Here is a 72,089-nt window from a genome sequence, read left to right as displayed (position 1 = left end):
CATACACTACAGGCCATTGAAATTACTACACCACGACGATGAGGTGCTACAGATGCGAAATTTAACTGACAGGGAGAAGATGCTGTGATATGCAAATGATTAGCTTTTCAGAGCATTCACACAAGGTTGGCACCGGTGGCGACACCTACAACGTGCTGACATGAGGAAAGTTTCCAACCAATTTCTCATACACAAACAGCAGTTGACCGGCGTTGCCTGGTGAAACGTTGTTGTGATGCCTCGTGTAAGGAGGAGAAATGCGTACCATCACATTTCCGACATTGATAAATGTCGGATTGTAGCCTATCACGATTGCGGTTTATTCTATCGCGACATTGCTGTTCGCGTTGATCGAGATCCAATGACTGTTAGCAGAATATGGAATCGGTGGGTTCAGGAGGGTAATACGGAACGCCGTGCTGGATCCCAACGGCCTCGTATCACTAGCAGTCGAGATGACAGGCATCTTATCCGCATGGCTGTAACGGATCGTGCAGCCACGTCTCGGTTCCTGAGTCAACAGATGGAGACGTTTTCAAGAGAACAACCATCTGCACGAACAGTTCGACGACGTTTGCAGCAGCATGGACTATCAGCTCGGAGACCATGGCTGCGGTTGCCCTTGACGCTGCATCACAGACAGGAGCGCCTGCGATGGTGTACTCAACGACTAACCTGGGTGCACGAATGGCAAAAGGTCATGTTTTCGGATGAATACAGGTTCTGTTTACAGCATCGTGATGGTCGCATCCGTGTTTGGCGACATCGCGGTGACCGCACATTGGAAGCGTGTATTCGTCATCGCCATACTGGCATATCACCCGGCATGATGGTATGGGGTGCCATTGGTTACACGTCTCGGTCACCTCTTGTTCCCATTGATGGCACTTTCGACAGTGGACGTTACTTTTCAGATGTGTTACGACCTGTGGCTCTACCACTCATTCGATCCCTGCGAAACCCTACAATTCAGCAGGATAATGCACCACCGCATGTTGCAGGTCCTGTACGGGCGTTTCTGGAAACAGAAAATGTTCCACTGCTGCACTGGCCGGCACGTTCTCCAGATCTCTCAGCAATTGAAAACGTCTGGTCAATGGTGGCCAAGCAATTGGCTCGTCACAATACGCCAGTCACCACTTTTGATGAACTGTGGTATCGTGTTGAAGCTGCATGGGCAGCTGTACCTGTACACGCCATCCAAGCTTTGTTTGACTCAATGCCCAGGCGTATCAAGGCCGTTATTACGGTCAGAGGTGGTTGTTCTGGGTACTGATTTATCAGGATCTATGCACCCAAATTTTGTGAAAATGTAATCACCTGTCAGTTCTAGTTTAATTTATCTGTCAGTTCTATAGTAATATATTTGTCCAATGATTACCCGTTTATCATCTGCTTTTCTTCTTGGTGTAGCAAGTTTAATGGCCAGTAGTGTAGTATGTAACAGTTAGCAGCTAAAACTAACACGAGTGATTTATACGATAATACAGGCAAACACGTTCTGGTAAACGTGGGTCTGCCAACAAACCGTTTTCGAAATAATAGCGAGTATGTCGTTATGAACCACCACTGACTTCAGTATCAAGTATTGTCCTAGTTAGTGTTAATGTACAGGAGTTGATACGAAAACATCGTGAGAAATGCGTGCTTTAACATCAATGCAGGTGTTAGCGAAGTGTTCAGGTTACGCTATTGTATTTGACTACAGACGGCACCTCCGCAATGTCCTAAACACGTCGCAAGTATCAATGGTGGTTACAACAATATTCTGTCAGGTTGTGAGTGCGTTTTGTCGTAGCTAAGTGAGTTGGAAGGTAGATAAAATGTCGTAGGGAGCTCCATAAGCAGGAGATTGCTGAGCGATCTCAAATTCCAAAGGCAGTCGTCAGTGATCCACATCTCCGTAATAGGAGAGGAGGAGGAGATTAGTGTTTAACGTCCCGTCGACAACGAGGTCATTAGAGACGGAGCACAAGCTCGGATTAGGGAAGGATGGGGAAGGAAACCGGCTGTGCCCTTTCAAAGAAACTATCCTGGCATTTTCCTGAAACGATTTAGGGAAACCACGAAAAACCTAAATCAGGATGGCCGGAGACGTGTTTTAACCGTCGTCGTCTCGAATGCGAGTCCAGATTCGAACCACTGCGCCACCTCGCTCGGTGAAATAGTAGAACGTATTGCCGAAGCCATTAAATCTGGACTATGGAGCAATGGAAGAATGTCATTCCCTCGTACGAGTATTGTTTCGCAATGTTTCCAACTTCTGGCCGAGTTTACGTCCCAAGAGTGAAACATTGCGGGGTTTCGTTGATGATGTGGGCCGACCTGTCGTGGTAATCCACGGGCCCCATGGTTACTTTGCAAGGCTGCATTACTGCCAACGATTTTGTGACTATTTTTTTATCATTCTATTATACAGTTCGTCTTCAGTAATGGTGATGTTGTGTTGCCAGACGACGGGACGCTCGCCACGCAGATCTCATCGTACAGGGCCGGACGGGGTGGCCGAGTGGTTCTAGGAGCTACAGTCTAGAAACCGCGCGAGCGCTGCGGTCGCAGGTTCGAATCCTGCCTCGGGCAGTGTGTGATGTCCTTAGGTTAGTTAGGTTTAAGTAGTTTAACTTCTACGGGACTGATGACCTGCAAAGTGCTCAGAGCCCTTTGAACTATTTTTTTCATCGTACAGGGCTACTTTTGTAAGCGCGAGGATCAGTTGTCGTATCTGACCTGGCTACTAGTTCCAGCCCTTGTGGTGTACTTTGGAGGGAAGGGTGTGTGATCGCTATCCACTTCCGTCATCGTCACCACAAGTCCCCATTATTTTGCAGAAAGAGTGGTATACGATTCTCTTTAAAACCATGCAGGAACTGAATTTATCCATTCCGAGACGACTGAAAGCTGTTATGAATGCGAACGGTTTCCTTACACCGTATCAGGGATGGTGCTTCCACATTTTTGTCCACAGCATGTATTAGAAATACGAGGGTCGTTCAATAAGTAATACCGCACTTTTTTTTTCTCAGAACATATTTGTTGTTAAGAGCCACAATTTGGTGACAACATATATCAACATGTCTTGTCCATGTCCTATTTTTCTACGTAGTCTCCATCACGTTCCATGGCCGTACGCCAACGTTGTGGAAGAGCGTGTATTCCCTGCTGGTAAAAGCTCTTGTTCTGTTGGTGTAGCCATGTTTCCACTGCATGACTGACACTCTCCTCCTCTCGAAAGTGTGTTCCCCGTAGAGAACCTTTAAGCGGCCCAAGAAGATGGAAGTCTGAGGGTGCCAGGCATGGACTGTGCAGTGAATGAGGCAATGATGTCCTTACTCAATTTGGCGATGTGTTCCCAGGTTCTCAGACTTGTGTGTGGAGGTGCACCTTCGTGTTGGAGCAAGATTCTTGCTGGATTGTTGTCCGATAGAACACGCCGGCAACAGTTCTAGAGTTTATTCAGTCTTCACGTATGCCCTTGAATTGATGGTTGACCCTCGTGGTATCACATCCACGAGAATGACGCAATCACAATCCAAGAAGACTATGGGCATGACTTTTCCTGCAGAAGGAGTTGTCTTGAATTTCTTATTTTGTGGTGAATGAGGATAATGCCACTCCATGGGCCGCCTTTTTGTCTACGGCCCAAAGTGGTGTACCCAGCTTTCCTTCCCCGTAACGATCCGTGACAGAAAGGCCCGCCCATCGGTCTCAAAATGGTTCAAATGGCTCTGAGCACTATGGGACTTAACATCTGAGGTCATCAGTCGTCTAAAACTTAGAACTACGTAATCCTAACTAACCTAAGGCCATCACACACATCCATGCTTGAGGTAGGATTCGAACCTGCTACCGTAGAGGTCGCGTGGTTCCAGACTGAAGGGCCTAGAACCCCTCGGCCGCAGTGGCCGGCCCGTCGGTCTCAAAACGCTCCAAAAATTCATATGAAATGGCCTTTCTTTGAATCTTGTGGTCCGCTTGGTCCGCTGTAAGCATTCGTGGAACCCATCGTGAACACCTCTTTGAATATCCGAGAGTCTCGATCATTGCAGACGCACCTCCAATGCTGACCGACGACTGCAGAGCCAATTGTCGAGTTGTGATACGCCGGTCGGCATGAATAATGGCATCCGCACGATATAGTATGTCTGGAGCAGTGGGTGTGACAGGAAGCCCCGAACGTGGCTCATTATGGAGCTCTGTTTCTGAATTTCCTGACGCTATAACTGTATTTACCTATCGCCCAACTGTACTATCAACTGCAGCATCCCATACGCCGAACACAAAAGTTTATGGATGTTCACCACGATATCTTTTTCTGCACACAAGAATTCAATAACAGCGCGCTGCTTGCAACGTTAGTCGTATGTAGGCGCCATTTTGACCCAGTAATACGGCTCTGCTGTCGAGATTTCACCAGCGCACAAAACAAACATGAAATGTGAAGCACCAACAAGGACATTTGTCTATGTATATAAACGGCTTTTTTTTAAAAATGTGGGGCATTACTTATTGAACGACCTCCGTATAAGTTTTCGGTTAAGTTGCCATCTAATAGCACCCGCATATCACACAAGACTTCCTCAGCAATAAACACAATACTACTATAGTACAATACTACTTCAGTACTTAACATGTTACAAGCTACTGTACACTTGAACCTATTTAAGGAGAACACCTATATTTCTTCCCCGCATGTCTTTGTTTCTCCCCCGTGAACCATGGACCTTGCCGTTGGTGGGGAGGCTTGCGTGCCTCAGCGATACAGATAGCCGTACCGTAGGTACAACCAAAACGGAGGGGTATCTGTTGAGAGGCCAGACAAACGTGTTGTTCCTGAAGAGGGGCAGCAGCCTCTTCAGTAGTTAGAAGGACAACAATCTGGATGATTGACTGATCTGGCCTTGTAACAATAACCAAAACGGCCTTGCTGTGCTGGTACTGCGAACGGCTTAAAGCAAGGGGAAACTACGGCCGTAATTTATACCGAGGGCATGCAGCTTTACTGTATGATTAAATGATGATGGCGTCCTCTTGGGTATAATATTCCGGAGGTAAAATAGTCCCCCATTCGGATCTCTGGGCGGGAACTACTCAAGAGGATGTCGTTCTCAGGAGAAAGAAAACTGGCGTTCTACGGATCGGAGCGTCGAATGTCCGATCCCTTAATCGGGCAGGTAGGTTAGAAAATTTAAAAAGGGAAATGGACAGGTTAAAATTAGATGTGTGGGAATTAGTGAAGTTCGGTGGCAGGAGGAACAAGACCTCTGGTCAGGTGACTAGAGGGTTATAAACACAAAATCAAATAGGGGTAATGCAGGAGTAGGTTTAATAATTAATAGGAAAATAGAATGCGGGTAAGCTACTACAAACAGCATAGTGAACGCATTATTGTGGCCAAGATAGATACGAAGCCCACACCTACTACAGTAGTACAAGTTTATATGCCAACTAGCTCTGCAGATGACGAAGAAATTGAAGAAATGTATGATGAAATAAAAGAAATTATTCAGATAGTGAAGGGAGACGAAAATTTAATAGTAATGGGTGACTGGAATTCGAGTGTAGGAAAAGGGAGAGAAGGAAACATAGTAGGTGAATATGGATTGGGGCTAAGAAATGAAAGAGGAAGCCGCCTAGTAGAATTTTGCACAGAGCACAACTTAGTCATAGCTAACACTTGGTTTAAGAACATGAAAGAAGGTTGTATACATGGAAAAACCCTGGAGATATTAAAAGGTATCAAATAGATTATATAATGGTAAGACAGAGATTTAGGAACCAGGTTTTAAATTGTAAGGCATTTCCAGGGGCAGATGTGGACTCTGACCACAATCTATTGGTTATGACCTGCAGATTAAAACTGAAGAAACTGCAAAAAGGTGGGAATTTAAGGAGAGGGGACCTGGATAAACTGAAAGAACCAGAGGGTGTACAGAGTTTCAAGGAGAGCATAAGGGAACAATTGTCAGGAATGGGGGAAAGAAATACAGTAGAAGAAGAATGGGTAGCTTTGAGGGATGAAGTAGTGAAGGCAGCAGAGGATCAAGTAGGTAAAAAGGCGAGGGCTATTAGAAATCCTTGGGTAACAGAAGAAATATTGAATTTAATTGATGAAAGGAGAAAATATAAAAATGCAATAAGTGAAGTAGGCAAAAAGGAATACAAACGTCTCAAAAATGAGATCGACAGGAAGTGCAAAATAGTTAACCAGGGATGGCTAGAGGACAAATGTAAGGATGTAGAGGCTTATCTCACTAGGGGTAAGATAGATACTGCCTACAGGAAAATTAAAGAGACATTTGGAGATAAGAGAACCACTTGTATGAACATCAAGAGCTTAGGTGGAAACCCAGTTCTAAGCAAAGAAGGGAAAGCAGAAAGGTGGAAGGAGTATATAGAGGGTCTATACAAGGGCGATGTACTTGAGGACAATATTATGTAAATGGAAGAAGATGTAGATGAAGATGAAATGGAAGATACGATATTGCGTGAAGAGTTTGACAGAGCACTGAAAGACCTGAGTCGAAACAAGGCCCCCGGACTAGACAACATTCCACTGGAACTACTGACGGCCTTGGGAGAGCCAGTCCTGACAAAACTCTACCATCTGGTGAGCAAGATGTATGAAACAGGCGACATACCCTCAGACTTCAAGAAGAATATAATAATTCCAATAGCAAAGAAAGCAGGTGTTGACAGATGTGAAAATTACCGAACAATCAGTTTAATAAGCCATAGCTCCAAAATGCTAATACGAATTCTTTACAGACGAATGGAAAAACTAGTAGACGCCGACCTCGGGGAAGATCAGTTTGGATTCCGTAGAAATGTTGGAACACGTCAGGCAATACTGACCCTACGACTTAGCTTAGAAGAAAGATTAAGGAAAGGCAAACCTATTTTTCTAGCATTTGTAGACTTAGAGAAAGCTTTTGACAATGTTGACTGGACTACTTTCTTTCAAATTCTAGAGGTGGTAGAGGTAAAATACAGGGAGCGAAAGGCTATTTACCATTAGTAAAGAAACCAGATGGCAGTTATAAGAGTCGAGGGGCATGAAAGGGAAGCAGTGGTTGGGAAGGGAGTGAGACAGGTTTGTAGCCTTTCCCCTATGTTATTCAATCTGTATATTGAGCAAGCAGTAAAGGAAATAAAAGAAAAATTCGGAGTAGGTATTAAAATCCATTGAGAAGAAATAAAAACTTTGAGGTTCCCCGAAGACATTGTAAGTCTGTCAAAGACAGCAAGGGACTTGGAAGAGCAGTTGAATGGAATGGGCAGTGTCTTGAGAGGAGTATACAAGATGAACATCAACAAAAGCAAAACGAGGATAATGGAATGTAGTCGAATTAAGTCGGGTGATGCTGAGGGAATTAGATTAGGAAATGAGACACTTAAAGTAGTAAAGGAGTTTTGCTATTTGGAGAGCAAAATAACTGATGATTTTCGAAGTAGAGAGGATATAAAATGTAGACTGGCAATGGCAAGGAAAGCGTTTCTGAAGAAGAGAAATTTGTTAACATCGAGTATAGATTTAAGTGTCAGGAAGTCTTTTCTGAAAGTATTTGTATGGAGTGTAGCCATGTATGGAAGTGAAACATGGACGATAAATAGTTTAGACAAGAAGAGAATAGAAGCTTTCGAAATGTGGTGCTACAGAAAAATGCTGAAGATTAAATGGGTAGATCACATAACTAATGAGAAAGTACTGAATAGGATTGGTGAGAAGAGAAGTTTGTGGCACAACTTGACCAGAAGAAGGGATCGGTTGCATCAAGGGATCACCTATTTAGTATTGGAGGGCAGCGTGGAGGGTAAAAATTGTAGAGGGAGACCAAGAGATGAATACACTAAGCAGATTCAGAAGGATGTAGGTTGCAGTAGGTACTGGGAGATGAAGAAGCTTGCACAGGATAAAGTAGCATGGAGAGCTGCATCAAACCAGTCTCAGGACTGAAGACCACAACAACTACAACATGTCTTTGTTGGTAGGGTATTTCCCTGACGCACCACACACAAATCTGTGTTTTCCTTTCAGCTGCATAGATAAAAATATTGACCTTGTTTATCAATTTTCAACTACTTTTGTTGCAAAGGTACTGCAGTTTAACTTGTTACCAGTAAATTTTCTTCAGTTATAACATACTAAGAAAGGAACATATGTCTCGTTGTCCGAGGGATGGAGTGATGATGGACGGGGAGAGGAGGGGAGTCGCCAAATGATACGACGCTTGTTTGGAAAAATGTTCTCATTTCGGCCCTGATCGTAACTACAGGCAAAGATATTTCTTAAGTAAATGCAATATAACAAACATTTCCTTGGTTTAAAATAGGAAATAATACTTTTGTGCAGTAACTCACGGATAAAATGACGTATGGAAGAAGTCAGCTTTCTGAGAATTTAACTCAGTTCATACTGCCACACCGAACGAGATGGCGCAGTGGTTAGCACACTGGACTCGCATTCGGAAGGACGTCGATTCAATTCCACATCAGGCCGTCCAGATTGGGTTTTACGCGATTACCCAAAATCGCTCCAGGCAAACGCCGGGATGGCTCCTTCTAAAGGGAACGGCCGATTTTCTTCCCCATCCCCTAGTGATCTCTATGTCGACGGGACGTTAAACCCAATCTTCATCCCTTCCTTCAAACTGACAAAATTCTGTCAAAAATTTTTTTTTAAGTGTCTCAACGACGTTGACAATTGATGTGCCAAGCGCTTGGCCGGTTGTCACGGCGAAACTCATTCGAGAGTGAGCTGGATTTTGGTACTGAATGTTGACTTAATTATTCTCAGCTGTCCACTGAGTCGAGAAACCCCACGCAAAATAATTACGTCTATGTCTTTTACGGGAGTGCCTCAGTAATAAAACAAACACCTCTCTTCTTTGAAGTTTTGTGTTGTGGCTCCTATTGTGGGGCAGAGCTCTAGGCTGTGTTTTTAAAGCTGTGCGTGTGTGCACCCCTTCTGTTGGAAGGACTGGAGCGAAACGAGTGTAAAGTAGCGAGCGCTCTTTATAGGAGGGTCGTTACAAAAGTAATGCCTGCTATTTTTACTCACGGAAACTGCAGGGGACGCATAAATCACAACAGACAAGCTAAATAGAGCAGTATTTCAGCTACAGATTGTCATTTTTCCACATAGTCACGGCCATTCAATATGCACTTTTGCCGCGCCTGTAAAAATCGGAACCAGCTGAGGCTGACCACTTCCTTACATCTTTGTCAATAGCATCTGAGTCTTGAAAATGTTCGCCACGTAGTCCACATTTCAGACGCCCAAAGAGATTCAAGTCTTAAGGCGCTAAATCGGGACTGTGCGGTGGATGAGGTGAGACAGTTCAGTCGAATTTTGCAATGAGTTGTGTAGTCGCATTACTGGTGTGGGACCTGACGTTATCATGTAGCAAGTGAAAGTTGGTCTTCTTCTCTGAGCTCACACTGAAAATTAGAGCTTTCAGCTTAGGCAGTGTGGCTTTGTTAGCGTGAGTTTCTCCAGGGTCCAGGACGTCTAAAAGAAGCACACCCTGGCTATCCCAGAAGACTATGCACATCACTTCGCCTGCAGACGGCTGCGTCTTGAATTTTTTCTTTGACGGAGAATTCTCTTGTCACCATACAATTGACTGTCTTTTGGATTCCGGCTCGTAATGGTGACACCACGTCTTACCTCCGGTAAAGATGCTATACAGAAATTTGTCACCTTCAGCTTCATATAGGTCCCGACAAATTTCTATTCGATGAGTTTTTTGTTCTACTGTAAGCAACCGCAGGACCCATCTCACACAGACTTCCCGATAACCAAGATATCCTGTTCTCAAGGCATTACAGCCAACATTCAGCTTTGCACACAATTCTCTGGCAGTTATCCGCCTATCATCATGGATGAGTTGATCAAGACGTTCTTCATTGCGAGTGATAACTTTTGTAGAGTTTCGACCGGGCCGTGGCTTGTCATACACACCCCTTTCACCACCTTGAAAATGACGTACCCAACACTGATCAAGTCTGTTGTATGATCTCCATACACCTTCGCCAAACGTCGATGGATTTCAATCGGTGCGATTTTTTTCACTAGTTGAAAAACGCCTCTAAGCTCTATGGCACTTAACATCTGAGGTCATCAGTCAGCTAGACTTAGAACTGCTTAAACTTAAGTAACCTAAAGATATCACACACATCCATGCCCGAGGCAGGATTCGAACCTGCGACCGCAGCAGCTGCGCGGTTCCAGACTGAAGCGCCTAGAACCGCTCGGCCTCAGCGGCCGGCTCCTCACTAGTGAGGAATTCAATCACACATCGCTGTTTTATACGCGCGTCCATATCAGACTCAATTTTGGAACACTGCTATGCTGGCTCCAACTATCGCAGAACATCAGAATCACCTGCAGACGAAAGAGGAATGTTCAAGCGTTAGCGCTACACCTACATTCATTCTCCGCAATCCACCCAACGGTGTGTGGCGGAGGGCACTTTACGTGCCACTGTCATTACCTCCCTTTTCTGTTCCAGCCGCGTATGGTTCGTGGGAAGAACAACTGTCTGAAAGCCTCCGTGCGGGCTCGAATCTCTGTAATTTTACATTCGTGATCTACTCGGTAGGTATAAGTAGGGGGAAGCAATATATTCGATATCTCATCCAGAAACGCACCCTCTTGAAATCAGTGCAGCAAGCTACACCGCGATGCAGAGCGCCTCTCTTGCAGAGTCTGCCACTTGAGTTTGCTAAACATCTCCGTAACGCTATCACGCTTACCAAATAACCGCGTGACTTAACGCGCCGCTCTTCTTTGGATCTTCTCTATCTCCTCTGTCAACCCGACCTGATACGGATCCCACATTGATTAGCAATACTCAAGTATCGGTCGAACGAGTGTTTTCTAAGCCACCTACTTTGTTGATGGACTATATTTTCTAAGGACTCTCCCAAAGAATCTCAACCTGGTACCCGCCTTACCAACAATTAATTTTATATGATCATTCCACTTCAAATCGTTCCGCACGCATACTCCCAGATATTTTACAGAATTAGCTGCTACCAGTGTTTGTTCCGCTATCATATAATCATACAATAAATGATCCTTCTTTCTATGTATTCGCAATACATTAAATTTGTCTATGTTAAGGGCTAGTTGCCACTCCCTGCACCAAGTGCCTATCCGCTGCAGATCTTCCTGCATTCGCTACAATTTTCTAATGCTGCAACTTCTCTGTATACTACAGCATTATCCGCGAAAATCCGCATGGAACTTCTAACGCAGACAGCCAAAGTCACCACAAAAAATAGGAGGAGTTACTTTCGGAACGACCCTTGTAGGATCGGCAAGTACCGGGTGACGATGCTACCCGGCTCAGCAGGTCTGAAATTGGCGGCGTCGTCGACTACGAGAAGTGAGAATGCAATTTGATGTGTTAATGACGAAGTGGCCGGCCACGTGCGGAGGCCTCATTCCCCTCTGGGAGGAGTAGGAGGCAAAAAGAAAAAAAAATGTAAATTGAGTTTGGTCGGGGAGGGCGACAGCGTGTAGTTGCCACGGCGACGCAGTCCGCAGCGTTGGCCAATCGGCAAGTTGGTAACAGGCGGCCGCGCGGCGCGTCGTCCCAGGGGAAAACAAGTTGGGGGCTCGTCTCAGTGGTAGGAGGAGGGGGTGGCTGGCACACGTGTCGGCAGAGGCGCTCTTGCTGATGCAGTGACGCCCTGGGGGAGGGGACGACGAGCGGGGACGTTTCCACCAAGTGCCACTCTGAGAGAAGGAAGCTTTTGTAGCGCGGGGAACTCGCCGTCTAGCACGCGGTTTGTTCCCCCTCAACACGTGAAATCCTTTAAGAACTGCACATCGGCTGCTTCACTCACTTTCGTCTTCTGTGATCATACAAGTAATGAAGACTGTACCGAACTTAAGTCCGCTGTATAATTTCGTTTTCCATGTCTTATCTTTTTACAAGCCTGAAGCCGAATTTATGCAGGAAATTGAAGCAGAAAAACTTTAGAACTTCAGTGTGTTGATTGTCTCATTGATATAACGTTTTTTTTGGATACTTAAACATTGCCACAAGCGGTGTATCACACTTCAGGTAATAAGGTTTCCTGAAAACTCACGGACTATACGGCTGGTCCCGGCTGAGGTACGAGTCCTCCCTCGGGCATGGGTGGGTGTGTTTGTCCTTAGGATAATTTAGGTTAAGTAGTGTGTAAGCTTAGGGAATGATGACCTTACCTGTTAAGTCCCATAAGATTTCACACACATTTGAACATTTTTTTTCCTGAAAAATGTCGCTGTTCAGCCAATGTTTGAAGCTAGACCCAAGAAAATCGGTATTTGGTTTCTCGGTCGGGATTAAAGAAATACGTGTGATTCTTCAGTTTCTCCCGGCGTATTTCTTGCTCGAACAGTTCACGGGTGTACTGCCGGTCCTGACGACACTATGGGCCGGCAGTACACCTGTGAAACGTTCAAGAAAGACATACGTATTTCATAATTTTTTGGCATTTAATCCCTATGGGGATGAAACAACAGGAGTAAATCTTTTTGAAAATAAATCATTATTAAAGAGCTACTTAAGTATTTTTAAAGCTAGAACTTTAAAAAATTGTATTTGACTTCTTGGTTCGAAATAAAAAATTATGTGTTTAGTATTTTTGGAAACACCCCTAATGGGGTGTTTTATGAAATATTTCATTATGAAAGCATTTTTAAAGCTAAATATGTTAACATTTGGATTTTTATTTTTGGTTCGAAGTAAAAAAGGAAAAAAAGAGTGTTTCACTAATTTTTGAAATTGAACTTCCATGGGGGTGAAATAGGGGTTTTTATGGAAATATCTGATTATACAAGCATTTTAGAAAATAAATATAAGAAAATTTGTATTTGGCTTCTCTGTTAAAAATTAAAATATACCCATCTCACTGTTTTTGGTACTCAACCCCTAAGGCAGTGAAACAGGAGGGCGAAAAGTTTTCTTAAAATATTTAATTGAGAATGCATTTTTAAAGCTATGTCTATGACAACTGGTATTTGGCTTCTCAGATAGAAACGAAAAAAATACGTGTTTCACTGTTTTGGGAAATTCGACACCTAAGGGGACGGCATAGGGGCAGACTGATTCAGTGACTCATCATCTCCCAGCCCAAGCCACAAAGGACAGAAACTTGAAATTTGTAGGGGGTGTGGGTCTTATACTGTAGGCATCGTTTAAGACGCGATTGTTCTAAATTACACTCCTAAGTGGAGGAAATAGAGGATGAAACCCTTTTCGTAAATTTGTCGCTATTAAGGTAATTTTTAAGCTAGAAGTACGAAAATTGATATTTGGTCTCTCGGTCATAAATTTAAGAAATACCTCTTCCACCATTTTTGGAAATTAAACCACTAACAGAGTAAAATAGGGGATGAAAATTTCCAAGAAAATATTTCGTTACATTCAAAAATGTCTGAAGGCAAAGCTGTGAGAATTGGTATTTCACTTCTCGATTATATATAAAAAACCGAGTGTTTGGGGATGAAGTTTGTATCGAAATATCAATATAAGAACGCAAAAGGTATGATTAACAAAAACGATGGACCCTAGCTACCAGAAGCGCATTTTAATCAGAACTACATTTGGAAAAGATCATTCTTCTATGACCTTATTAAGCTTGAAAAGTTGAAAAGGTGTTACCACAGTTGAATAACATTAAAATTCGATTAAAGAAAAATAGCCTCTGCAGACCATGTAGTCTACGTGGGCAAAGCAGCAGGCACAAAGCTAGTTATAAATAAATTGCTTTACAAACATATACGTTTACAAAAAATCAATGTTTTGCGAGGTATGAAACTCCTTGGATCAATTTCTTCCTGAAGTCAGGAAAAACAACGTCTTTCATGTAGAACATCTCACATTTATCAACCTTTATCAATCCAGTCAGTCCCTTGCAATTTTACTTTTTCTTCAGCTACTTCTGCCTACAACATTTGCATATTTTCGACAGTGGACATAGTGTTTGAAATGACATTTTGTTCCATTGGGCTTGTCTTCTCTTCTTTTTCATCACCTTCCTTTTTCCTCGGTTTCCGGATATCCTAGGACGATGTTTCCCTTTAAGTACAAGACAAAATGCTATTGGAACTACGAATGAACAGAATGATACATTGTCGACTGCCAGTCGATTATAAGCGTATTAACTGTACGACCGAGACCCATATACGCCCAAAAATACGGAATTCTCAGGAACTAAAATCCATTTTGGCTACAGTTTCTTTAGCAGAATTGGAATAATTCGAGTAAGGGAGCTGTTAGCAACATTTTAGCAGTGTTTAAGAAAGAAACAAAGATGAATCCACAACCCTTTCTAGATTACTCGAAAAGTAATTGTTACTTATGTGGATCACCAGCTGTGATAGATATTATGTTAACTGAAGTAGAAGGGTAGAGAAAGGAAAGGAGGGGGAGAGAACAGGGGGTGGGGGCGGGGGAGAGTGTAGAAGAGATGGACAGACAAGTCAGAGAGGGGAAAGGAGGAGATGGACACCGATAAGGGGAGCAAGAGACGGACAGATAGAGGGGAGGGAGAAACAGAAAGGGTAGAGGAAGAGACGGATAGAATGAGGGGGAGGAGAAGATGGAGAGAGGGGCACTTGGAGATGGGAAGCGAGGGAGTGGTGAGGAGAAGAGAGAGGGAGCAGGAGAAGATGGACATAGAGGTGGGAGGAGGAGATTACTCAAGGAGAGGCGGAGGAGACGCAGGTGAGAGAGGGAAGGAGGACATAGACTCATAGAACTGGAATAAATACATACCCGTGCAATGCTGGGTACACATCTAGACAATTACAAAAGATGCTTAGCATCACCAGTAAACTTCGTCGAACGTTGTGTCCCCATTATATTTGTTATCCATAACGTCATCTCTTCAGATGTCTGTCCAAAGACGCTGAATTCAGAAGCCAAAGAAACTGCTACCTGCCTAGTAGCGTATAGGGCCCCAGCGAGCACGCAGAAGCGCCACAACACGACATAGCATGGACTCGACTGGTGTCTGAAGCAGTGCTGGAGGGAACTGACACCGTGAGTCCTGTAGGGCTGTCCATAAATCCGTAAGAGTGGGAGAGTGTGGAGATTCCTTCTGAACAGCACGTTACAAGGCATCCCACATATGCTCAATAATGTTCAAGTATGGAGAGTTTTGTGGCCAGCGGAAATGTTTAAACTCAGAAGAGTAATCCTGAAGCCACTCTGTAGCAATTCTGGACGTGTGGGGTGTCACATTGTCCGGCTGGAATTTTCCCAGTCCGTCGGATTGCACAATGGACATGGATGGATGCAGGTGATCAGACAGGATTCGTACGTTCTAAGTCGTATCTAGACGTACATATCAGGGGTCACATATCACTCCACCTCCACTCACCTCACACCATTACAGAGCCTCCACCAGCTTGAACAGCCCCTGCTGACATGCTGGGCACATGGATTCATAAGGCTGTCTCCATAACCGTACACGTCCATCCACTCGATATACTTTGAAATGAGACTCGTCCGACCAGATTCAACATCAGCTCGATGTCGGTGTTGATGGGCCCAGACGTGGCGTGAAGCTTTGTGTCGTGCAGTCATCAAGGGTACACGAGTGGGCGTTTGGCTCCGAAAGCCCATGACTATGATGTTTCATTAAATGGTTCGCACGCTGACACTTCTTGATGGCCCAGCCTTGAAAACTGCAGCAGTTTGCAGAAGGGTTGCATTTTTGTCACGTTGAACGATTCTCTTTAGTCATTCTTGCAGGATCTTTTTGCCGCCGCTTTGCATTTTTACCGGATTCCTGATATTCAACTGACGTATCTCATATCGTGCTGCAATTGAGTCGTTGGCATTTAACTCGTGCAAGAGTGCAGTATCTACATTTTACATCTATACTCCGCAATCTATCATACGGTGTTTGGTGAAAGGTAGTTTGGATAACACAATCGTTTCTACCTTCCCTGTTGCATTTATGATATATGATACACTGGAATGTCGTCTGCTGGTGAACTATCATATGGACTCGAATTTCTGTAGTTTTCCCGTCATGATCACTTCACGAGACGCTCGTCGGTGGAAGCAATACGTTTCCGAACTTTACTTAGAACGTATGCTGTTAGAATTTTAACAGTAACCCTTTTTGACGCACAGCAGTTATCTGGTAGTACCTACCAATGGAGATTGATGAAAACAACGATGTCGCTCTCACACTTACCAAAACGAGACGCAATCACGATAAGTTTAGTTCGTCGTTGGTCAATTATGCGCTAATTTTCAGCTGCCAGTATCATGGTGTTTTAGCAAGATATGAGCATATTATCTGTAAGACGTACCATGTAGACTAACTGCATGCCGCGTTCCAAGTCCGACCTTTCCAGAACCTTGACAACAAGCTCCCTATGCAGTCCTCTTTGCTTGGAAGTCTCACGACCCGTGAGGAAAGAATATGCCAAAATTCGCGAGACATCTATCCCCGCCGCCTCAGTTGACCTCAGCAGGCAGAGCGATGGCAGAAATGTTTCTGATTGTGCAGCAGACTATCCAACAATCGTCTCTTGTACGGCAAAGGCGATTTATTGAAAGCTATGCAGACGCGCCCCGCTCTGCATCTCAATGTCATACCGTCTCCTTCATTTGTTTTCAAGTGTGCATTCCATTTTAAGTCCCGCCTGACGCACACTCCTCGTTATTTTACACTCGTCACTGTTGCCAGCGATGGATCGCTAAGTTGTGCAGCAGGACAACATGGTGCCCTTAAGCCTATTTATGTGTAACACGTCACATTCCTTTTTCTTGGGGACCGATTGCCACCAACTGGTGACCTTCTAAGGCATGGAGCTAAGCGACACTGTAAAACTTCAAGTGACTGTACAAGAAGCCTTGAGGAACAAACGGAGTCTACGAGTCCACTCCAGAAACATCATCCAACTAGTCACACAGTGTCGAAGCTGTAGGTTTCGGAAGAATAATACTCTGTCTTCAGGCATTAGACGAAAATTATTGCCTAGTGGCGCTCAACGATTTACCAGCCTCCAGTTCGGGCAGGCAGGAAAACCACCGAGCTAAAGATCGACTTGAGAGTGTAGTGTGGCAGCCAGGCCCCACAACCGCACGAGTGGTCGACTGTGAAGAGCGGACAAATTGCATAATTGGGCGGCGGCCATTAGAGTGGTAAACTGACGCGCGGAGTTCGAATGTTTATACATCGCTTTTGGTTATAAAATGCCTTCCATTGACTTAGGTCACAAACATAATGCCTCATTTAATTACGTTACTACAATACACTTTTTAATTTATGAACAAACAGCAACTAGTCACTGTTTATGAATTTATCTTGTGTACTACATGGAATCTGCCGTAGCTAGAAGTTATGTACTGGACCCCTAGCATTTTTCGTAGTTCATTTACAATAGATGTACGTAAACTGCATCCAAATACTCGAAGATTTGCCCCCTATATTAATAGATATTTTCTGACTCTACCTTGCTTTAGATTTTATGACGAGAAGTGCGTTATATATGGCATAGCGCTTTGGCAACTCACGACCAAATTATCAAGTTTCAACCTAACCTAGATTATGAAAACACTACCGATCAGCCACCTTTCTTCAAAATGATCAGAACATATAAAATGGTATTCTGTCGGTCGGAAATCTTGCCTCCTCACCATTTTTGTAACAGCTGTGGTTTTGAGAAAGGAAACCTGCAGATAGATGCACAGACATTATGCTACTACCGTGTTACAAAAAATTTATTAAGCAAGTGCACTGACATACAAAACAACTTAAAATATTCACATATCTGTGAAATGTAATATTCGTTCCTTTTTCGAGTTTATTTGTACAATTAATCGCTGCACAACTCTTCACCATTGTCCTTCTTTTGATTGGAACGTACAGACAGTAGAATTGCGAGTAACAGGTACTGTATGTACACCCCAACAAGTATATAACGTTGAATCAGGGTCTTCATAAACAACAATACTACACAACACATCAGACTACAACCACTATAATGGCATCCAGCCGAAGGTTCAAATTATCCCGCGACTGCAACGCCATCAGTGAGTCTAGTTATTTTTTACAAGGTCTTTGGTGGCAGCACTGCATCTTCAGTTGAGAACTTTTATGGTGGAAGAATCAGGCGTGTTGTGTTAGTGGTTTGCGTTTTGGAGATTTCGAGTTTTTGGAACTTTCGATCTAAGTATTTATCATATAAACGGTGGCTATCTGTATCCTATAACAGGATCACAGAGAATTACCAATAGCTCATGTGTAAGTTCCTAACATAGCTCACGCTTTAAGCTTAGCTGTTAGTTTAACAAATTGCCATATATGGTAGCTGATACAAGAAGTTCAGAAGCCAATGCCATAGTGCAATGGTCTTACGAAACTAAGTGGGGTAAATGTAGCCATGCGTACCTTTGCGCCAAAACGTCTGTCTTTTCGTTCTTTGGTTTTGATACTGAAATCGTAGGTTTATTTAACATATTTAATAACCTTAATTTATCGTTCACAATTTGACATCGACTGATTCAATACTAATGAGACTAGTTCAGCTCTCTGTTACAGAAAATACGAGAGAGAAACGTCCTCCATGCCGTTATCTTCTAAAACGTTATAAGAAGTTTTGAAGCTAGTAGGGAGTGGATATCCCAATATTAATGCAGATGGAGGTAATGAACCCGTATTACGTAAAAGACTTAAAGCAGTGTACGGTATGGATCATTGCAGCGTTACAGAGGCAACTGAGTTCTACTTTCTATGCCTTTGCGTTTAAACATTTCCGGAATTTAGCATATCAGTTTGCTGAACGTAATACATTGAAGAGCCAAAGAAACTGGTACACCTGCCTAATATCGTGTAGGGACCACGTGAGCACGCAGAAGTGCCGCAACACGACGTGGCATGAACTAATGTCTGAAGTAGTGCTGGAGGGAATTGACACCTTGAATCCCGCAGGGCTGTCCATAAATCCGTAAGAGTACGAAGGGATGGAGATCTCTTCAGAACAGCACGTCGCAATGCATCCCAGTTATGCTCAATAATGTTCATGGCTGGGGAGTATGGAGTCCAGTGGAAGTGTTTAAACTCAGAAGAGTGTTGCTGGAGACACTCCGTAGCTATTCAGCACGTGTGGGGTGTCACATTGTCCTGCTGGAATTTCCCAAGCCCGTCGGAATGCACAATGGACATGACTGGATGCAGGCAGCATGACAGACAGCATGCTTACGTACGTGTCACCCGCCATAGTCGTAGCTAGACGTATCAGGGGTCCCATATCACTCCAACTGCACACGCCCCACATCATTGCAGAACTTCCACCATCTTGAACAGTCCCCTGCTGAGATCCCGGGTCCATGGATTAGTGAGGTTGTCTCCATATCAGCGGCTGGACGCCAGCCGCTCGATGAAATTTGAAATCAGACTCGTCCGACCAGGCAACATGTTTCCAGTCACCAACCGTCCAGTGTCGGTGTTGATGGGCCGAGGCGAGGCGTAAAGCTCTCTGTCGTGCAGTCCTCAAGAGTACACGAATGGGACTTCGGCTATGAAAGCCCACATCGATGACGTTTCGTTGGATGTCTCGCTCGCTGACACTTCTTGATGGCCCAGCATTGAAATCTACAGCAATTTGCGGAAGGGTTGCACTTGTGTCACGTTGAACGATTCTCTTCAGCCGTCGTTGGTCCCGTCCTTGCAGGATCTTTTTCCGTCCGCAGCGATCTCGGAGATTTGGTGTTTTACCGAACTCCTGATATTCACGGTACACACGTAAAATGGTCATACCGGAAAATTCCCACTTCATCACTACCTCGGAGATGTCGCTCGTGCAGCGACTATAACACCACGTTCAAACCTACTTAAATCTTGATAACTTGCGATTGTAGTAGCAGTAACGTAACTAACAACTGCGTCAGACACTTGTTGTTTTATATACGCGTTGCCGATCGCAGCACCTTATTCTGCCTGTTTACATATCACTGTGTTTGATTCAAATGGTTCTTAGCATTATGGAACTTAACATCTGAGGTCATCAGCCCCCTAGACTTAGAACTACTTAAACCTAACTAACCTAAGGGCATCACACACATCGATGCCCGAGGCAGGATTCGAACCTGCGTCCGTAGCAGCAGCGCGGTTCCCGATTGAAGCGCCTAGGACGCTCGGTCACAACGGCCGGCTCTGTATTTGAATATGAATGCCTATATCAGTTTCTTTGAGGCTTCAGTGTAGAATCTCAAGTGGCAGGGGAAACTGGTCTCGTTGATTCATCCATCGTCATAATTTAAGTGGGATTCAGTGAGGCAGTAATGGAACATTTTTCAGCAACCTTGAAACTATGCAATCTAAATATGATTTTCCACCCCATCGAATATATAATGAAGATTAAAAAGGAATACGGACTGTACAGAGAAAACTACAGAAAAGCGTGGCAACAAATTGACATATAATAATAATTCTGTGTGTTTCCTTGCGTTAAAATGATTTGCAGCTCAATTAGTGATATGTTAGTGCCCTATTTTGATGTTTAATCCGATTCCGATGATGGAGACAATGATGATGATTATGATTATGATTAAGGTGTTGATTGTGATGTATTATGGAAGCTAACAATGGCAGTACCTGACATATACTGTAATCCTCCTTTGGCCTGCTACAATTATAATATCTTTTTGTGTGGAACTTTCCCCGCAACAATAGTATGTTTACCCCAGGCCTTGGTTGGCAGTTGGTGGCAATCTATCTCCAAGATAAATAAATGTGACTCCGTGTTGTCCGAGTGGACAACCTGGTGATGAATCATTGGTAACGATGATAAGTGCAAAATAACGAGAAGTGCGCGTCAAGCGGGACATAAAATGGAATGCACACTTGAAAACAAATGTAGCAGAAGACGCTATCACACTGGGGGGCAGGGTGGAATACGGCTGTGAATAGCTCAATTTTTCATAAATCACCTTTGTCGTACAGGAGACGATTGTTTGCTAATCTGCTGCACATTTACAAATATTTCATATAACCAGAAAATGAGATGGAAAAATAGAAATGTATTGAGAGTGCACCTTTGTCCCTGTCAACGGTATACGGAACCATGCCATCAGGAAGAATATTAGAATACTTAATACGAGACATGAGTTTCTAATAAATATATGATTTTGGTAATAAACAGTTAATGTAAGGAGTCTACGTACAGACAATATTTCTTAAGTTCTATAGTTTCGCATTACCTTCGTGAATGTTTGGATGGTTATTTTACTTTCTTTGCAAGAAATCATCAATGCGCACACAGGACAAAAATTTGTCACTTTCAGGAGACAGTGGAACATTACCTCTAGCCTTCAAAACTGCGTCATTTCGGCGAGGAAGAGAGCACCTAAGATTCTTCGTGTGTATCATATCCAACTGAAGTGACTCACTGATGGATAGATTTGGTAGGGCCACCAAATTACAGTGATGTTAATTGCTACGTTTAATCTGTTATTCCGATCAGCCCCGTATATATTCTGTGGGACTAAGATCGGATGATTTAGCGGCTTTGTTGGCTCCTTCTAGCTTAATACTGTGTTACACTGTCTATAGCCTTGATGATGGGCTAAATTTAGCAACGAAAAGAATCCCCACGTTTCTTCACATATGTCATATCCAGCTAAAGCTCTTTCTGAGCTTAACACAACACTCATTATGGAGGGATGCTGATTCTGTTTTTCAGGATAGCAAATGGGAAGTTGCGGTACAAAAAATGGCCCAGAGACTACCAGTCTCTCTCTCTCTCTCTCTCTCTCTCTCTCTCTCTCTCTCTTGCTGTGTGTGTGTGTGTGTGTGTGTGTGTGTGTGTGTGTGTGTGTGTGTGTGTGTGTGTGTGTATGTAGTGAGCGGAGTGTTATGAAATAATGTGTGCAGTGACTGATGGTGAGGTATGAGTGAATAGTGTGGAATTACATTACTTAATAAATTATTTGTAAAGAAAATATTGTATACCAAGAGTAAATCTAATGACTGTCTCTAACCAGAAGTCTGTAAATATATGTGTATACGAATTAGCTTATTTTAAATTGGTTGCAACTTGTAAATAGTTTGACATGTCCTATATCCTTGTAGAAAGAGACCTAAGGATGAATAAAGCTACTACAACTACTAGGTGCAGTAAGGCTACCAAACTGAGGGTGTAGTGATTGATACATTTCACCCTCTGCTCCCAAAAGTCCCAGACAATTTTTATTCATGGCTTTTCGACAAATCAAGAATGTAAGTGGGCATCCTTGTAAACATGGTTTTTGTCAGCATGTAAATGGCTCTGAGCACTATGGGACTTAACATCGGAGGTCATCAGTCCCCTAGAACTTAGAACTACTTAAACCTAACTAACCTAAGGACATCACGCACAACCTGCGACCGAGCAGTCGCGCGGTTCCGGACTAAAGCGCCTAGAACCGCTCTGCCACCGCGGCCGGCTGTCAGTATGTAAGACGGGAGTATTGAGACCATACTCATGAAGAGGGGCCATCAAAAATGTTGAAACAAACATGTTGAAACAAACACCTCGGTTCACGGAATGCGACTGAGTCCATGTCATGGTACGAGAAAACACCTGTAAACTTCACGGAACCACCTCTGGTATGAACTAAACCCTCACGTACTGCGAGTTAAATGCCTCACTGGGCCTTCGGTGCAGTCGACACCTCATAAGATTTGACAAGACGGAAAATCGTGACTCGCCAGACGGCATTACACGCCTCCAATCAGATACTGTTCAGTTTTTGTATTGTTTAGCCCACTGAAGAAATCCAGCATTATGTGCTGATACAAGCAGTTGCATTTTCCGAGGTACCCGACTCCCAAATGTCCATCACATACAGTTGCCTTCCCAATGTTCTCTGGGAAACTGCTTGAAAAGGACCTAAAATCACTGATAATAGCAAGTCCTTTCGAATTTCAAATGGGTTATAATGACAATAAGAACAATAATGTTATGTGACACTCGTTTCCAGTCCCTGCAGGTTTAGGATCTTTTTACGACCGCTGTCCTTTCACAATATTACATGGCTGTGGGTAGTACACCATTCAGTGGTAAACACAATGATGTATCAAACTCATACACAGAGTGGTCATGGTCACGGCTAGATATCTTCTTTCTCACAGTCACTGACGTCTAATATCGACGCACCTTACAGCGGTGATTACTCACAAATTACATGCACATATACACCCCAACACCGCCGTGACTTGCGTCAGAAGTGAAGATTCACATAAACACATGCTCTACATCAAGTACAACGCTCCAAAGTGGTCTGTGTGCTGTTTAGAGTGCAAAGTTAATATTTTGTCTGGTGTAATAATGTCGTACAGTGAGTGAGATTAAAAATTCTTATTATTCTAGAAACACAACTGTCTTCTGACACGTATTATACATGATTCCTTTCGAAGATGACGTCATCTTCAAAATCGGTTCGAAATCGGGGGAGTACGATGAATGAATCAGTTCTTCCTATCTGGGAGGTTGAATTTAGGTCCTTTGTTTGTACTCTACAAAGTGTGTGGCTGGCAGTCGAGGGGCGAAGAGGGGGCAGGGGGAAATGGGCAGAGGAAAGGGAAGCAGAGGAGACGCTCATCTCGCTAAACAAATTTCTCACTACGAAATTTCTCGGCATTACTTTGATCCACTGAGGACAGGTATCGTAAACGTTTCACAATACATGCCAGCAGTGACAGATTCATGCTATTTTATCCAATACACCATACCTGCGGTGTTATTGGCATGTGCTCGTGGAGCATTACATTTGATTTCAGAAATCAAAGAGTGTGCTGAGCATAACGAGTGAACTTGTTACTGGAGTCTGGACTTCAATGTTTGCTCATGACCTGTTGGAGCTGATGCACAGAGAATGCGTACTGGAGTTTTTGACTCCATGTAAGATCGTATAACTTTCTGTACTCCATCATATGACAGCTTGAAAATGGCCATGTGGTCGATATTAACCAATAGAAGAAAATTAATTACAAGATAATCATGAAATCTGTGAAACATTCCAGAAAATGGTTGCAGATAAGGGGCCAAGAAATTAGTAAAAAATGATGGAATGTACGAAAGAAAAAACACGTTTTTTACAATTTTTTAAAAGTTCTATGCATCATACTTCACCGCATGGCACACATTCAATCCCAGAAATGAAGTTCTGCCCAGCCGCATGGGATTAGCCGAGCGGTCTAGAGCGCTGCAGTCATAGACTGTGCTGTTGGTGCCGGCGGAGGTTCGAGCCCTCTCTCGGGCATGGGTGTGTGTGTTTGTCCTTAGGATAATTTAAGTAGTGTGTAAGCTTAGGGACTTGTGACCTTAGCTGTTAAGTCCCATAAGGTTTTACACACATTTGAACATTTTTTGAGTTCTGCCCATGCCTGACTCAGTATATCACGAGTCACGGTAAGAACATACATTATGATGCGATGTTCCAAGAATTCGGGGTCCTGTGGTAGACATGCGACATAGATGCTATCCAAGATGTAACACCACAAGAAATATCTGCTAAACTTCCTCTCCGGCGACCATGAGGGCCACTCATGTAGCGCCAGGTCAGCCATCGCAACACAGCTTAGCCAGCAATGTGGCAACGTCTCATGCAGGTAACCTCGTACACAGAAATGTGAAAGTGCGCCATCTATTTGAAAGATGTAATCAGTGCTCTCAGCTTCAGGTTGTGGCATGAGCCACAAATGCAGCATGTCGTTCTCTCAGCCAAGTAGAAGGGTTCATAGACTGTCTTGGTGAGCACGTCACAGAACACGTTACCCGTATCGGTATGATGGACGTCTTCGATAGTTGCATGTGGAATACCTATATGCCACACGTTTTGCGTCAGCTGTGCGTTCTCGATAGATTAAAAGTGGTTTCCTCACTGAAGACTAATCCAGGTGCGAAGTCGTCACTTTCAATAAGAATGCAGAACTGTAGACAGCGCATTAGTCGACATTCCTTACAGATTGTAGTAGAAGCACTTTGATCAGCTTCGTTCTTTATCGCTTACGATGGATTTTTCACACACTTCACACTTACTTAGGGATGTTGAATTCCACACTCGCTTCATCGATAGACTTTGTCGAACTTCACGTCGCTGACACGGTCCACTGTCAGGTCTCACACACCTGGTCGGTCCAAACGTTTTGCATCTCAAGAATGGTCATCCTTCTCAAATTTACTGTACCACTTCAATATAAAGTTGTAAACTGTCGTTAAAGCTGTTGTGGAAAATTCTTTGAAAGGACAGGCTACTCTCTCACCTATTTTTTGCATAGAGAAAATTATTAAAGATTTTATTACAACCTGACTCACCTTGAACGAGACTCTAGAAAGTTAATGGCCAGAACAGATGTTGATGGAACGTGATAGGGGGATAAAAGCATGACGTATTTTTATGATTCTCATAGAAACGGCATGTTGGGAGTTGAAAGAAATTGGCAGCGAGCCCATCCCTTAGGGCAAACAGGGCAGCCCTTCATCGAGACAGCAGAGCAATGCCACACTACCTGCTGCAGCGCCAGCGGGAGCCTGGGCTGGGCGATGGTCTAAAGGAATATGTCTACAAATTGTAGTCATAAGCTAGGCATTGCGTGCAGAGCCACGCGTAATAAAAATTCACAAGTTTTCGTGTTTGTCGATAGTGCAAGTAGGCCAGTGAACCACTTCTCTAGCCTCTTCTGTTGTATAAGAACAATGGCATCTTAGAAACGTTTAGAGATAGAATGTTTATTACATCTCATAGCTAGGACTGTGAAGCTTCAAGGCACAGGCGACTCTGATGAAGATCTTTGAGATTATACCCATTCGCTAGTTACTGTGGGAGGAGACACGAGTTCGGAAAAAATAATCGTCCCCTCTGCAAAAACTTAAATCCAGTTTATTTTTTTCCTGAGACGCTTGTTTCTTAACTCTTACCCTGGTTCGACATGAGTTTATGCTATCGTGTGGGAGATTAAGTGCCTCTAGAGCCCTGTTATTGTCTCAGGACGGGGTGTAGGCAGTGTCGTTTGTGCACTTTGTAGGAAAACGGAATTTTTTTTTTCTGGAGAGGTGCGTTGCACTCGGGTGCCGGACTTTGGTCTTGTAAGTATTTCTGGTCGAAGCTCTGGCACGTGCGGTTGGTAATTGGGACCTATCCTAAGACTGACTTCACTTGCGAGTAGTTTGGACTGGTACCTTACTGTGCTGAAGTGTGACTTCAAACGTCTCGGACTACTCATTTGCCGAGGGCACATTTATTCGTTTTTGGTTTACCAGTCTTGACGTTTGGTATCCTTGTGCACTCTGTAGTATAAGTGAGCCAAATTGGTCCTTGGTGCGACCAGCGAATGGATGCGTCACACACTGAAATCTACCGTGATTTTAGGGCTCTGATAACGAGTAAATTGCGATCCGTACAATACGAGACTGGAATAGAAGGGAGAACCGATAGAGGTACTCAGGGTACCCTCCGCCACACACCGTCAGGTGGCTTGCGGAGTATGGATGTAGATGTAGATGATCGCTGGGTCGTGAGATTTCTTTCGTGGCCGCGATCGATTCACAGGTGCCGCCTCCATGTCTCACCTCTGCCACACACATCTCGCCAGCTGCAAGTCACGTCGCCTCACGAAGCAAAGAGGCTAACGTACTGCTGCATCGGCACTGCCAGGGCATACAGATCTCAATTGGCACTTGCTCTCTGCTGCACCTATAAAGAGAAATGTCAGGAAAATTTTTCGGTCAAAGTCTACTCAGCGTCAGATCAATTCAGATTGCGTTATCCAAATTTTTAGGGCCAAAGTACTTGACTCACTCCACCTAGTTAAACTTTCTCTGCCAACGGTGATCCTTGACCAGTATAGTCTTAAATCACTTGTTAGTTGTTTACGATAATCAATCAATAACCTGTTTCTCATAATGTTCATTAGAGTATAATGGGGCCTCCGCCAGCCTGTCTCTGTTCTGCAGTACAGGTGTCGAAAGAGCTGTTCCCCTGAAATCGACAGATTAGTGTCCTCCCATCGGTATGATGAAGAATGTATCGAGATTCAGCAGACCAAGGGACGCTCTGCCACTGTGACAACGTCCACTGCCGATGGTCACATGTCCATTTCATTCATAGTTGCCAATGTCGTGATGTTAGCATTGGCACGAGCAGCATGGGTCATCGGCTATGAAGGCCCATCGTTAGGAGCGTTTGGTGCATTGAGTGAGTAGATACACTTGCACTCTGTCCAACATTAAAGACTGATGTTAGTTCCGCCACAGTTCACTTCCTGTCCTATTTTACCAGTCTGCACAGTCCACGACAACCTACATACGTAATTGCGTGGATTGCCACCCAACGTCACACCATCTGGACACGTGGTTTCACCATTTGTTTCGCCCATGTTGAAGATGCTCACCACACCACTCCTCGAACACCTGACAGTGGGGCAGTTTCCGAAATACTCGACCCTGGCCTCTGGGCGATGACAGTCTGCTCTCTGCCAAACTCGGATATATAGTGCACCTTTCCCATTGCACACACGGACAGCACACTCACTGATACCAAACTGACCGTGTGTCTGTCTGACTAGCAGCCACATGACACTACTATCGCCTGGATGGGTTTGCATCGATAGTAGACCAGTGGTCATAATGTTCTGGCTGATCGATGTGTTTGTCTTTTACACACTATATCTATTTTTTTTAAGTCTCCTGAATTTTGTAATTACTCTGCTCACTGAATGTAGGTGTTCGCAAAGGGTGGGATGTGACAGGCGAGGAGATGGGACACTTGCCCCTCTCATGCAATCCGAGTACAGGTTTTCTATTCATTACCAAATTCTCATACAATTCTAACAATAATTATCAGTGATTTTACTGCGGATTCAGCATTGTTGATCCCGGTGGTAAATACTATGACTTTAGCAGTCACTATAAATTATGGAGTTTTGTGGCCGACTCGTTGTTCTCGGGATGTTATGAAAATTTCTTGATGCTGTGGCGATTTTACCTCTGCTCTCCAATCTATGTGGATGCAAAGTTTCACAGAACTGTGCTGAAACAGTATCTGCAATCCTTTCCCTAACATTTTCTCATACAGCCCTTATCGAAAAGCAGATTTCTTAGCGTGTGGATTCCAAAGCCAATTCCCAGAACAACATGACCAAAATATTGCCCACTCCCTCTGTTGCACAACTGAATTATAGCAGTAGTTAACTGATTTCTGCGTACGGAGAACACTCGTGATGGCTGGCAGGATATACATTCAGCTTTACATGACAGAGTTACTGTAGTGCTATCAGTAGATCATGACCGGGTGTACCATACATTTGAACATTTGTGCTTTATCTTATGATATACACTGAAGCGCCATAGAAAGTGGTAGAGGCATGCATATTCAAATACAGAGATATGTAAACAGGCAGAATACGCCACTGCAGTCGCAACCCCTTATAAGGCAACAAGTGTCAGGTGCAGTTGTTAGGTCGGTTAATGCTGCTTCAATGACAGGTTATCAAAGCACACAATGCCTGGTTTATGACTACACTGTGTAGACGTGTTCCTTTATACCGTCACCCCAGCCCAGGCTTCCGCTGTCCCCACTGCAGGTAGTGCAGCATTGCTCTGCTGGAGTCCTGTCTCGACAAAGGGGTTGCCTGTCTGCCCTGTACAGCTGTGGACCTGTCCAGCAGATTGAAAATGGTGCTACAGTCAGTTACGAGTGATGGGACATAGCATTTCCAAGGTAGGATGAAATGAGGATTTTCCCATACGACCACTTCACGAGTGTACCCTGACTATCAGGAATCTGGTAAAACATCAAATGTCTGACATCGCTGTGACTGGAAAAGGACCCTGCAGGAACAGGTCCAATGACGACTGAAGAGAATCGTTCAACAAAGTGCCACCCGTCTGCAAATTGCTGCAGATTTCAATACTGTGTCGGTGTATGAACTATTCAATAAAACATCAACGATATGGGCTTTCAGACCCAAGGCCCACTCGTGTACCCTTGATGACTGCATGACACAAAGCTTTACAAATCGCCTTGACCCTTCAGCACTGACATTGGACTGTTGATGACTGGAAACAATTTGCCTGGTCAGAAAAGTTGTAACATCTTAAACAGATAACACACCTTACCTTGAAATGTTCAAATGTGTGTGAAATCTTATGGGACTTAACTGCTAAGGTCATCAGTCCCTAAGCTTACACACTACTTAACCTAAACTATCAAGGACAAAAACACACACACACTCATGCCCGAGGCAGGATTCGAACCTCCGCCGGGATAAGCCGCACAGTCGATGACTGCAGCGCCCTAGACCGCTCGGCTAATCCCGCGAGGCCCTTACTTTGAATTTCTGAAGCACTTCCAGTTAACTCGATATGTCACACAATATAGTTACGTGAAAATGTACGAATTTTATTGATAGACAAAGTGAAGTGTATAAACAAACTGACATTTCATGAAATCAAACCACTAACACTGACACTAGTAATTGCGCGCAAGTAACTTCCTCGACCTAATCTACAAGATGCAGTTATAATGGAAAGGACAATTTTACAATGAAATGCCATCCCACACAGCTGGAAACCTCACCATGGGACATTTAGCAGACACAATGAGGCACCACAACCACTGTGTAGGCCACTGCCTAAAACAGACCATGTCCATGCTTTTAACGAAGACTATTCAGAAATTCTTTTTACAGGAGTACATCGGGAGATGCCAGGTAAAACGTCCAGAGAAACTCAACTCAAAACACTGGTGACTCACTGTAACCGCCTGCGTTAAAACTTGCGTGAAATAGAAAGCTGTTTATATATGTAGATGGTATTTGTTCTTTCGGACATGTCCGAAGGAACAGATGCCACTGGTGACCATGCAGCTCGTTAGAATGAAATTACAAAGAAATGGATACCCTTAGCTGCACACAGGCGTTGATATAAGTCAACTGGGACAGTTGAAAATCTGTGTCCTTGGTGGCTCAGATGGATAGAGTGTCTGCCATGTAAGCAAGAGATCCTGGGTTTGAGTCCCCGTCGGTTCACACATTTTCAACTGTCCCCGTTGACTTATGTCAACGCCTGTATGCAGCTAAGGATATTCGTTTCATTGTAAAAAGCTGTTTACCTCAGTATTACGTAGCAGAAGTTAATCTCTGCCCTACAAATTAAACGACGCGTGTGATAGGCTACAAAACTCTAATGGGTGGAGATATAATAAGTATGAGAGTCCTGGCTGGCCAGAAAGGAAACGCGTGGCCAACAGCTTTCATATAGGGAAACTGCAGACAGAGTAATTGGCTTTTCCTTTGCAGAAAATCGTTGAGTGTTTGAACAAGACGACTCGCGCCACACTGAGGCGATTGCGAGAGTCATTACGTGAACACTTGTTGACAGGCTCATCTTAAGTCGTAAGAAGTTAAACTGCAAAGTCTCCTAGTGTAGACAATCGCACCGACCACTGAAAGGTAACACTTGCGATCGATTTGAGGGTAACGAAGTACGCAGTGTTCCAGCCAAAAAGCGTGTACCGTGCCAATTAACTTAGCTAGGGAATAAATAGGAGTGTCAGCTTCAGAGAACGTGTAAGAAATACATCTCACTGGTATTTAACAGTCGAGAGAGATTTAGAATAGATTGTCAGATTCACAGCGCCATTGCTGCTGGTGACACAAGGTAAGCAGATGCGCTTGCACCACGCTGGCACGTGATATTCAATTGACACAATTGCAGTCGTCTCTGTCTCCCCTAATTTTTGTGAATTCAACCAAGGTCTGTCGGGCTTACTCGAAGCAGACTCGTGACATGTCTGATCTAACGAAAAGGATTGATCAGCCACTGTAGAGTTATGCATTGTTTTAACTGTGTACGTCTTTTTTATTGCTTTTTAGCAGCCCCTATTCAATTTGGATATTTTCAGTGTGCATTTTAGCATAATTGATATCTCTGGTACCAATTGTATTTCAATTGTTTTTATTTTTATCGACATGGACATTAACCATCTTACCATTAAAGAACCTTGTAATAGTTAGAAATTCCGCCTCGCAGTTGTGAACACCCAGTATCAATAAAATGTTTCAAATGGCTCTGAGCACTATGGGACTTAACTTCTGAGGTCATCAGTCCCCTAGGACTTAGAACTGCTTGAATCTAACTAAGGACATCACACACATCCATGCCCGAAGCAGGATTCGAACCTGCGACCCTAGTGGTCGCGCGGTTAAAGACAGTAGCGCCTAGAACCGCTCGGCCACACCGCCCCGCCAGTATCAATATTTTACCATCCTGTACGTAACTTTGCTAACATTTCTATGTCATAAAGTCATACTTGGAGTAAAGATAAACCTCAATAACGAAACTCTCAGATTTCCATTTTTGCTAAAAAATACGTGTCTGAACCCATACACTAATTTCTGTTAGCGATAATGTTGGCTTTACAGGTAGTTTAGTGGAACCGACACTGAAGTTATTGTCTGATTACATCACTGTCTGTATTGCTGCACTCTTCTGAACTCTGCATCCGTGAGATGGTATCTCCCTACCATGCAGAACGTAGGTTCAACACCAAATTCCTAAAAGACTCACAGAAGTCCTGGTGCAACTGTGGTAGTAAGATCGATCAGAACCAATCTAACACATTTTAGAAAGCCTCATTTCAAATTGTATCAAGCAGATGGACATGTACGTCTATGCAGGCAACCTCATGAATCCATGGACCCTGCATGTCAGCAGGGGACTGTTCAACCTGGTGGAGGCTCTGTAATAGTGTTTGATGTGCGCAATTTGAATGATGTGGGACACCCGATGCGTCTATATACGACTATGACACATGCGTTAGCATCCAGTCTGATCACCTGCGTCCATTTTCATGTCCATTGTGCATGCCGACGGACTTGGGAAATTCCAGCAGGACAATGCGACACCCTGCACGTCCAGAATAGCTACAGAATGGCTCCAGGAACACTCTTCTGAGTTTAAACACTTCCTCTGGCCACCAACCTCACCAGACATGAACGTTATTGAGCATTTCTGGGATGCCTTGCAAAGTGCTGTTGATGTGCTGTTGATGAGTGAAAACATGTGACCTGGTCAGACGAATCTAGTTTCAAATTGTATTCAGCCGATAGACGTGTACCGGTATGTAGACAACTTCATGAATACATGGACCCTGTATGTCAGCAGCGGATCTTCAGTTGGTGGAGACTCTGTAACGGTGTGGGGCGTTTGCAGTTGAGGTGAAATGGGACCGCTGAAACGTCTAGATACGACTTTGACAGATGACACCAATGTAAGCATCCTGTCACATCACTTTCATGCATTCATGTCCATTGTGCATGCCGACGGACTTGGGAAATTCCAGCAGGACAATGCGACACCCTACACGTCCAGAATTGCTACAGAGTGGTTCCAGGAACACTCTTCTGAGTTTAAACACTTCCGCTAGCCTGCAAACTCCCCAGAATTGTACATTACTGAGCATATGTGGAATGCCTTGCAACCTCCTACCCCCCCGTATTCTTACGGATTTAGGGATAATCCTGCAGGATTCATGATGTCAGTACCCTCTAGCACTTATTCAGACATTAGTCGAGTCCATGCTATGTCGTGTCGCGGCGCTTCTGCGTACTCGCGGGTGCCCTACACGATATTGGGCCGGAGTACCAGTTTCTTGAGTGTAGGTATATCAACCAAACAAAAAGCTCGTCTTCTACAATAAAGGACAAAAAATGTGAAAGTTCCAGGTCGAAAACCGTCCTCCCTAGGGGGGAGCTCTATGGGCGCACAACACAGGGCCCAATGCTGTCTTAGAGCTACAAATCCTGGATGTTTGTTCCGACTACACCATATTGTGACGAACAGAAGAGAAGAGAACTACTTTGACTGTGTCCTACTTCGCTAAAAGTCGTGTCTGCCGGTCAATTCGACGTTGATTTCAATAGATTACCCTCATTAGTACGGTTTAATTGATGACCCTGGGTCAAAAGTGTAGCTTTCGAAATACATTTCAATGCAATTTCAGTTACTCCTATCAACATTAAAAATAGAAAGCATGGAAGTACCGCAACAAATCCATTAACATGGTTAAACGTGAAGTTCGTATACAAACAAAGTGTTATAGGTCTCATCAAAGTGCAATAATTACTTTTTAAAGTTTATTCCCCGTTTCTACACTTTGGGTGGCATTTTTGTTAGTTATTTTCGTTAATACATCACAGAATATCCTTAATCGCCTTGAACCTTTATATTTAAGATTTTTTATTTCAGTGTCAGCCATAATTATTGGAACATAATAATTTTTTGTGAATGTTTTCTACTTGTAATTCATAACTCATCGGATATGCAGGCTGTAACCATACCATGATATAATTTTTAGATTGATGAATTAAAACGGTTGTATACTTTCATATCAATAATACCAAAGGACTGTGTACACTACTGAAATAAGAATGAAGTTTAGGTACTGAAAGTAATATATAGCAAAAGTGCTTAGTTGGTAGTTTCAATCGTTTGAAATACGATTAGTTCTGTATACTTCCTGTCAAAATAGGTGCTTGCTGCAGTATACTTTTTCCAACTCACATTTATGTTAAAAATGGTAATATTTGAATTTTGCCCCCTCTAGGAAAAATTACTGCGGACGCCAATGTTACTGTACACTGTAGAAATACAACCTCTGCTGAACAATGAGTTCCTTAAGTTACTGTAACCAATTCCGAATTTTAACAAAAGCGTTCTCACACGGATTACTTGCTACTTACGTCGTTGCAGTCTTTTTGCGTTTGTTTTTACATGTGCGCTTCCCGAAGATAAGAGCAATTACCAGTTGGAAACTTGCGAGAACAATTGACGGAAAATTGAGACTATCAGAACTCATGTTACAACTTAAGTTGCACGACAACTTGTGCTCTTTCTTAATTTCTTATTCGAGCAGCTAATAGCACGCACTGTCTTCCTCGAGGTTTCACAGTCTTAAATAGCAGCTTTCAAATTGACATCTCGTTGTATCGGAAGACGGCGAGATACGAAGGCGAAATACGAGTACTGAGTTAGAAAACTGCAGGCCACCGGCAGTAGGCCCGATTCAACTAGATGTCACAAAACCGCCGGGAAAGTCTAAGAAATAATACAGCTTTTCTATTTATTATTTTTTCCGAGACAAAAATGCTAGTTATGAGAAGACATCATATGAAGGGCTTATTTCAATAGTGGTATAAGTCCATTTTTGTTCATTTTGAGATACAGAGCCCTAAAGTTAAATGAGCGCTGAAACATCTGCAGTTGAGATACCAGAAATATTCAAGCATATGGCTTCTTGCTAGAGGTGATCCTTTTTTTCTGTCTGTTTGGATCATTAATTACAGAAGCATTATAGTCAGAAAAGTAATGGACTTGCACCACTATTGAAATAAGCCCTTCATATGGTTTAACTTTCACAGCAATAAAAAATAATGGACTCTTATGGCACTGCAAAATTACACTACAAATATAGCAAAAAGTGCTTGAAGAATCATTACTAACTATTTATAGTGAAGTCTAAAAGTAACGTGGTATTGAAAACTGCTACGTGTAATTATGTGCCCTTGATTATTGTGAGTCGCATTAGTTGCTGGAGTCCGAAAGTAAGAAACATAGAACAAGTTGTATTGTTTGAAACAGTCGATTTCTGTAGGTCTTAGGCCGTACAATTTTAAGGGGAAAGAATTAGCCAGGCGCGAGTGGAACTCACGCCCTGAGAGTTCCGTACTTACTTAGTTATATGTTGTAACAGTTCTGGTACTAAATGTAACTGGGTTTTCTCTCGTGATGCTAGTCAATTGTCAGAATGAGCATTACTGCAATGGGCATTTAATTCTAAAGCATTATGTCAGGGTGAAAATCCTAAATAAATTAATTTTTCTCTCTTAACAACATGTGAGCAGGGTGGGTTCTTCCTTGGCTTGTGTATGAGGTAGAATGAAACAGCATTTTTAGATAAGATAACTTTTATTGAAGATTTGTACAACCGTTTCCTTACTCAATGTTCTGGCTCTGAGAGCGGTAGCTGTGTCGTTTGCGAAGCCTTCTGCTGCAGCAGCGGCGGCGTCTGATTACGCGTGGCAGTGTGTATCTCATGTCGCCGTCTCGCCCAGCTGGCTGGAGACGCGCAGCGCTAGGTGGCCCGTTTAATTATTGCGAGCGAAGTCGTGCATCGGATGGTGATACCTTGGATGTGGCGTCCCAGTGTCTCTCTTCTCTAAGCGGCCGCGTGTGTTGTGCGTCGCCCAGCGGAGTGGCGCGGCGGGGGAAAGCCAGTGTCCCGGACTCGAACAACGGACTCCCGCTTGCCAGTCTTCGGCTGTCAGATCTTCATCACAGCTCACAGGTGACTGCTGATGTGAGGCCGTCTCCTTCCCGTCCTCACGAGTCACCCGGGTACGTAAAAATCAGTCTTCAAATACCGTTTAACTTCTGTCTTCTGGCGCCGAGGCTGCTGCTTGCTATTCCATTACTGCGGCGGACTTGGTGCGTCTGTGCATGATGTAGTCTCCTCTTGCATGACGGTCTTCAGCACCGAAACTGACTGAAAACTACTGCTACTCTTTTTCTTTGTCTCGTCTGTCAGGCCCACTGCATCTCGCGTATTTATTCACTTCAGTTTACTGGAGGTGAACGCCTTCACGGTCATTGCCTCCTCTGTCACGTTGAAAAGCTTCTCGAAGAATCTTCTTAGCGTCGGTCATTGGCTCTTGGAATGTAGGCGAAGGCCTTTGATCACTTGTGACGACTGAGAAACACGTGAGCCGGTCATTGCCTCTTCTGTCACGTTGAAAAGCTTCTCGAAGAATCTTCTTAACGTCGGCCATTGGCTCTTGGAATGTAGGCGAGGGCCTTTGCTCACATGTGACAACTGAGAAACACGTGAGCCGGTCGGGCGATGCCTTGACGGCTGAATCGACAGCGCCCGCTTATGTGGAACTTGCTGACTTCACGGTCATTGTCTCTTCTGCTCTGCTGTTCTGCCCGCTGTTTGCCAGTATGTCACTCTCTAAACTAAACCAAGTTTTTAATTTATATTATAATTTCTACTTCACTTTGATTTCACTAATTTATTTACTTAAGTACCACTCAACAATGTATACAAAGTTTTTCTATTCCGGAAATAGAGAATGTTGACCATTTTTTACTGTTGTCGATATTGATACTGGCAAGATATCGCTGCTAGAGCTTCCTAGACTTCCGAGAGTGCTTTTAATTTAAATTTTATAGTCGGATCAAATGACAAAATAAATATTTTTTTCGTGTGATATAATTAAAAATTAACAGTGCACGATTTTATCCATTACTTGAACTGTCAAACCGTGCTTGTTGCCCAATTTCATGATTCTATGTCAACGGGAAGTACCCTACACGTTTCGATGAGCGAGTTTTCGAGTATCAAAATACGTGACATAAATGGCCGTGTCTTTTGACTGATTTGACTTTGAAGTTTAAAATTTTTACACCGCCAATGGACCATTGAAATTGGTGTCTGACATCAGCTTGAACTTGATACGCCAAGCTGTTTCAGAGCAAGAGGGTCTTAACAGACGGACAGATAAACACACAGACGGATAAAAATGACCAATAATATTTTTTCGTATTCGTAACTACAAATTAACAATTTCCGGACTTCTTTCCTTTCTTGTAGTGTGAAATAGTGTTTCTTGCCCAATTTAATGGTTGTAGTTCAACGGGAAGTATTCTATAAGTGTTGATGAGTGTGTTTTCGTGTACCAAATTATTTGACAAAACTGGTCGTATTTTTGATTGGCCGGCCAGAGTGGCCAAGCGGTTCTAGGCGCTTCAGTCTGGAACCGCGTCCGCTACGGTCGCAGGTTCGAATCCTGCCTCGGCATGTATGTGTGTGATGTCCTTGGGTTAGTTAGGTTTAAGATCTAGGGGACTGATGACCTCAGACGTTAAGTCCCATAGTGCTCAGAGCTATTTGAACCATCTTTTGATTGCATTGACTTATAAGCTTGCAATTTTTACACCGCCGAAGGACCATAGACGTTAAAATGCGAAATAAATTCTAACGTATTACTCCTCATTCCTGAGAAAAAGCGTTCTTCACAGTCGGACAGGCGCAGGCGTACAGACAGACGGACGAACGGACAACAAATGGAGACTATATGGGTTCTGTATTTGCTGACTGAGTCACGGAACACTATAAACCATATTAATTGTCTGAAGATGAATTTACAACTGGAAACTGGTAACGATGGTTTGCAAATGAGTTGTGTACAGTTACCTTCTTGTATAGAAAATTTTATTACTGACAGATTCGACTTATTTTGTACCAAAAATAGTTGCCTTCGTGTTTTTGCGTTAAGTGGAAGTATTGAATTTTTTGTGGTTTGTGTGTGTGTGTGTGTGTGTGTGTGTGTGTGTGTGTGTGTGTGTGTGTGTGCGTGCGTGCGTGCATGTAGGCGTGCGTAAGTGCAACCAATTCAAAGAACACAACTGACTTCTCATGTATGTCATGTGTGTGCATACGTGCACAAATTCAGTAGAGCAACTGAGATTTGGAGAATTACGGCATGTCATTGCAGCAGGGGGCAGTGCAACTAACTGATAAAACGGGCCTTCCATTTTTACTATTATAATGGTATAATTCCTTTTGCAAACTCCACATACACTCCTGCAAATGGAAAAAAGAACACATTGACACCGGTGTGTCAGACCCACCATACTTGCTCCGGACACTGCGAGAGGGCTGTGCAAGCAATGATCACACGCACGGCACAGCGAACACACCAGGAACCGCGGTGTTGGCCGTCGAATGGCGCTAGCTGCGCAGCATTTGTGCACCGCCGCCGTCAGTATCAGCCAGTTTGCCGTGGCAGACGGAGCTCCATCGCAGTCTTTAACACTGGTAGCATGCCGCGACAGCGTGGACGTCAACCGTATGTGCAGTTGACGGACTTTGAGCGAGGGCGTATAGTGGGCATGCGGGAGGCCGGGTGGACGTACCGCCGAATTGCTCAACACGTGGGGCGTGAGGTCTCCACAGTACATCGATGTTGTCGCCAGTGGTCGGCGGAAGGTGCACGTGCCCGTCGACCTGGGACCGGACCGCAGCGACGCCCGGATGCACGCCAAGACCGTAGGATCCTACGCAGTGCCGTAGGGGACCGCACCGCCACTTTCCAGCAAATTAGGGACACTGTTGCTCCTGGGGTATCGGCGAGGACCATTCGCAACCGTCTCCATGAAGCTGGGCTACAGTCCCGCACACCGTTAGGCCGTCTTCCGCTCACGCCCCAACATCGTGCAGCCCGCCTCCAGTGGTGTCGCGACAAGCGTGAATGGAGGGACGAATGGAGACGTGTCGTCTTCAGCGATGAGAGTCGCTTCTGCCTTGGTGCCAATGATGGTCGTATGCGTGTTTGGCGCCGTGCAGGTGAGCGCCACAATCAGGACTGCATACGACCGAGGCACACAGGGCCAACACCCGGCATCATGGTGTGGGGAACGATCTCCTACACTGGCCGTACACCTGTGGTGATCGTCGAGGGGACACTGAATAGTGCACGGTACATCCAAACCGACATCGAACCCATCGTTCTACCATTCCTAGACCGGCAAGGGAACTTGCTGTTCCAACAGGACAATGCACGTCCGCATGTATCCCGTGCCACCCAACGTGCTCTAGAAGGTGTAAGTAAACTACCCTGGCCAGCAAGATCTCCGGATCTGTCCCCCATTGAGCATGTTTGGGACTGCATCCAGTCCAGTCAATAAAGTTTCCCCTTCCTGGGACAATGAATTCACGGTGTTCTTATTTCAATTTCCAGGAGTGTATAACAAAATTCGAGGCTGCAGCGTCGTCTCACACGGTCTGCACGTCCAGCACGAACGCTGGTCCAACTGAGGCGCCAGGTGGAAATGGCATGGCAAGCCGTTCCACAGGACTACATCCAGCATCTCTACGATCGTCTCCATGGGAGAATAGCAGCCTGCATTGCTGCGAAAGGTGGATATACACTGTACTAGTGCCGACATTGTGCATGCTCTGTTGCCTGTGTCTATGTGCCTGTGGTTCTGTCAGTGTGATCGTGTGATGTGTCTGACCCCTGGAATGTGTCAATAAAGTTTCCCCTTCCTGGGACAATGAATTCACGGTGTTCTTATTTCAATTTCCAGGAGTGTATAACAAAATTCGAAGCTTGGAAATCGGCCCCATTCTTAGCGAGACTGACTATCAAACAACTAACTCTGCTTTCCGTCTGCGGAAGATGACCGACATACACTGCTGTTTGTGCTCTCGTTTCAACTATTTCCTGCAGTCCTTATGACGTCAGTGGGTCATGACTATGGCCTGGGAGCCGTTTCCCCAGAGAGACGTGCACCTGCAAAGTAGGAGACAACAAACCAGCGCTACTAAGCTGTTAGCATTGCTAGTGGAAAAACCTGTTATTACCTGCGAGAGAGTAGTGAATGGAATACGAAGTTTAATTAAATTTTAATTAGAGAGCTGCGGCCGGCCGCGGAACTTGAGCAAACTGTGGGCTCGGGACACGAGCCCCAGAGCCGCCGTTGACCCAGGCGGCCGCTGGCCTACGCGCTAATCTGCGCACGCCGGGACCAGAATACTGTAACAACAATTTAGCCGACTCCCACTTTAATAGATACAACGCTATCCACTCCCCCAATAACACCTTTAACTCTGGGGACACCTCATTCAGCGACCCATTAAATATCTGCTACAGCAAAAATCCCCATTTCTTCTTCTAATACAATGAGGTGACAAAAGTCATTGGATACCGATATGAATATTTGTACAAATGGCGGCAGTATCGCCTCCGCAAGATACAAAATGGCAGCGCATTGGAGAAAGTGTCATTTGTAATCAGATGATTGCCGGCCGGAGTAGCCGAGCGGTTCTAGGCGCTACAGTCTGGAACCTCACGACCGCTACGGTCGAAGGTTCGAATCCTGCCTTGGACATGGATGTGTGTGATGTCCTTGGGTTAGTTAGGTTTAGGTAGTTCTAAGTTCTAGGGGACTGGTGACCTCAGAAGTAAGTCCCATAGTGCTCAGAGCCATTTGAACCACAATCAGATGATTCATGTGAAAAGGTTTCCGGTTTTTCATGCTAAAAGGCTTCTGACGTGATTGTAGCCGCACCACTGGAATTAATGGACGTTGAACGCGGAATGGTAAGTGGAGCTCTAGCATGGGATATTCCGTTTCGAAAATCGTAAGGAAATTCAATATTCTGAGGTCCACAGTGTCAAGAATGTGCCGAGAATACCAAATTTCACGCATTACCTGTCACCACGGACAACGCCATGGCCGATGACCTTCACAATCTAGAGCAGCGGCGTTTGAATAGATTTGTCAGTGCTAACAGACAAGCAACACTGCGTGAAGACAATGTGGTATGCCTCACGGGATAGACGCGTGGTCTTAGACGCTTTGTCACGATCCGCGCGGATCCCTCCGTCGGAGGTTCGAGTCGTCCCTCGGGCATGGGTGTGTGTATGTGTGTGTTGTCCCTAGCGTTAGTTTATTTGGTTTCATAAGATCTTACCACAACTTTCTAACTTCATCGTGGTACGTACGGCGAACGTATTAGTTAGGCCAATGCGGCGAAATTTGGCGCTAATGGGCTATGTTAGCAGGCGACCGACGAGAGTACCTTTGCTTAACTGCGCGAAATCGCCTACAGCGCCACTCCTGGACTCTTGACCGTATCAGTTGGATCCTAGACGGCTGAAAACTATACCCTGTCAGATGAGTAAGAGCTGATGCTAGGGTTCGAGAGTAGCGCAGACCCCACGAAGCCATGCACCCATTTTGTCAACAAGCGGTGGCTCCATAATGGTGTGGGCTGTGTTTACATGAAACGGACTGGGTTGTCTCGTCCAACTGACCCGATCATTCACTGAAAATGGTTATGCTGAGATGCATGGAGACCATTTATAGCTGTTCATGGACTTCATTTATATGGATGACAACGCGCCATGTCGCCGTTCGCTGTGGTCGAGCGGTTCTATGCGCTTCTGTCCGGAACCGCACCGCTACTACGGTCGCAGGTTGGAACCCTGCCTCGTGTATCGATGTGTGTGATGTCCTTAGGTTAGTTAGGTTTAAGTAGTTCTAAGTTCTAGGGGACTGCTGACCTCAGATGTTGAGTCCCATAGTGCTCAGAGTCATTTGAACTGTTTTGTCCACGGGTGTGCAATTAAGCTACGAAGTGCGTAAATATACTGCATATATAAATCATTTTTTTAACTAATCGGTCTTTTGACTGGATTGATGCGGCCCACCACAAACTCCTCTCCTCTGCCATCCTCTTAATCTCAGAGTAGCACTTGCAACCTCCGTCCTCAATTATTTGTTATATATATTCCGATCTCTGTCTCCCTCTATAGCTTTTACTCTTCACAGCTCCTTCTAATACCGCGAAAGCTATTTCCTGGTGTCTTAACACATATCCTATCATCTTGACGCTTCTTCTTATCACTGTTCTTCTTTTCTTCCTTTCTTCAGAGATTGTAAGAATAACCTCATCATTCCTCATTTTATACGCCCACAAAATTTCCCACATACACAGCAAACATCTCAAACGATTCGGTTCTCTTTTTTCCCGCTTTTTCCACTTTCTATGATTCACTTCCACAAAATGCCGCCATACAAACAGACGTTGTCAGAAATTTATTTATATTTGATCCTAAGAGACTTCTTTTGGCCAGGAATTCGTCCTTCTCCTATTGTAGTACGCTTTTTCTGTCCTCGTTCCTCAGTTATTATTTGGCTTCCAAGATAGCAGATTTTGTTAACTACATCTACTTCGTGGTCACCAGTTTTGACGTTAAGTTTACCGCTAATCTCATTGTGCTGCTCCTCATTACTTTCGTCATTCTTAACTCTCAGATCACAGTTTGTGCCCATTAGGCTGTCCAGTTTATTGAAGAGTTCATTAAATTCCTCCCAACTTTCCATTGAGGATAGCAATGTCTCCATCGAATATTATAATTGATATCCTTTAACCATGAATTGTAATCTCACCCTTTATTGCCGTCATTAAAAATACACCAATGTCTTACATCATTTTTAAAGCCGAGCACTTCGATCTCTTCCTTTAGTTCTCATTGTTGTCTCTTGGTTCTCGTCATATTGTACACTATGTGATCAAAAGTATCCGAACAACTCCTAAAACATATGTTTTTCATATTAAGTGCACTGTGCCGCCACCTACTGCCAGGTACTCCACATCAGCGCCCTCAGTAGTCATTAGACATCGTGAGAGAGCAGAATGGGGCGCACAGCCAAATTCACGGACTTCGAACTTGGCCAGGTGATTAGGTGTCACTTGTGTCATACGTCTGTGCGCGAGATTTACACTCTCCTAAACATCCCTAGGTCCACTATTTCCGTTGTGATAGTGAAGTGGAAGCGTGAAGGGACACGTACAGTACAAAAGCGGACAGGCTGGCCTCGTCTGTTGACTGACAGAGACCGCTGACAGTTAAAGAGGGTCGTAATGTGTTATAGGCAGACATCTATCCAGACCATCACACAGCAATTCCAAACTGCATCAGGATCCACTGCAAGTACTATGACAGTTAGGCGGGAGGTGAGAATACTAGAATTTCACGGTCGAGCGGCTGCTCATAAGCCACACATCACGCCGGTAAATACCCAACGACGACTTGTTTGGTGTAAGGAGAGTAAACATTAGAGGATTTTGCAGTGGAAAAACCGATGTGTGGGATGACGAATCGCGGTACACAATGTGGCAATCCTATGGCAGGGTGTGGGTGTGGTGAGTGCCCAGTGAACGTCATCTGCCATCGTGTGTAATGCCTACAGTAAAATTCGGAAACAGTGGTGTTACGACGTGGACGTGTTTTTCTTGTAGGCGCTTGCACCCATTGCTGTTTTGCGTGGCACTGTAACAACACAGACCTACATTGATATTTCGAGCACCTTTTTGCTTCCCACGGTTGAAGAGCAAATCGGAGATGGCGATTGCATCTTTCAGCACGATCGAGCACCTGTTCATAATGCACGGCCTATGGCGGAGTCATTACACGACAATAACATTCCTGTAATGGACTGGCCTGCACAGAGTTCTGACCTGAATCCTACAGAACACCTTTGGGCATTTTTGGGACGCCGACTTCGTGCCAGGCCTCACCAACCGACATTGATGCCTCCTCTCAGTGCAGTACTCCGTAAATAATGGGCTGCCATTCACCGACAAACCTTCCAGCACCTGATTGAACGTATGCTTGCGAGAATGGAAGCTGTCATCAAGGCTAAGTGTGGGCAAACACCATACTGAATTCCAACCTTACCGATGCAATTCGCCACAAACTTTTGAGTCATTTTCAGCCAGGTTTCCGTATAGTTCTGATTACACAGTGTATAGTATCCGTTTTACCCCATAGCTTACATCCATTTTTCTTAAAATTCGGAAATATTGCACCTTTTTACATTGTCAATACGTATTATCAAATTTAAAGTAAACTATTAATTTCAGTGCGAAATAAAAACAAAACAGTTACCACTGAGTACTGAAAATCTGCTGTTGGGTAACATTCAATAGCCCCTGGAGATGGTGGTTCAACAGAAATGATTGACGGTAGAGGTAAAGTTATTTACAGAATTTTTCCAGAGGAAGGTAATTTCTCAATGTTGATAGAATGTTGTAAATGTTGTACGTCACATAAAAGATGACAGAGAGGGAACAATAAAGTAACAGACCTAACAGCCCCATCTTGACTATGTACAAAACATTGACTCAAACTTGATTGAAATTTCGGGTCTTAATCAATAAAAAAACAAACCAGGTTTACACTGAGATGACAAAGGCTCATAGGACAGCAATATGCGTGTATACACTTGGCGCTAGTATCGCCTACACAAGGTATGAAAGTGCAGAGCAGTGGTGGAGTTGTCATTTGTACTCAGATGGCTCATGTGAAAAGGTTCCTGATGTGATTACGGCCGTATGATCGGAATTACCAGACTTTGAACGGGGAATGGTAGTTGGAGATACAGACATGGGACATTTCATTCCGGGAATAGTTACGGAATTCAATATTCCAAGTTCCACAGTGTCAAGGTGCAACGACCGAGCGCACGTGCGTTTGCATAGAGTTGTCAGTGCTAAAAGACAACCAACGCTGCGTGAAATAACCACAACAATGAGTGTGATACATACTGCGAACGAATCCGTTGCGGATGCACACATATTACTCGAACTCTAACGGGACTTGATAAGAATGTCTTCCACGAGTAATGAGTGTGTTGGGTAGGGAGACTACGAATGTAGTATGTGGACGTATAAGGTGAGAATGTGGGTCTCGCGGGAAGCGTGCGGAAGATAGTCCCTGCAGTCGCACTATCCTCTGTGTCCTCTGTGGCCAGATGGATAGAGCGTCTGCCATATAAGCAGGAGATCCGGGTTCGAGCCCCGGTCGGGGCACACATTTTCACCTGTCCCCGTTGATATACATCAACGCCCGTAAGGACCTGAATGTATTAATATATAATTCTAATCACGAGGTTGTGGTTAGCTTCGGACATGAGTTTAAATTCAGGGCTACAAAAGGAGTCGTCTGCAGAGCTGTTTGCTGATGGTTCTGTGGTGTACGGGAAGGTGTCGTCGTAGGCGGATACAAGATGACTTAGTCGGAATTTATAGTCGGTATGATGGACGGTAGCTTGCTCTAAATGCAGAGGAATGTAAGTTAATAGAGATGAGTAGGAAACACCTGTAATATTCTAATACAACATTAGTAGCCTACTGTTTGACACAGTCATGTCGATGAAATACCTAGGGGTAACGCTGCAAAGTGAAATGAAATGAACGAGCACGTACGGACGGTAGTAGGCAAGGCGAGTCGTCGACTTCAGTTGACTGGGAGAATTTTTAAAAAAGGATGGTTCATCTGTAAAGGAGACCGCGTTTAGAAGTGCGACCCATTCTGGAGTACTGCTGGAGTACTTGGTATTCTCATCAGGTCAGATGAAAGGAAGGCATCGACACTATTTACAGGCGGGCTGCGAGTATTACGGAGTTGCTTCGTGAACCCAAGTGGGATTCCCTGGATGAAAGACGACATTCTTTTGGCGGAAGACAATTGAGAAAATTTAGAGAAGCGGCATTTGAAGTTAACTGTAAATTTTGCGCAGGATCGCGAAGAGAATATAAGAGAAATTATGGCTAGTACGGAGGCATAGAGGCAGTCGTTTCCCAGGTGTGACAGGAAAGGAAACGAGTGGAAGCGCTACAAGGCACCCTACGCCTCGCTCCTTGCGGTGGCTTTCCGCTTATGTATGTAGATCAAGATGTAGAAAGTTCGAAACAGTGCGATCTGCTGCGAGTACACCCATGAAAAATTACTGCGAAAATTAAATACCCAGCACTAGTCACTTACGCGATGTAAAAATTGCAAAAAGAACGGCGAGAAGTTTTACCCCGCATATCATACAGCCATGATCTTGTACCGTTAGACTCCCATCTGTTGGGTCCTTTTAAATAAGCTCATCGGAGGCATCAATTTGAAGATGCAAGGACTTTGAAAAATTCAGTGTGCCAGTGGCTGAGGAAGCAGGATCATGATTTTCACCGTAACGTATATGCTTTTGTTTCAAATGGAAAAAACTTTGGACAAATAAAATGATGATATAGAAAAGTGACAATTAAATGCGAATGTTGTATCTGTTAAACTATGTATATGACATTCACTTTCCTTGTCAAAGGAAACGAAAATGTAGGAGGCATTACTTTCTTGTCCTCGTAACCTCCGTCACTGATGTTTCCTTACCAGATTCCCTATCTTAAATTGATGAATTTATCCTTTTACATCTTTCTCAAAAATTTCCATCGTTATTACAGTATTATCCTGGAAAGTCGTCGTTTGTGTACAGTAGCAGAGCAGTTGCATGCAGGTGTGTGCGCACCATGGTAAAGGCTGAAGCAACTTATCGACGGCCCGTTTCCCGGTTGGCACGGAGCGACTACTGCTAATTAATTGAACTACTTTCTCGCTAATGACGTTAGCCTTTGCTCCCTGCACTGACCAAGCGTTCGGGTTAACTTGCAAATCAGTTTTGACTCAGTGTTCCCCGGCGTCCGAAATCGCAGTTTCGGAATCGGGACAGCAATGCGCAGCAAAACGAAGTTAAACTGCGGGTGAGCGAACAAACTTGACAGAAACTTCAGATCTCGCTGGTCGGCTGCAACCTCTAAAAGTACTGGAACTGTAACACCTTTCCAACTACGTTTTGCCCTTTATTTCGTCTCACTCGGGAGCCGAAGAACACTATGTGTAGCTACGTTGTATATTGGAGAACTTACATGTATGTAAACTATCTGGACACCTGTTAGTCGACATTAGTACGGGATGTATCCATCCATCGCCTTTACGGTGCCTTGAACTGTAACGGGACACTTTCAATGGCCAGCCTCTGTAGCCGAAAGGTTCTAGGCGCTTCAGTCCGGAACCGCGCTACTGCTACGGTCGCAGGTTCGAATCCTGCCTCGAGCATGGATGTATGCGATGTCCTTAGGTTAGTTACGTTTACGTAGTTCTAAGTCTAGGGGACTGATGACCACAGATGTTAAGTCCCATACTGCTTAAAGCCATTTGAACACTTTCAGTGTTGTATCTGAATGTCGGGAACTGGCATTTCACTGAAACCATAGAAGCTGCTGATGGATGGTAAGGCCTTTAGCAAAAACGACGTCCTAGCATATACCAGAGATGTCCCATTGTGTCCGATCGAGACTCTGGAAAGACAGTCTATTTCAGGAATGTTATCGACCACAAACAATTGCCTCAAAGATGCTGCAATATGACAGCATGCGTTATCAAGCTGACACAATCATAGTATGCCAAACGGCTGTACGCAGACACTTTCAGTGAGGTGTCTGAGTGTCTGTGGAAGAATGGCAACCAATTCCTCCTCAAGAGCTGAAACCATAGTAGGTAGTGGTGTTGGACGTCGAGGACTGTATCGAAGTGGACGTTCTGACTCATCCCTAAGGTGTTCCATTGGGTTCAGATTGTGACTACAAGCTCACCAGACCAATTCAGGAATGTTATTGTCCACGAACCATTGCCTCTGTGTGCATTGTCATGCTACTACAAACAATCATTGTCTCCATAACGTTTCTCTAGTGTACGCAGTACACAATGCTGTGAAATGTATTCGTATCGTTCTGTATTTATCGTTTTCTTAAGCGCAATAAGGGACTCGAGCCCTAAACATGAAAAATTTCCCGCCTCCTATGTAATTCACGTTTGGCATTACACCTGATGGAAGATAACGTTCTACAAGCATTCGCTAAACCCAAACCCTTCCGCCACAGGGTACAGTGTGGCACATCACTCCAAATCAATCGTTTCCAGTCACACACGGGACCGATGACAGTACCAGTCTGGTTCCTTTAATCCCCCAAACCAGCCAACCAGTCATCCAATAATAAATAAATGTCGTGAGACTAGGGCCTCCCATCGGGTAGGCCTTTCGCCGGGTGCAAGACTTTCGATTTGACGCCACTTCGGCGACTTGCGCGTCGATGGGAATGAAATGATGAAGATTAGGTCAACATAACACCCAGTCCCTGAGAGGAGAAAATCTCCGACCCAGCCGGAAATCGAACCCGGGCCCTTAGGACTGACATTCTGTCGCGCTGACCACTCAGCTACCGGGGGCGAGTCAGCCCCTGTCCATAAGGATATGGTGATGACATCCCGACCCAAATGGTACCATGAGCTGTGGTCCCTTCCAATTTGCTTAGGTTAGAAAACCACATTTCTCCTGTGTAAGCTGGCACATATTGCACATTCGTCTGATTTTAGCACTCTTGTGAGAGACAGAAATGAGGAATTGTGCCAACAAATCACAGCAGGCTGCAGCTCTTTGCTTCATACTTCAGTCACAAATACCAATCTAAATCCTTTCGTTCTCAAATATTTTCTAATGTTGTCAAATATTTTGTACTGCAGTGTTTGTAGTTCAGCCGCTCTTTTGCGTATGCATTTCAGTAGAGATTTTTCAGTTGATTAAGCGACGGCGACACACGTTTCCCCTCACGTTTTTTCACGTCTACTGCGCGGCCTGACACTGGCTGAAAGCATCAGATAGGGTTGCTTTACGGTGTGGGGCCATGCTAAAGCGATCTCTAAAAGCACAAATTCTCTCCGTCATTATCTGTGCTGTCTAAGGCTAAGTGGTAGATAACACACAGAGAGACTGTGGCACGTTATTCATCGCTGCCCTCAGTGACTCGCCGTACTATCAGCCACTGTGTTTCAGGAAGCCATTCTGCGGTTGTTTTGAAAGCAAGAGAATTTGTTTTAGTCAGATACACGATTGCTGAATTTTTTTTCGGAATAATACATGGTGTTCGTTCAAAGTATAAATGCACACACATGTCTCGAAAAAAATTGAGAATTGGTGTACATATTTTTAATATGTTTTGTAACTTCTGTGTTTTGTGTCCATTGCTGTGTTTGTTCACTTGTATACTAAAGCTTATTTCATACAAATTTTCCATGGCATATACCTTCAGCCTTCGATATTCCAAGAATTTTGTAGCATAAGATCGTAAGTTTTTCTTGTGACTGAAAACTTAGTTGCTGAATGTAAAATATTGTAATAATGTATATTTCATGAGTATTATAAAATAAATGATTCAGCTGAAAGAAGCATTACTCCAATAATTGTTTTTATTGCTTTCCGGAAATTTTAGAAGACGTGTGCTTTCCTAATAGTAAATTTGGATTACACTTGAAAGACCTGTAATTTCCTGTTGGTCTTCAGTCATGAGACTGGTTTGATGCAGCTCTCCATGCTAATCTATCCTGTGCAAGCTCCTTTATCTCCCTGTACCTACTGCAACCTACATCCTTCTGAATCTCCTTAGCGTATTCATCTCTTGGTCTCACTCTACGATTTATACCCTCCACGCTGCCCTACAATGCTAAATTTGTGATCCCTTGATGCCTCAGGACATGTCCTACCAGCCGATCCCTTCTTCTAGTCAAGTTGTGCCACAAACTCCTCTTCTCCCCAATCCTATTCAATCCCTCCTCATTAGTTACGTGATCTGCCCACCAAATCTTCAACATTTTTCTGTAGCACCTCATTTCGAAAGCTTCTACTCTCTTCTTGTCCAAACTATTTATTGTCCATGTTTCACTTCCATACATGGCTACACTTCAAACAAATACTTTCAGAAACAACTTCCTGACACTTAAATCTATACTCGATGTTAACAAATGTCTCTTCTTCAGAAACGCTTTCCTTGCTATTGCCAGTCTACATTTTATATCCTCTCTACTTCGACCATCATCAGTTATTTTGCTTCCCAAACAGAAAAACTCCTTTACTAATTTAAGTGTCTCATTTCCTAATCTAATTCCCTCAGCATCACCCGACTTAATTCGACTACATTCCATTATCCTTGTTTCGCTTTTGTTGATGTTCATCTTATATCCTCCTTTCAAGACATAGTCCAACTGTTCTTCCAAGTCCTTTGCTGTCTCTGACAGAATTACAATGTCATTGGAGAACCTCGAAGTTTTTATTTCTTATCCCTGGATTTTAATACCTGCTCCAAATTTTTCTTATGTTCCCTTTACTGCTTGCTCAATATACAGATTGAATAACATCGGGGAGAGGCTATAACCCTGTCTCACTCCCTTCCCAACCACTGCTTCCCTTTCATGCCCCTCGACTCTTATAACTGCCATCTGCTTTCTGTACAAATTGAAAATAGCCTTTCGCTCCTTGTATTTTACCCCTGCCACCTTTAGAATTAGCAAAAGAGTATTCCAGTCAACATTGTCAAAAACTTTCTCCAAGTCTACAAATTCTAGAAAAATAGGTTTGCGTTTCCTTAATCTTTCTTCTAAGATAAGTCTTATGGACAGTAGTTAATCGATTAAAATTTTAATTTCAATTTATAAAGGAGACTTTAGTCTGTAAAGTAAGAAGTGTAAATTACTCTCTCCTTTATACGCTGTAGAGTGAAAATTTCATTCTAGAAACATCTCCCGGGCTGTGGCTAAGCCATGTCTCCGCAATATCCTTTTTTTCAGGAATGCTAGTTCTGCAAGTTTCTGTTATGTTTGGAAGGTAGGAGACGAGGTACTGGCAGAAGTAAAGCTGTGAGGACGAGGCGTGAGTCGTGCCTGGGTAGCTCAGATAGTAGAGCACTTGCTCTCGGAAGGCAAAGTTCCCGAGTTCGAGTCTCGGTCCGGTACACGATTTTAATCTGCCAGGAAGTTTCATATGGGTAGTCATTTTGCTGCCTGGACCTGTATAATGAGCAGATGGTAACCTGATTCAAGAGAAAAATAATTTTGCTAGGCATTGTCTTAAGTATTGATTTCACACTCTTACGATCATCCAACACCGTCGGATCTGTATTCGACTAGCTGGATTGATTATTTAGTAATGTACATCATCTGGAGTTAGACTTCACATGATCCACGTAACATACAGATTATTTCACTTATTTCAAAATCAAATTTATCAGATGATATAAACAATTTATATACAAGCAAAGCATTTTGTGCTTGATGTCCTGCAATACATGTGAATAATATAAACTCAATCACTTGAAAATGGCATAAAAGGGCGAAACCTGGATCGTAATTAAATTAAAGAAAACAAAGCAGTCAAATGGCTGTGTGTTTATTTAAAAAAAATTCCATAACGTTTTTCTCTTAACTTTGTTCTACGGAACTTGTGGGTTACACAAGTTAGAACTGATTTCGGAATATTCCTGTATTCGATGTACCTTATGGATAGTGAAAGATTTACTAAACTACAGAAAGACTGACGATAAATTGAATTTTCCTGACCATGTATTCTTATTCTGAGTGTCACGCAATAGATCGTCTGGAACTGGAGTATCTGTATGTTTCTAAAAACTGGGTGGTTGGTTGATTTGTGGGAGGGGACCAAACAGCAAGGTCACCGGTTCCATCGGATTAGGGAAGGATGGGGAAGGAAGTCGACCGAGCTCTTACAAAGGAACCATCCCGGTGACTGTCTGAAACAAGTTAGGCAAATCACGAAAAACCTAAATCAAGATGGCCAGACCCGGGTTTGAATCGTTGTCCTCCAGAATGCGAGTCCACTGCGCTAACCTCTGTACCATCTCGTTCGGCTACAATATTTTCTGAAATACGATATATATCAATGTTCATCCGTCATTATCAGGATAATATCGCTTCTGGCTGTAACGGCTATATGTTAACAGCTGGACAGTACTTCGTAGTTACACTACTGGCGATTAAAATTGCTACACCAACAAGAAATGCAGATGATAAACGGGTATTCATTGGGCAAATATATTATACTAAAACTGACATGTGATTACATTTTCACGCAATTTGGGTGCATAGATCCTGAGAAATCAGTACCCAGAACAACCACCTCCGGTCGTAATAGCGGCCTTGATACGCCTGGGCATTGAGTCAAACAGAGCTTGGATGGCGTGTACAGTGACAGCTGCCCATGCATCTTCAACACGATACCACAGTTCATCAAGAGCAGTGACAGGCGTATTGTGACAAGCCAGTTGCTCGGCCACCATTGACAAGACGTTTTCAATTGGTGAGAGATCTGGAGAATGTGCTGGCCAGGGCAGCAGTCGAACATTTTCTGTATCCAGAAAGGCCCTACAAGATCTGCAACATGCGGTCGTGCATTATCCTTCTGAAATGTAGGGTTTCGCAGGGATCTAATGAAGGGTAGAGCCGTCCGGAGTGGCCGAGCGGTTCTAGGCGCTACAGTCTGGAACCGCGAGATCGCTTCGGTCGCAGGTTCGAATCCTGCCTCGGGCATGGATCTGTGTGATGTCTTTAGGTTAGTTAGGTTTAAGTAGTTCTAAGTTCTCGGGGACTGATAACCTCAGAAGTTGAGTCCCATAGTGCTCAGAGCCATTTTTTTGAAGGGTAGAGACACAGGACGTAACACATCGGAAATGCAACGTCCACTGCTCAAAGTGCCGTCAATGCGAACAAGAGGTGACCGAGACTTGTAACCAATATCACCCCATACCATCACGCCGGGTGATACGCCAGTATGGCGATGACGAATACACGCTTCCAATGTCCGTTCACCACGATGTCGCCAAACACGGATGCGACCATCATGATGCTGTAAACAGAACCTGGATTCATCCGAAAAAATGACGTTTTGCCATTCCTGCACGCAGGTTCGTCGTTGAGTACACCATCTTAGACGCTCCTGTCTGTGATGCAACGTCAAGGGTAACCGCAGCCATGGTCTCCGAGCTGATAGTCCATGCTGCCGGAAACGTCGTCGAACTGTTCGTTTAGATGGTTGTTGTCTTGCAAACGTCCCCATATGTTAACTCAGGGAGCGAGACGTGTCTGTAGGATCCGTTACAGCCATGCGGATAAGATGCCTGTCATCTCGACTGCTAGTGATACGAGGCCGTTGGGATCCAGCACATTATCTGCCTCTATAGTACATCACGATCGTTACTTTTGACTCCCGAAAACAGTTGGAGGGCTGTACAGTTGGCGTCATTCTTCTAGCGATGTTGCTTTCCTATGGTATTCTGTCTGGTTTCGGGACGCTCGTGCACCTTCACACGCTCCAGTAACTTCTCCTCAGCAGTTTAACTATCATCAGCCATGGTCTCACTACAGAAACAATGTAACTCTGAAACAAAGCAATACAGTACTGAGAATAATACTTTTTACAACTTCTTAGCAAGGAGACCTTTAAAATATTCGTTTCCTGAACTGCATAATGTCAAGTGGTGCGCGTAGATCTCACACCCGAAACTGGTACGGACCTTCTAAACGCTAGCCATGAGACACACGACTCGATCTGTTCACATACGGCATCTTTCAGTTCATAAATTCCGGCGGAAGCGAAAATTCCTCCCTAGATTGCAGAAAGGAATTGAATAATGATAAATACGGACAAATGAGCCGTTATTCAGTAAATCAATTATTCTTTGAAATAAAACGTTTCTTTAAAATTAATTTTATTCGCTTTATAACAAACATAACAGCCAGTACATTTTGCTGAGATCAGTCGGCAATTAAATCTTAAGTGCACATTTACTTGATACATATATAAAATTACAAATTCAGTACACGCCGGAGCTACTTGTAGATAACGTATTCTTAAACCTTTAATTTTGAGGTTGTTTTCGCTTTTTAATGTCTTAGTATTTTTTGGCAATGGAATCTTCAGTTTTTCGAATTTTTCCCACAGTTATATAGTTAAGATCTGCCTTGTCTTTTGAATGTTCGCTGCATTTGAAACAGTGTATTTCTTCTTTCCTGGTGTGAAGGGAAGCATGCGTGTCTGCCTTATTCCTACAGTTGATCTTACATAACTCCTTGGAAGATTTTTCTGATTGTATCACGGTTCTGTTGGTATATTGCACTGTACTGAATACAACGTAAAGGCATTTTTCTGCTGGAATATTTGAAACTGCTGTTCGCATTGATATTATGCCTCTTTTGTTGAAACATGGACAAAATCGTAATATGGAAGCTACGTATATACTGTGTCCTTTCCTTTGATGCTCTCTTTTTCAAGACCATCCACTACTTCATTATTCCGCATACCTGACTATCCTTTCACTTTCATTAAACGTACAGGTCTATTTTCTATTTGGGCACTGACAACCTCGTCGATGAGCGACCACACACCAATATATACAGGGTGTAACAAACATGTACCGCGCAAATTGCAAGACACATTTCTCATACGTGGACGAAGAAATTATGTTATATGAACGTGGATCTGGAAACACTGTTTCCATGTTACAACTCATTTTATCCAACTCATTAATCATGTAAAACATACAAAATCAGAAGGCACCAGCATACCACATCCAACTGTTCCTCACAGGAGATGTTCAATTCGCTCTCCGTAGACATTGATACATGAGTCAACCAGCCGCCGTAATGAATCTCGAACGAGCTGATGGGTCCCTGTCGTATTTCGTACGGTTTCGCAGCCATCCATAATCAGGGCACTGAATAATCAGGGCATGGAGACTCTGAACATCTTGTACTGGGCTTCCATACACAAGAGCTTTCAGGTACAAGAACGTGGAAACAGGTAATTGGGGCATCTCTACCTATCCATCTGTCACCGAATCTCTTATTTAGAAGCCGATGGACATTAACACTGAAACGAGGAGGTGCTCCATCGTGTATGAAGTACATGTTTTGTCGCGCAGCTAATGGCACATCATCAAACAGAACAAGTAGAACATTCTCTACGAAATTATGATAACTTTGTCCGCTGAGCCTGGGTGGAAGAAAGTGAGGCCCTACCAAAAAGTCACCATCAATGCCGGCCAAAACATTGACAGAAAATCTTTGCTGATGACCTGCTTCAACAGTTGCGTGAAGATTGATGTTTGCCCATACATGTCGACTGTCATAATTTTCCACGTGATCTCGCTGAAACTCGTTGGAGAAAATGATTTGTGACATGGAAACAAAGCATTTCCAGACTCATGTTAACAGGACGTAAGGTCTTCATCTATGCGTGAAGAATATGTCCTGCAATTTGTGACGTGCCTTTTTCTGACACCAAGTATTTTAATTGTTGGGTCTTACTGTATATTTTAATTCTTTCCGCAGATTCGTATTGGGTCAACATTTGTAAAACTCTAATTCCTCTCTCTCAAACCCCACCCTATGGGGAGAGAGGGAGAGTTTGTTTTAGCGAATCAAAATTTACGAAGTAAATAAGTTTTTTTTATTTGTCCGTAAGCATTTTCCACCCAAAAATGACAACATAGATTTTCTTGAATCACAGCGCCAACTACCAAGAATCAAAAAAAGTGTTTAAGACAAAATATACGTAGTTTTTTATGTAGAATCTGATTCTACAATAAAAAATGGGAGTTCCCATTTGAAATTTTAAAGTTGTCTCCCGCCTCACCCCCAATGGGCTGGGGTGGCGGGCTAATTTTAGCACAAGCAAGTGTTCCCCTCGAAAATAATAAACTTTGGGTTCTACACATTTTTTCATGTGAAGCTTATTTTTCGAGTTATTCTGGTTTGTCAAAATTTACACCCTGTATATGGTACATAAATATATCTAATATATAAAGGAGAAACGTTCGTAGCAAAATTCTCTAAAAGTTTTTGACCGAATTACTTCAGATTTTACTACGATACTCTAATAAAAACTCAGACGGACATAGGTTTTCTGTTGAAATCAATTGCGAAAATAAAGCGCTATGCTTTACTGTGAAAATGAGCAGTTCTTTTTCTTTCTTGTATTCAGCTTTTATTACGATAGTACAGAATTTCAACAATTAGGTAAACCGCTGCTCCCATACATACTTTTTCTGTTTATAGATAATTTTACATAAAATTGCATACAGAACACTGCTTTTTGCTTTCTTCCTCTCAGTCGGTTTTAACGGAAAACAAGGTAGCTATATTTATGATAAACTCTGTAATGCTACTGATCCAAAGCTAGAACTCAATGAAGCTAACATTCTCACAGAGCCAACAACCGCAAAGATCTTTCTTATTTTCCGTATTAACAATTTATTTTAAACGACTTCAGCTCCAAATGAGCTTTCGTTTGCAGTACCAATAAACAAGGCTCTACGTCGGAGAGAGGAAGGAAAAGGGGCTGGTAAGAGAGGGGGGATAGGAAGAAATGGACATAGAGAGGGGAAGAAGGATGTGGATAGAGAGACGGGACAGAAGAAAATGGAGAGAGAGAGAGAGAGAGAGAGAGAGAGAGAGAGAGATAGATAGAGAGAGAGAGAGAGAGAGAGAGAGAGAGAGAGATTTGGGAGAAAGGGGTGGACAGGGAGAATGGGAGCAGGTATAGAGATAGGGGGGAGGGGGAGAGATGGAGAAAGAGAGGGAGGAGAAGGGGAGATGACGTGTATCCAATTTTCATACATACTCAGCAACTGCGAAACATTGCCGAGTTTGTTGGTATTGTATATTACCCGTCTTTTCCTGTAGCTGGAGTACTATTTTCTCATAGTTTCGAATATTTTGCACTATTTTACATTGACGAACGCTTTTTCCAGGTCGACAAATCCTATGAATGTGTCTTGTTTTTGCTTCAGTCTTGCTTTCATCATCAAGCTCTTTTGCCTTTATCTTTCCTAAGGTGAACTGGTTGTCATCTATCATGTCCACAATTTTCTTTTCCGTTCTTCTGTATATAGTTTTGTCAGAAACTTGGAGGCATGAGGTGTTAAGCAGATTGTGTGATACTTCTCGTACATATCTACTCTTGCTATCTTCGGAATTATGTGGATGACATTTTACCGAAAGTGTGACGGTGCGTCGCCAGTGTCATAGGTTCTACACACCAGTTTGAATAGTGATTTGGTTCCCACTTGTCCCAGTAATTTTAGAAATTCGGGTAGAACATTATCTATCCCTTTCGCCCTAATTGATCTCAAGCCTTCCATAGCTCTTTTAATTCTAATACTGGATCCCCTATGTCTTCAATACCGACTACAAATTTCTTATTCTATCACCTAGTCAGATAATTCATCCCTCACATAGGGCCCTTCAAAGTAGTCTTTTCACGTTTCCGTTCTATGCGTTTAACAGCGCAATTCCCGTTACACTCTTAATGCTACCGCCCTACGTTTTAATTTCAGTCATGGTTGTTTCGACTTTTATATATAATGAATCATTTCTCCTAACGATTAACTCATTTAAAGGCACGTATCTACATCTACATCTACATCCATAATCCACAAGCCACCTGACGGTGTGTGGTGGAGGGTACCCTGAGTACCTTTTTCAGTTCTCCCTTCTATTCCAGTCTCGTATTGTTCGTGGAAAGGATTGTCGGTATGGTTCTGTGTGGGCTCTACTCTCTCTGATTTTATCCTCATGGTCTCTTCGCGAGACATACTTTGGAGGGAGCAATATACTGCTTGACTCTTCGGTGAAGAAACTTTAACAAAAGCCCGTACCGAGCTACTGAGCGTCTCTCCTGCAGAGTCTTCCACTTGAGTTTATCTATCATCTCCGTAACGCTTTCGCGATTACTAAATGATCCTGTAACGAAGCGCACTGCTCTCCGTTGGATCTTCTCTATCTCTTCTGTCAACCCTGTCTGGTACGGATCCCACACTGCTGAGCAGTATTCAAGCAGTGGGCGAACAAGCGTACTGTAACCTACTTCGTCTGTTTTAGGATTGCATTTCCTTCGGATTCTTCCAATGAATCTCAGTGTGGCATCTGCTTTACCGACGATTAATTTTTTTATGGGCATTCCATTTTAAATCACTCCTAATGCATACTCCCAAATAATTTATGGAATTAACTGCTTCCAGTTGCTGACCTGCTATTTTGCAGCTAAATGATAAGGCATGTATCTTTCTATAAATTCGAAGCACATTTCACTTGTCTACATTGAGATTCAATTGCCATTCCCTGCACCATGCGTCAATTCGCTGCAGAGCCTCCTGCATTTCAGTACAATTTTCCATTGTTACAACCTCTCGATACACCACAGCATCATCTGCAAAAAGCCTCAGTGAACTTCCGATGTCATCCACCAGGTCATTTATGTATATTGTGAATAGCAACGGTCCTATGACACTCCCCTGCGGCACACCTGAAATCACTCTTACTTCGGAAGACTTCTCTCGATTGAGAATGATATGCTCCGTTCTGTTATCTAGGAACTCTTCAATCCAATTACACAATTGGTCTGATAGTCCATGTGCTCTTACTTTGTTCATTAAACGACTGTGGGGAACTGTACCGAACGCCTTGCGGAAGTCAAGAAACAATGCATCTACCTGTGAATCCGTGTCTATGGCCCTCTGAGTCTCGTGGACGAATAGGGAGAGCCGGGTTTCACACGACCGTCTTTTTCGAAACCTATGCTGATTCCTACAGAGTAGATTTCTAGTCCCCAGAAAAGTCATTATACTCGAACACAATACGTGTTCCAAAATTCAACAACTGATCGACGTTAGAGATACAGGTTTATAGTTTCGCACATCTGTTCGACGTCCCTTCTTGAAAACGGGGATGACCTGTGCCCTTTCCCAATCCTTTGCAACGCTATGCTCTTCTAGAGACCTACGGTACACCGCTGCCAGACGTCTATGCCGCGATGATTGTTTTGAGAGTGCCGCTACATCGTTCCAATTGGAAGCTGTAGTTGTAATATAGAGAGAGCTCTTAATTTCACCACGCTGCCCGTTTCCACACGAAGCTACTCGCATTTACGAGGTGGCCGCGTGAGGAATATCCCGCCAGTTAATGAAAAGCTTTTACTGCCGGCATAAAGGGGAGCGGTCCGCCGGTTGGGTGACGCGCGCTGCCGCTGCCGCCCGTATGCAAGTCACGTGCTCCAACTTGCACCGAAACCTTACTGTACGGTCCTCTCTTCCACTGTGGAAAACGTTGAGCAAGGGCCGGCCGGTGTGGCCGTGCGGTTCTAGGCGCTTCAACCTGGAACCGCGTGACCGCTACGCTCGCAGGTTCGAATCCTGCCTCGGGCGTGGATGTGTGTGGTGCCTTTAGGTTAGTTAGGTTTAAGTAGTTCTAAATTCTAGAGGACTAATGACCTCAGATGTTAATATATTTTATGACAATGGTCAATCCATGATTCTTACACCAATTGTGACTGATAAAACAGTAAGCGAAATCTCAATTTCCACCTTTCCACTGAATAACAACATCACTTTTATTTTGTAACATCACAAAGTTCACCGGTCGTTGACCAGATGCATACCGTTCCATCGGAATGCCACGTCATATAACGTGATTCATCATACTAAACCAGTCGTTTCCAGGCATCCACTGTCCAGTGCCGTTCGTCTTTATATCATCTCAAGCGTGGCTTGGCATTGACTACAATAATGTGAGACTTATAAGGAGCTTCTCCACTACTTTACCATTCTTTCTAACTTTCTACTCGCAGTCATTGTGCTATCTTGAATGCTGCAGCAATTTAGAACTCACGGGCACTTCCTTCTGCTGATATCACGCTATTTTTAGAACCACCTTCCGCAGTGCTCGAAGTCCATGTCTGTCAGTACATTAGGTCTGCCTGGGCTAGGTTTAGCCGTGACAGTTCCTTCGCGTTTTCTCTTCACAGTGGAATCAACAGCAGTCGTCTTGTACAGCTTTAGAAAGGTTGAAATGACCGTGATGCATCTGCTACTCCTGTGACATCCAATGACAAATCCACTTTCTCAGTCACTGAGTCATCTTGATCAACACATTACGCTCTTACTGCTTGTGCACTAACAACACAACTCCCCCCCCCCCCTCTGCTCTCCCTTCCCCCTGTCCCGCCTGCCTCCAACTTTTATTCTGTCAGGTACGCCTCTCATGACATCTAGTGGTGAAATTCGAATTACGTAGGAGCTTCCGGAGGCTTTTCACCAGATGATTTAGTGTAACTTTTTTCATTTCTTTCGATTTGCGTCTGTAGTAGTTATAATTACACATAAATAAATGTATGAACACTGTTAATCTCCGTGTAATGTTATATTTTCGGTTAAAATGTGGTTCAAATGGCTCTAAGCACTATGGGACTTAACATCTGAGGTCATCAGTCCCCTAAACTACTTAAACCTATTCCTTGACTCGGTGCCAGACTGCAGACTCCTAACTAAGGTACGAGCATATGGGATTGGTTCGCAAATATGTGAGCGGCTCGAAGTCTAGAAGATTTCTTAAGTAATAGAACCCAGTACGTTGTCCTCGATGGTGAGTGTTCATCGGAGGTGATTGTACCATCTGGAGTGCTCCAGGGAAGTGTGGTAGGTCCGCTGTTGTTTTCTATCTACGTAAATGATCTTTTGGATAGGGTGGATAGCAATGTGCGGCTGTTTGCTGATGATGCTGTGGTGTACGGGAAGGTGTCGTCGTCGAGTGACTGTAGGATGATACAAGATGACTTTGACAGGATTTGTGATTGGTGTAAAGAATGGCAGCTAACTCTAAATATAGATAAATGTAAATTAATGCAGATGAATAGGAAAAAGAATCCCGTAATGTTTGAATACTCCATTAGTAGTGTAGCGCTTGACACAGTCACGTCGATTAAATATTTGGGCTTAACATTGCAGAGCGGTATGAAGTGGGACAAGCATGTAATGGCAGTTGTGGGGAAGGCGGATAGTCGTCTTCGGTTCATTGGTAGAATTTTGGAAAGATGTGGTTCATCTGTAAAGGATAACGCTTATAAAACACTAATACGACCTGTTCTTGAGTACTGCTCGAGCGTTTGGGATCCCTATCAGTCGGATTGAGAGAGGACATAAAAGCAACTGATTTGTTACTGGTAGGTTTGATCATAACGCGTTACGGAAATGCTTCAGGGACTCGGGTGGGAGTCTCTGGAGGATAGGAGGCGTTCTTTTCGTGAATCGCTGCTGAGGAAATTCAGAGAACCAGCATTTGAGACTAACTGCAGTACTTACATTTCGCGGAAAGACCACAAAGATAAGAGAGATTGGGATTCGTACAGAGCCATATAGGTAGTCATTTTTCCCTCGTTCTGTTTGGGAATGGAACGCGGAGAGAAGATGCTAGTTGTGGTACGAGGTACCCTCCACCACGCACCGTATGGTGGATTGAGGAGTATGTATGTAGATGTAGAACCTAAATAACCTAAGGACACCACATTCATCCATGCCCGAGGCAGGATTCGAACCTGCGACCGTAACAGTGGCGCGGTTCCGGACTGAAGAGCCTAGAACCGTTCGGCCGCAGTGGACGTCCTTCATTTTCGGTCTTAACACAAAATATAAACGGTGACATTGAGCGTCTGATGTTGGAGACAAGTGCAGTACGCTATGCTCACTTCAGAGATATACCTACTCTACGGCTCTGCTAAGTCTACATCTACATCTACATCTACATCTACATTTACATTTATACTCCGCAAGCCACACAACGTTGCGTGGCGGTGGGCACTTTACGTGCCACTGTCATTACCTCCCTTTCCTGTTCCAGTCGCGTATGGTTCGCGGGAAGAACGACTGCCGGAAAGCCTTCATGCGCCCTCGAATCTCTCTAATTGTACATTCGTCATCTCCTCGGGAGGTATAAGTAAGCAATATGATACACATCCAGAAGCGCACCCTCTCGAAACCTGGACGACAAGCTACACCGCGATGCAGAGCGCCTCTGTTGCAGAGTCTGCCACTTGAGTTTGCTAAACATCTCAGTAACGCTATCACGCTCACCAAATAACCCTGTGACGCAACGCGCCGCTCTTCTTTGGATCTTCTCTATCTCCTCTGTCAACCCGACCTGATACGGATCCCACACTGATGAGCAATACTCAAGTATAGGTCGTCTTCGATCGTACAATGAATCATATGATCTCTTTGGATTTCGACGTATTTGTAATATCTTTGTTCTGTGTTTGTCAGTAGATGCCAGAATATTCTGAATCATGTGTTGCCAGAGTGTGTGAGACTTCGTCCAATGAAGAATGCACAACTGTTGTAAATAAGGAAAAAAACTTTTTAACGTCACTCAAGGTTCTCATGGAAACTAACATATCCACGATCTTTTTCCGACTGTAAACCGAATGCGAAATACGACGGTGCCGAAATGCAGAACCGTCAACACAAGTACATCCTATAATAGCACTGAGAATGGAAACAAAATCTATAAACGCGCCGTACTAAGCGTACAAATTCCGTGGAAGTGATTTTGTTCTTTTTAAATCTGCATTACAAAGTTATAGACTTTCAACAACATAATTTGTAGCGGTTAGATTAAGTTTTGCCTTGCTTCGAACCTTAAAACTCACTAACAGTATATTCCTAACACTACCTCTACAGTTGCTTGATCAAAATCTAACGTAAGTAGATCGTTGTTAACAAGCCTCATATGGTGCCTATCCGGAAATATCCGGCTGCGCGGCCCTGCAGCCAATGTTGTTCTGTACGCCAGCGGTACACTATCCAAATCAGTGTTTGCATCAGCCAATTAATAGCAGATAACGAGGTTATCTGGCGAATGATGCGTTGACGTCACAGATAATATGGACGCGTCACGCACCACCCGTGCACGCAGGTAAACTGTATTGCTGGCTTCGCAGTGAATTTTTCGCACAATGCGTTCTACACAGTGTCGTTAGCCTACAAACTAAAGGGAAGCGTACACGATAAGGTTTACTTCCATTATCGAATTCAACGACGCATTTTCCTGAAGTAGTGTTTCCTCAGCACAGTATAATCTAATGATCATACAGTGAAGGCTATCACTACTAGATGTTTCAGCTGCCGAGAATTCATTTATTTGCAAGTTTTTTTTAGTGTGGTGACAAGTCCATACAGAGTGGATACGAACCCTGTCGAAAAACTTAAAATATGCAAGGAAGAATAGATCTTGCCGGTCGTAAAGGGAACTTCCCAGCATTTGCCTGAAATAATTTAGGAGATGGGTGGATGACATGAATAAGAATAACTGGATGTTTATTTGAATCTTCTTCCTCTAGAATACCAGTGCAGTGTCTAAGCCGCTGCTCTATATCTCTCGGAAGTTTGATATATAGAACTCGCATTATTCAGTAGTTTATTGACGAGTAATTGAAGTTTATTTCCTCCTATCGTGAAAATGAGTCACTCCACAAACAACAAGCTACGTACAGATGTTTTCACAGGGTCATTAACGATTGTCAACTGTAAAGCAGATCAGTAATATACTAGCTTATAACCATTCTTGGTGCTGCTTCAACATAAACTGCGAGATATTTTAATTCCAGATAGAAAGAAGGTCTAGCTACACAACGATTAATAAAGTAGATAGATCAGAATTAGTTGTTGCTCTGAATGTTCCGCACTATTCGAAATAAAATCAAGTTTCTTTTATGACAAAACCTGCGTATTACTCACGTGTGGTCGCCTTTATATAGAGCACAGTGTATGACCCTATTTTTGAAAAAAGTCGTTGGAGATCATAAGATTATATTGCACTGTCCGGCATACAGATTATCTACGGAATTATGTGTTGAATTTTTAGACAGGCGAAGAGGAGCCTTCAGTAACGACCCCTATGGAAGTAGCTCAAATGTTCTTAAGGAGACCGTTGGTGAATAACGCATTTTAATCGGTTGTAACAATTGACGGTTCACAAGAACTTGATTGAGCCTGTCAGCAACAATCACGATACCATTACCGGTGAAGCAGTTAAACAAACTACTTCTGTTGACGGTGTCGTCTCAGTAGAATGGCAACAGCTTACTGTGTATCGACGTTGCAGCGTTATTCCCCGATGTGTAGGGAAATCCCATCTCTGCACGGTGGCCTCGCAGAGAGTCGGGTGGGTCATCTATGGTAGCTTACCTGAAACAACGGGAAACGAAAATTAGGTATACAGACAAATGCATCTACCAGAAAAAATTTAATTTCCTTACTATATATCATTAACAGTGTGTTGGGAATTAATTTTAGCCCACCGCTGTGGCCGAGCGGTTCTAGGCGCTTCAGTCCGGAACCAAGCTGCTGCTACCGTCGCAGGTTCGAATCCTGCCTCGGGCATGGATGTGTGTGATGTCCTTAGGTTAGTTAGGTTTAAGTAGTTTTCTAAGTTCTAGGGGGCTGATGACAGTTGTTAAGTCCCATACTGCTTAGAGCCATTTGAACAATTTGAGCCTGCCTGGGGCATGGATGTGTGTGATGTCCTTAGGTTAGTTCGGCTTAAGTAGTTCTAAGTCTAGGGGACTGATGACCTCAGATGTTAAGTCCCATAGTGCTTAGATCCATTTGAACCATTTGAATTAATTTTAATCGCTCTTTCTGTTATATGGACTATAGTACCTCTGTGTATAGTTTCGATAATCAGTGGCGACTGTTGTGTAAGAACACACGAGAACCATAACTTTTGACGCCTTTCGGAGTCATCGGTTATTTTTCTTTGAATGCTGTTAGACGTAATGTAGATGTGATAATCTACCGCGCTATGTCACATTGACACTCCTCTAGACTCCGTGAAACTTGGCACCACTCAACTACAAGTCTACGTCATACCACCAGATGCAGCCAACTGCAGCAGATTTTTATCGCTCCGAATGCTAAATAACTTGGAAAAAGCATAAGGCATCCCGATTTTTAGCATACTTTCTCAGCACAACCTCCCTTGCAAGAAAGCTTTAAGCAATTAGAAGTAGCACCAACGTCATACACTGAAATTGATACAATTCTAAAAATTCAGAAAGACAAAAGCTCTTGAGTTCATGGACTTTCAAACAGAATCTGAAAATTTGTTCCATATTAATAAGTAATGTCCTTATTGGTACATACAATGCATCACTGGTTGAATGAATTTTCAAGACAAGTTAAAATATGCAATTTTTATACGAGGGCTATCCACAAAGTACATTACGTTTTGGAATTAAAAATAAATAAAGTATTGAAATATTTTTTATTATATACAGATGAAAGACACACTTAAATACTACTTTTCTACATAGTTGCCATTTAAATTAAGACACTTATCGAAGCGATGGACGAGCTTGGAAATTCCTTCGTCGTAAAATTCGGCTTCCTGCGCCTTCAACCACGTGGTTACCTCTTCTTGAAGCTGAGTGTCGTCATCAAAACGCTGCATAGCCAACCACTTCTTCATTGCTGGGAATAAGTGGAAGTCGTCGGTGCCAGGTCGGGACTGTACGGTGGATGAGGAAACAACTCCCACTTAAAAGATTCGAGAACTTCACGAGTGGCATTTGCCGTGTGGGCCCGGGCGTTGTAGTGAATCATCAAGATCTTTGAGCCCAACTTTTCCCTGCGCTTGTGTTGTATTGCTCTTCTGAGGTTGTGCAGAGTTTGGCAATCCCTTTGAGAGTTTATTGTAGTGCTTCTTTACAAGAAATCCACAAAAATCACACCTTTTCTGTCCCAAAAGACAGTAGCCACGTGGTTGAAGGCGCAGGCGGCCGAATTTTACAATGAAGAAATTTCCAAGCTCGTCTATCGCTACGATAAGTACCTTAATTTAAATGGCAACTATGTAGAAAAGTAGTATTTAAGTGTGCCTTTCATCTGTATATAATTAAAAAAATTCCAATATTGTATTTATTTTTAATTCCAAAACGTAATGTCCTTTGTGGATAGCCCTCGTACCACTTCATAAGAAATGTGACAAGACAGACTTAAGCAATTGTCATCTAATTTCGTCACTGACATGATTTTCCAAAACATTCGAAGAAGTAATATACTCTAGTGTAGTTGCAAATTTAAGTTGAAACAATTCACTTAGCATGTAACAGTTTCTATTATGGAAGCGTTGCTTGAGCTTGAATGCTATTTGTACATTCACTTATCAAACACTACAAGCCTTAAGTAAGAACATATAGCCAGACGGTATTTTCTTGTGATCTTTCTAAGGCGTTTGATTGTGTAAATCATGATACTATCTGATAAAAACTCAAGTTTTGAGGAACTCATGGTAGTTTATAGTGGATAATTCGAACAGAGACGTAAAGGTAGAACATTTTTGTGAGTGGCGGATATACACTTCAATTTTAGGTCCTTATATATGTGAATTACCTTCTACTTAACGTTCAACAAGCAAAGTTGGTATTTTTTGCAGGCGATTCTAGTGTTACAATAAATTCCATTAGAGAGAAGGCAAGTGAAGAGTTCGTAAATTATATCTTCCAAGGAATTATTAAGTGGTTTCTCTGAAGACAGACTGTCCCTAAATTATGAAGTCGGCAGCGGTGGTCTCGCGGTTCTAGGCGCACAGTCCGGAGCCGTGCGACTGCTACGGTCGCAGGTTCGAATCCTGCCTCGGGCATGGATGTGTGTGATGTCCTTAGGTTAGTTAGGTTTAAGTAGTTCTAAGTTCTAGGGGACTGATGACCACAGCAGCTGAGTCCCATAGTGCTCAGAGCCATTTTTTAAATTATGAAGAAACACGCTAAACTCAGTTCTGTACAAATAAATAGAATCATGCCATCAATTGATGTTGAAAATGAACAGGTTTCAGCAAGAAGGGTAGAATGCTCCATATGTTTGGGTGTACATATTGATGAAAACTTGAAGTGGAAGAAGCACATTATCAAGCTTCTCGAACAATGAAGTTCAGATACTTTTTCTCTCCGTGTAATTGCTAGTATTGGAGAGAAACTACCAGCCTCCTGATATACGAGTATTTTGCATACTTCTACTTAGTAATGTGGTGCGGAATAATTTTCTGGGGTAAATCATCACTTAGGAAGAAAATACTGATGGCATGGAAGTGAACAGTATGAATGATATGTGGTGTTTACCCACAGCCGTCATGTGGGTATCTATTCACGGAGCGAAGCATTTTAACTGCGAAGTCATAATAAGTACACTGAAGCCTTAAAGAAATTGATATAGGCATGCATATTCAAATACAGAGATATGTAAGAAGGCAGAATATGGCCCTGCAATCGGCAACGCCTTTGTAAGACAACTAGTGGTGTTGTTATATCGGTCAACGCTGCTACAATGGTAGGTTATCAGGATTTAAGTGAGTTTGAACGTGGTGTCATAATCAGCGCACAAGCAATGGGACACAGCATATCCGAGGTGCCGATGAAGTAGAGATTCTCCCGTACGAGCGTATCACGAGTGTACCGTGAATATCAAGAATCCGGTAAAATCAAGTCTCCGACATTGCTGCGGCCGGAAAAATATCCTGCAAGAACTGAACCAACGATGAATGAAGAGAACCGTCGAACGTGACAGAAGTGCCAACGTTGCGCCAATTGCTGCAGATTTCAATGCTGGGCCGTCAACAAATGTAAATATGTGAACAATTCAACGAAACATCATAGATATGTGCTTTCGGAGCAGAAGGTCCACTCGTGTACTCTTAATGATTGCACGACACAAACCTTTACGCGTCGCGTGGGCCCTTCACACGGACATTGGACTGTTGATGACTGGTAACATGTTGCCTTGCAGGACGAGTCTTGTTTCAAATTGTATCGAGCGGATGAACGTGTACGGATATGGAGACAACCTCATGAATCCATGGACGCCCCATGTCAGCAGGGGACTGTTAGAGCTGGTGAAGGCTCTGTAATGGTGTGGGGCGTTTGCAGTTAGAGTGATATGGGACTTCTTATACGTCTAGATACGACCCTGGCGGGTAACACGTACGTAAGCATCCTGTCTCATCACCTACATCCACTCATGTTCATTGTGCATTCCGATGGACTCGAGCAATTCCAGCAGGACAATGCGACAGCTCACACGTCCAGAATTGCTACAGAGTAACTCCAGAAACACTCTTCTAAGTGTAAACAATTTCTCTGCAACCGTACTCCCCATTATTGAGCATATCTGGGATGCCTTGCAACGTGCTGTTCAGAAGAGATCTCCACACCCTCGTACTCTTACATATTTAAGGAGAGCCCTGCAGGATTCATGGTGTCAATTCCCTCCAGCACTGCTTCAGACATTAGTCGCGTCCTTGACACGCAGTGATGCGGCACCTCTGCGTGCTGGCGGGGGCCCTACACGATATTAGGCAGGTGTACCAGTTTCTTTGGCTCTTCAGTGTATATTCTTGAATAAAATTCGTCGTAAGCAATCCATCACAATTTTAGAAGAACGTTAATGTCCATACAGACTGCACTAGAGGGGAAAAATGACCTTTATTACCCATTTTTAAAGTTGTCAGTGGCACAGAAAGAGTTCAATATGCAGCAACAAAATTTTGTTGATCATTTGTCCAAGAACATAAAATCTCTGGCAGGTAGTGAAACAAATTTAAAATCTAATTAAAATCATCTCTTCTGGATTCCTCATTCTATTCAGTTGATGAATTCTCTTTAGGAACTGGAATCCAGTGAAAATGAAAAAAAGACACCACTTCCAATGGCAGACGCTACAAGAGAAGCGTCGTTTACCGTTTCTGTAGTGAATGCTTCAACAACGGTCTGGAACACTTACACGCACAATGATGAGCGAAAACATTATGGCCACTACCCAACGCAAGACCGAAAAAAATGTGGTGACGTTGTGGTTACGTGGTACGGTAGGGAAACTATATAAGCTGAGCAGAGATGAACGGGGAATCATTCTAGCAAAGATTCGGGCCGTAAATGGGGAAATCCACTGTCATAAGTGACTTCGAAAACGGTTAGATTGTTGGGGCTCACCGCCTGGGAAGGAGCGTCTCGGGAACGGCGAAATTGGTCTGCAGTTTGAATGGTACAGGCATCTGTGGAATGTGGTCTGAGGACGGTGCAACGTTGAGAATCATCGAGACTGGGCCGTTGATAAATGGAAACGTGTCGCATGGTCGCAAGAATCACGTTTCTTCTTGCATCAGGTCCATGGTCGTGTCTGGACACAACGCTATCCAGGCGGGACGAAACACGCACAGCGCACGGTCTGGAGTCGCTGGATGCAGTTTTATGCTATGAGGCAGATTTTTACCTTTGTAAAACGTTATCGACAACGTTTGGTTTAGGCACAAATACCTTCATAAAATATTCCCTAATATCTAAATTTAATTCCAGTTGAAAATGTTTCTCTTTTTCGGAAATGCTTGACTTTCTATTGACAGTCTGCTTTTTGTATATTCTCCGGCCATCATTACTACTTTTAGCGTCTCTTTCCTTAATCCAGTTTGACTGCATTCTGTTACTTCTTTTTTACATTTCTTGATGTTTCCATTTTACCGTCTTTTCTACATGCTATCCATTCCTAACAACAACTCTTCAAAGTTCTTTGTCGGCTCTAAGAGAATTACAGTGTTGAGAGAAAACCTCAGTGTTTCTATTTCTGCTCCCTGAAATTTAATTCCCTTCCCAAAAATTGTCCTCGATTTCCTTCTCAGCTTGGTCAACATCGGGGACAGCCTGTAACTCTGTGTCACTCCCCTCTGAAATTCCGTTTCAGTTCATGTCCTTCGACTCTTATAAATGCAACCTGATGTCTGTTCTACTTACAGATAATCTTTCGTTCCCTCTATTTCGTTCCTTCTACCTTCATAATTTCAAAGAGTATAGTCCAGTCGAAATAGTTAAATGCTTTCCCTAATCTACAAATGATATAAGCGTGTGCCTTTCTTTAACCTATCTCCTAAGATTGTCTTGCCTGTTCCTACATACCATCGTGATCCAAACTGATCTTGTACGAGATTGACTCTGCCAGTTTTTCTACACTATGTGAGAAAAAGTATTCGGACATCCCAAAAAACATACTTTTTCATATTAGGTGCATTGTACTGCCACCTACGACCGGGATCTCCATATCAACGACCTCAATAGTCATTACATATCGTAGAGAACAGAATGGGGCGCTCCGCGGAACTCACGAACTTCGAACGTGATCAAGTGATTGGTGTCACTTGTGTCATACATCTGTACACGAGATTTCCACACTCCTGAACATCCATAGGTCCACTGTTTCCGATGTGATAGTGAAGTGGAAACGTGAAGGGACGCGTACAGCACAAAAGCGTACAGGCCAACCTGTTGTGTTGACTGACAGAGAGAGCCGACAGCTGAAGAGGATCGTGATGTGTAATAGGCATACATCTACCCAGGCCATCACGCAGGAATTCCAAACTGCATCAAGATCCACTGCAAGTACTATGACAGTTAGGCGGGAGGTGATAAAAATTGGACTTCATGCTCGAGCGGCTGCTCATAAGCCACACATCACGCGGGTAAATGCCAAACGACGCCTCGCTTCGCGTTAGAAGCGTAATCATTGGACGATTGAATAGTGGAAAAACATTGTTTGGAGTGACGAATCACGGTGTACAATGTGGCGATACGATAGCAGGGTGTGGGTATGGCGAAATCCCTGTGAACGTCATCTGCTAGCTTGTATGTAGTGCCAACAGTAAAATTCGGAGGCGGTGGTATTATGGTGTGGTCGTGTTTTTTATGGCGGGAGCTTGCACCCTTTGTTGTTTTGGGAGGCACTATCACAGCACAAACCTACTTTGATGTTTTAAGCACCTTCTTGCTTCCCACTGTTTAGCAATTCGGGTACGGCGATTACATCTTTCAACATGCACGGCCTGTGGCGAAGTGGTTACACGACAATATCATTCCCGTAATGGACTGGCCTGCACGGAGTCCTGACCTGAATGCTACAGAACACCTCTGGGATATTCTGGCATGCCGACTTCGTGCCAGGCATCACCGACCGACATCGATACCTCAGTGTAGCACTCCGTGAAGAATGGGCTGCCATTCCCCAAGAAACCTTCCAGCACCTGACTGAACGTATACCTGCGAGAGTGTGCCAACACCATATTGAATTCCGGTATTACCGATGGATGGCGCCACGAACTTGTAAGTCATTTTCAGACAGGTGTCCGGATACTTTTGATCACATAGCGTATTTGTGTAAGCATTTGGCTACAATTGGCTTATTAAATAGATAGTCCTGTCACATTTAAATCTGCCGTCATCTGTCTTCTTTGGAACTGTAATTACAATATTCTTCTTGAAATCTGCGGATATTTCAGTTGTCTCACATGTCTTGCACACCAAGAGTCAGACTCCTGTAATGGCTAGCTCTCCCAAGAATTTCAGTAATTCTGAGGAAATGTCGTCTACACAAGGAGCCTTGTGGCCCCCTATGTCTTTCAGTGGTCTGTCATGTTCTTTTCGCGGTATCATATCTCCCATTTCAACGTCGCATACATCCGCTTCCCTTTCTTCAAATTCAGTTGCATGTGTAGCCCTTCTACACATTTCTTTTTCACCTTTCCCGTGTTCGCTTAGTACTGAATTGACATCTGAGGTCTTAGTGTTCATACAGACGCACTTCTTCGAAGGTCTTTCTAATTTTCCCGTTGGTGGCATCAATCTTTCCCATAGTCATATGTGCATCTATAGTCTTGCATTTATCCTCTAACCAAGCTTCCTTAGCCACTTTGCACTATACTCTGCTATGGTAATAAAGTAACCCAGAGGTACTCCGTTCCGATCATTTTCCATGAGTAAACCGGGTGCGGCCCCCACACATCCGCTGGTCACACAGGTCGAAGGAGACAAAAGACAATCTGCTATACCATCTCTGTTGAGGATCCGCGAAATGTTGCTCTTCGCATCATCCTCTCACAGTCATAAGCAAGGCCAATGAATCTACTGTTACGAGGCCTATTCGGAAACTAAGGTCCGATCGGTCGCAAAATGGAAACCAGCATGAAAATCAAAAATGTTTTATTTGCAACAGTTAGCTACACCTTCCGGCTACTTCCCTACATAGTCGCCGCTCCGATTTAGACATTTGTCGCAGCGTTGTACCAACTTCCAATACCCTCGTCATAGAAGCAAGTCGCCTGTGCTTCCGTCAATTCTTTACGCTGATCCACAACTCGTTGTCTGTGCCAGAACATTGTCTTCATAGCTAGCGGTTCATGCGAGCTGAGATGAAACTCAGGGAGAGTCTATTACGGGCTCTATTCTGCGTGATCGAATACTTCCCATCGGATGCGTTGCAGGAGCATCTTCATTGCCCCTTCAGAGGTCGGCCGAGTATTGTCAAGCAGAAGGAAACGTATGGCAGCTATGTTATGTAGCTGCATGATATCAGGCAAAATGTCACTTGGTGCGAGGCAGTATTGTTCTAAACATCTTCGCGTGCTCACTGCGCCCTCAGAACTGAAAAGAGAGACGTGAAGCAATCGACGAGCGTATTAGACACACTGCCCAACGTATCTGTGCAAGGGTTCATCGGATTTTCATTGTTGTTTCCATTTCGCAGCCCATAGGACCTTACTTTCCGAATAGCCCTCGTAGATACGAGAAAAACAAATGATACGTTTTTGGAACCATGAGACTTTCTTCAAATCCTCTAGCGGTCCACGGTAATTAACATAGACACGATCAGGTTCTCGGTGAACAGCTCGAGGAACAGCAAATGGATGTTCACCTGAGCTCATGACTCAGCAGACCCAGAGGAACATATTCCCGTCGGTGCCAAGTTGCTGCTGACTCAAAGGCCACCGCGCTGTGATCTTGGCACGGTTCCTCATCCGGCAAGACTCGTAACGCTGTCGTCAGAGTAGCAGGAGGGTGAGCGAAATGTTCGAGATGGAGCGGTATATATAAAGTTTATTTTTAGCATCTCTTCCAGCTGTGTATACCGGAAACAGTTAGAGAAGAACTG

The sequence above is a fragment of the Schistocerca gregaria genome, chromosome 3 (assembly GCF_023897955.1).
Source record: "Schistocerca gregaria isolate iqSchGreg1 chromosome 3, iqSchGreg1.2, whole genome shotgun sequence".
Lineage (NCBI taxonomy): Eukaryota > Metazoa > Arthropoda > Insecta > Orthoptera > Acrididae > Schistocerca > Schistocerca gregaria.
This window is presented reverse-complemented; position numbering follows the sequence as displayed.